General features: G+C 29.0%; 4 protein-coding genes across 6 annotated transcripts in view; 1 reads left to right on the top strand and 3 right to left on the bottom strand.

Moving 5' to 3' along the window:
* Window positions 1–669, bottom strand: part of LOC100197623 (zinc finger protein 397) — a 2,069-nt gene extending 1,400 nt beyond the window's left edge. The window contains exons 1-2 of the mRNA XM_065799508.1: window positions 469–669; window positions 1–363 (exon numbers count right to left, since the gene is read on the bottom strand). The exon at window positions 1–363 is cut by the window's left edge and continues 1,400 nt beyond it. Coding sequence (XP_065655580.1) covers window positions 1–363; window positions 469–537 — 432 coding nt within the window. The 5' untranslated portion in view covers window positions 538–669. The remainder of the gene's footprint in view (window positions 364–468) is intronic.
* Window positions 670–12,127: 11,458 nt separating this feature from the next.
* Window positions 12,128–17,611, bottom strand: LOC136081714 (uncharacterized). The gene is made up of 2 exons (XM_065799505.1): window positions 17,232–17,611; window positions 12,128–16,514 (listed from the first exon to the last, which is right to left on the bottom strand). Exon 2 carries the CDS (start codon window positions 16,498–16,500, stop codon window positions 13,909–13,911), a length of 2,592 nt encoding a protein of 863 aa, XP_065655577.1. The 5' UTR covers window positions 16,501–16,514; window positions 17,232–17,611; the 3' UTR covers window positions 12,128–13,908.
* A 5,456-nt stretch (window positions 17,612–23,067) lies between these two features.
* On the bottom strand, window positions 23,068–46,555 carry LOC100201195 (TGF-beta-activated kinase 1 and MAP3K7-binding protein 1). 2 transcript variants are annotated; one of them, XM_065799506.1, is made up of 8 exons: window positions 46,322–46,555; window positions 39,401–39,650; window positions 38,884–39,002; window positions 35,238–35,438; window positions 25,967–26,127; window positions 25,613–25,754; window positions 25,329–25,534; window positions 23,068–23,950 (listed from the first exon to the last, which is right to left on the bottom strand). In XM_065799506.1, exons 1-8 carry the CDS (start codon window positions 46,355–46,357, stop codon window positions 23,359–23,361), a joined length of 1,707 nt encoding a protein of 568 aa, XP_065655578.1. In that variant the 5' UTR covers window positions 46,358–46,555; the 3' UTR covers window positions 23,068–23,358. The 2 variants fall into 2 exon arrangements, with proteins under 2 accessions (XP_065655578.1, XP_065655579.1); XM_065799507.1 differs by having other exon boundaries at window positions 38,878–39,002; window positions 46,322–46,548.
* Window positions 46,556–71,052: 24,497 nt separating this feature from the next.
* The window catches only part of LOC136081713 (uncharacterized), a 4,942-nt gene continuing 3,905 nt past the window's right edge, over window positions 71,053–72,089 (top strand). For both annotated transcript variants that reach the window (XM_065799504.1, XM_065799503.1), the window contains exon 1: window positions 71,053–71,219. In XM_065799504.1, the coding sequence (XP_065655576.1) occupies window positions 71,186–71,219 (34 nt within the window). In that variant the 5' untranslated portion in view covers window positions 71,053–71,185. The remainder of the gene's footprint in view (window positions 71,220–72,089) is intronic.

Raw genomic sequence — 72,089 nt, 5'->3', positions numbered from 1 at the left:
CATTTCACAAGAAGAAAAATGTAGATTATCAATGCGACATGTATTTACATTGCTATGGCTGCAAGATGAACTCGATAAAGACGCGCGGTTTTGTGCTTCAATCATTCGTGTTTCCGTTATTATATTAGGATGTAGACGGGGTTTTTCAAACGTTTCGTTTTTTAATTTCATGCAGCTAGAATGAGTTGGTTGAAGAATTGTTTTGTGTAGTACGTTATAGTTTTGATCTATATATAAATCGTCTTTATCTCGATCGAAGGAAATATCTTTTTCGTTAAATATGTTATTACCTTGAGGATTAAACGTGTCGCCAATTTTACTGCACGTTGCAGCTAAAAGTGCTAATGGTGAGGGCTGGATATTCTGGAATAAGAAAAAATATTATCTCAAGAAAGGGGGCGGAGAAGTTCCGCAGTTCTTCATATAAAATTCAATATTCAAACTTGAGACATTGTAAATAATACTTACAGCAGTCTGCTGGTGTGTGTTAGGATAAACATATTTACCATCGTCTTTCTTTAAACCTATGGGTCTCATCTTAGTCTAAAATAACAAGGAAATGCTTTAAATTTACACGAGATTTCCTTGTAAAATTTGAGGCTCGATATAAAAGTTAATGGTTCAATTGTTATAAACTTTATAAACATACAGCTGCACGGCCTCGTTTACAAATCAAATCTAAACAGCCAATAGGAGGATCTTTTAAATGTTTGATTGACAGCTTTTCTGTAAAATTATTGTTTTTGCGCTGTTAGCATAAAACTATATTTGAATAGCTGTCAGTCATTCTTTTATTAAATTTATTTCTGTAATTAAAGGAGGTGATGATTGGCTTTACGATTAATATCGGAGTGTTAAAATTGTAATCCGAAACAACGAAATTTAGCAACTTAATATTATCATTCATTTTAAAAAAAAACAAAGCCTTAAGAAAAATTCTTTACTTATAGTTTTTGATAAAAGAACCATTTTCTTTATTGTTTTTTTCTTTTTGGCCACAGTCAAATTTGTTAAAGTTTATCATAAAATATAAAAAGTTCATTAAGTTGGAGGAAAAAAAAACGTTTAAAACAATTTTTGCAAGCTGCTCTAACATAATCGTGCCGCCCACTATAAATCAAGTTGATTTAACGAGTATTTGTATTATTCGGTGTATATTATGACTACAACTAGAAAATACTAATACTGCTAAAACAAAACAAAACAAAACAAAAAAAAAAACAAATCTTGATTTAAAAAATTTATTACCAGAATTATTATTTGTAAGTTTTTAATTTTAAAATATATACTTAAGCTATATTACTTCAACAAAATTTGAAGCGCACTTTGATGCGTAAAAACCTTACCTATGCGACGATTTCTTTTGTGAAAAATTTTTTGAATATATATTCTGATTTGCAATTCCGCATATTAAAATACTTCCAGAAATTCACTTAAAGATTGCGGGAAAGTTAATTACGAATTCATGAGCTTGATTCGAAAATATTAGTTATTTATTCATCTTTAAATTGTTGAAATTATTGATGAGTTAAGTGAGGGAACATGTAATGTTGAAGAAGAGACTCTTGCGACAATACCAATTTTCTTTTTCATTGGTTTTTCTTTGAGCTGATTCTTGTTGTTTTGATTTTCCTTTATTTATTTTATTTTAGTTTCAACATTATTGTTTTTGATTGGAAAATTATTACCAGATTACTTTCAAAACTTTATTTTCATAAAATTTTGGTTTCATTTAACATTTAATTGTATTTTTAACTGTCTTTAAAGTTTAAACAGATTTATATTTTAAATAAATAAACTTAAAAACAAATGAAATAATGTTTTAACTAAAACTTTTTCTTTCCAATGACTTTACTTAACTTTTCCATTTTTATTCGTTTCATTTTTTTTTTTTTTTTTTCCTTTTTTCTAACTTTCCGCCAGGTAGAAGTTCCGTCAATTCCAAGATCATTTAAATTTTTTTAAATTTATTATATTAATATTAACTAAAACTTTTTCTTTCCAATGACTTTGCTAAACTTTTCCATTTTTTTTATTTTTTTTTTTATATATAATAAAATTTTAATAACATTTGTAAAATAAATTTATTATATTAATATTATTAAATTTGTAAGTTCATATAAATTTTGAGCTTTTGAAAACTTTTTTATATGAGCAGACTTATCTTAAAGTAAACAAATGAAAAAATTAAAAAAATAAAGGTCTATTTAAATTAATAAAAATTCAATAACCGTCTATTATTACAAATTTTATTTAAGTCCATTTTACAATAAAATTCAATAACTGTTTATAAATGTAAACGCTTTTTTATATTTTATAAAAAAGATTCATCGTTGTTTTATTATAGAATCTTTCATCTTCAGATTTATGAACTGTTCCAGAATAGTTTTATTATTCCAAATTACTAAAAACTGCATTTTTTTAGCATTAACTTCTTAACATTTTAAGGAGCGTTAATAAAAGTCTCTGTGATATTTGAAGATTATTTACTTTTAAGATTCTAAATTATGTTTTTGTATGAAATACATAAAGTTTATTAATTTCATCGACTCTAACTCAAACATAAAATTGTTTAAAAACTTACTTTAAAATAATTAAAGTTTAAAACCTCGTCGGACCTAAAAGAAACACTCATAAGCAAAAAAAAAACTCACAAAATTTTTAAATAAAAACTCTGTAATAAATTGAAAGAAAAAAATAATAATAATAAACTTATATAAACTATAAACAATAAAACTGTGTATAAATGTACGGTTTATATCATTCCTTTAAACTTGTCATAAAATTATAGGTGCCGTTGTAATAAACTTAATAAAGAACATTTAGAAAATTTTCTCTCATAGTGAAAACAAATCTTCTTTGATCCCTAAAAAAAATATCTTAAATATAGCTACAGGATACCGTATTAAACTTAATTTCTGTTTTAATTTTTTGCATTAACGTTTTTTCTAAGTTATTTTTTTATTAATGGTTTTTTTATCCTTCGATCAGGAAACGGCGATAATCTAATTTTTTGCGTGTCATTTAGAATTAAAAAAGCCATTGGAATCTAATAACACAAAAAAACAATATTGTTTATATGTAAGAAATTTTGCACTAGACAAATTATTTCGCAGCAATTGTGCATCAAAAAAGTTAATATTATTGAAGATATGTCGTGCTGTTCGTTTTTGTATTTTTAAATTAGAATAAAGTTTTGATGGCTCCACTCGAAAATAACGGATTTGAAAGAATAGAGGGTATTAAAAAAGAAAAAAAGATTTTTTTTGTAAAGATTTTTTTTCGTTCTACTTTTTGAAAAAATTGAAATAATTTGTTTTTAAAAATTGCTTTTATTTATAAAGATGCTAAAGCTTTAATTTCGCATAACTAGAAAAAAATGCTGACTTTTACTTGCACATCTAGAAGTAGGGTGTTTACTTTCACTTTCACGTTCATTAGCATACCTAGAAGTAGGGTGTTAACTTTCATTTTCATTTTCACGTTCATTAGCATACCTAGAAGTAGGATCTTTAGTTTCACTTTTACTTGCATAACTAGAAGTAATATACTTCCATAGAACTTTTGTTGGACCACATTGTTCATATATTTTTTTAATGGTTTTTTTTGTTTCTTTTTTGTAATTTATTTTCTTCTCTTGTAAAATTTTGGCTAGTTTTTTTGAACATTTTAAGTTCTTTTGATACCCTCTATTATTTTGTTCCATTTTCATTCCATTTTTGGGTGAAGCCATTACAATTTTATTAGAAAAGCACTTTTTCTCAAATTCTGCGCACTTTCAATATCATATTTTTGTTTTAAAGCAAGACATTTTTCTTGCAACACCTGTATAAGTTATATATTTTAAAAAAGGTACATACACAAGTAAATTGTTTTATTTACTTTTTGAAAAAGGTCACTGACAATGACCGTTGATTACGAAGTATCACTGAAATTATTTTCCTCAAAAACTTATATCCACTTTGGTATTAAAGGAACAAAAACTTTATAAAGAATTTAAAATTTGCAGGAAATGTTATTAAACAAGATTGTAATAAAAAAATTACAGCTAAAAATCGTGAGGTTAGAACTATTTTGTTCAACCTCCACATTTAAGAGTTTTGAGATAAAATGATATAAAAAATAAAAGCTTTTGGAGACCGCGTCTAAGAAGTTTTTTATTACGATTTCTCTGCAAGTTTTTTGATTATAACTTAGGTTTTAATATAGTAAAAAAACATTTTGAGGTAGATAACACAATAACTCCAGTGTTTTCAAAGTGGAAACAAAACAAAATAATTATAACCTCGCGAAATGTCATAAAAAAATGATCATTCAAAAGTTTTGTTCAAAAATGTTGTTTTTTTGTATTTAAAATTTAAGTAATATATTTTTATATTTCATTTAAAACCATTGAAATCTTGAAATCCTTATAAAATTTTGGTTGAAATATAAGGGACTCCAGACTCCGGGGTTCAAAAAGAGAGACTCTCAGACTCCATAGTTTCCTTTTTGTCTTAAATACTGTTTTAAATAAATCTGAAGCTGCTGCAAATGAAAACGTCTCTAAAATGCTAGAGTAGACTTAACAGTTTAATGTTTCTATTATGTTGCAAAAATGACTATTAACTATTAGTTTCTTTTCTTTACTAAAAAAAATAACTTTTTGGGGGGTTAAAGGTTTTTCTACTAACATACTTACGTAACGGATTTATTAACATCAAGTTGGATTGTTAAAAAGTTTTTTTTAATTTTTTATATTCATATAAATACTATAATCATAAAAAAAATTGCTCTAAACTTAAAATAACTTGAAAATGTTGTTTCAATCAATATTATATCAGAGCTGACGACACCGGTGTGGGGGTTTAGGAGAGAAGGAAGGGCACTTTACTTTTAAAAAAATTTTATAAAAATAATTATTATTAATATTATTTTTTTTTGTATTTTCGGTTTTTACTTTGGCTATTTAAACGTTAAGATTAATAGTTTTAGTCTTATATTTATTTTAATGCCATTTGTTATTCAATTCTTTTTTTTTTTTTTTAATGGTTTATAAAAATTATACACATATTTCAAGGAAAGCTTTATGATTATGCGTATTTGCTTGGATGTTTTTTAGTAATATAGTTTCTTTGTACATATTTTTTTTTTTCTTTTCATTAAACTTTTCTTAACCAATACAAAAACAAAAAGTTAAAGTAGGACTTTAGGACCGATGATTTTTATTTTATTAAGCCTTTAGAAAAACGTTTTATATTATATAATGTTACGTTTTTTAATTTTTGTTGTCTTATATTTACGGTATAGACTAAGGGGCTTGGTGATAACACCAATTATATCTTCTTCTTGCCAATGCTATTTGTTTTTATATTATGCTTTACGACTTTAATAAATTTATATGGGAAAAAAAAAAAAAATGCTAATGGAAACCTTTAACGCAAACAGACAAATCTAATAAGGACGCAAATGTAATAAGAGCTAGCGTGTATTCGTTAAAATTCGAATTAGGATGAGGTTGCTAATATTGTACTCTCTAAGAATAAAGTCAAGTGGAAAAAAAGTACAAAGTAAAAACAATGAGACATTATTGTATCTTATAATTTGGGGATAAAATGTTCTGAAAAAGTTAAAATATTAAAAAATTTAAACGTTGATGTTTGATAGGGAATTAGATTTAAAAAAACATGCTATCGGTACAGTTAAGGAAACAAGATCCTAAATCGTACCATTATAATCCAATATTGGCCCTATATTTTGATTTTAGAAATACTACATTAACTTACAGTAAATTTTTCATGATTTTCTGTGCCAAGCAATGCAAAAAAGTAAAAAAATCTTAATAAACTATGAAACTATAAATCTTTTCTGGAATGGTCTGAAAACAATCATCAATAAGGTATAACTTTTATATTAAAAACTCACTAAGTTAGCTAGTAAAGTAGCTAGAATTTTGGTAGGAAAATGGTGGATATTACTGCACATTATATTAATAATCAAAACAGAAAATCTTTATCCTTGACAAAAGTTACAATAATTCAAAATTCAAAATGGCAGCCTTGGTACAATTTAAGGCCTTGAGTGAGGTACAAATTACACGGCTAGAATCACTTTGAGTTTATAACAAAGTTAGACAACAAATGCTTCTGTATTTTAGTTTCTTGGAAGTTATTTTGATCTCACATAAATAGTGCTTTCACATAAATATGATAAAAAAGACATATACGTAACATATTTAAAGTAATACTCTAAAAATTGAACCCCAAAAATCGGAAGACTTTAACATCATATCAACAATTGAGGTAATTGTTGCCAGAATCTAGTTTCATCTAACAAAAAAAACAATTGATTTATTATTAGCAAAGATAAAATTTAAGTCAAAGATATTTTTTGGGTTGTAAAAGTAACTAGATACAGCAAAAGTACAACTTAGGCGCCGTACAATATCGCCAACCTTACCCTACAACGTTTACTGAAAGACGAAGTTGACTTCGGCTTGAACTTCGGTGCCAAATTTGAAATAGAAATTCGACTTTCAGTTAAACTTGGTTACAATTTTAAATTTTCATTTAACTTTCAGGTAAATTCGAAAGCTATTTATTTTTTTCACTAACAAAAGAAAAAATTTTTTAAAATATATTACAAGCTTCATGTATATCAACCTGTTTCTCCGCGCAGCGACCTCGCTCGTCAAAGTTCGTGTTTTGGAGTTAAAGAGTTGAGAGAGTGAACAGACAGGTGAGTATTTAACAGTCTTCAAGATCTTTTTTCTTTATAAAATTGACATTCGAAGTTTTTTAAAGATTGCATAACTTTTATTTATCTTTTATTTTTTTTAATTTTGCCGTAGAAAGTTACAATTTATAAAATAACGTAAATAATAAAACAAATGGTTGGAGCAAGAAGAAGATATCAGTTCGTCTTATCACCGAGCCCCATTGCGGCTTCATTACAGGTCGTTTTTTACAATAAAATATATAAAATCGTGATAAATGCTTGTGATAAAATATATACAAGATGTGTAAAACTATAACTGTTTATATATATAAATAAATTTTATATATAAATTCGTTTTGTAAAATAAATTTAGAACAAATAAAAGTAAAAGCAAATAAAAGAAATAAGTTGTGCTTGTTTATGTTTTTTTACTAAAAAAAAAGAAAAGAAAATTTAAGTCCGTAGATAATAAAAAACACTTTGATTCAGATTTAAACTGTTCAAGTGTATTTCTTTTGATAGTAATAATCTGGGGAAAAAGTTTCCACAAATAATTGCGGTCTGCGGTGTTGGATTGAGTATGAATTTGACTTTATTGCAAATTTTGGGATGACAAAGTTGTTATATGAGAACCTAGTAGGGTATTTTCAACTTATTTCGCTAAAATAGGGTTGAAATATTGGCTGAGATAGTCCATATTTTATTTTGTACATAAACTGTAAAACATTATGTATATTAATTTTGTATACATTTAACGCTCCAAGTTTGCATAAAAGAGGTTCACAAGACACTTTTTTACTTACTCCAAAGATAATTCTACAGGCATGTTTTTGTTTACTGTAGAGTTTTTTAAGCGTAGTATAGTTTGTGCTTGCCCAGGCCATGTTACCATAGCTTAGGTGACTATGTAATAATGAAAAGCATAAACTTTTTAAAGAAATAATATTTAGGAAAGATTTTGCTTTATACATTAATGAAATAATTCTTAAGAACTTTTTCTCTAAAGTGTTTATATGGAGCTTCACAACAAATTTTCATCCAAGAAAAACCATACCTAAAAAGTTTATGAAAGTTTCTCTTTTTATATTAGTATTATTTATTTTTAGATCAGGTAGTTTAGGAGGAACATTTCATTTTTATTTGGTTAATGAAATAGGATGAATTTGGTCTTTTTGACATTCAAAGAGAATTTGTTACACCTGAACCACTCGTTTATTTTAAGTAATTCTTTTTTAACTATGTTAAAAAGTGTCTTAATGTCTGTATATGAATAAAAAAAATCGGAGTCATTTAAGATTAAACTTAGAAGTTTGGTGTTGAATATAAATCATTTATATAGAGCAAAAATAACAATGGTCCCAAGATCGAGCCTCGGGGAGCCCCGCAAGCTATGGCGCTATTTGTTGTTTTTGTTGTTTCGTACTGAATATATTGCTTTCAGTTTGATAAATAATCTTTAAACCAAAGTAAGTTGTTATTTTTTACTCCATACACTTCAAGTTTTTTTAGAAGAATGTCGTAATCTACGGTGTCAAAAGCATTAGAAAGATCAATAAAAACTCCTAACGTAAAGTAATCATTACTAAAAGCATTAAATATATGAGTAACAAGCTCAATTATAGCATGGTCGGTTGTGTGGTTTTTTTTTTTAAATCCATATTGTTTACCGTATAAAAAATTGTTTTCCGTAAAATAATTGTAAAACCTATTATACATGACGCGTTCTAGTAATTTGGAAAAACATGGTAAAACTAATATAGGTCTATAATTATTATTATCAAAATCATCTCCATATTTAAAAATAGGGGTAACTCGGGCAATTTTTAGTTTATCTGGGACGATGCCTGATTTCAGTGAAAGATCGAAGATGTGATGCAATGATAGTTCAATGATGTCAAATACAGATTTTACGACAAAGCTAATGATATTATTAAAGCCCTTACTTTTGTTGTTTTTTTGGAGTATTTAAAGCGGATCGCAATTGATAAGAATCTAGATTTGTTTCATTCATAATCTTTTCTGAGGTGAGGTTCTTAATCAAGTAAGAATGAAATGTTGCTGAACTCAACAGAATTTCTGCTGCTAATTTTTGACCCACATTAAGAAAAAAGCTATTTAGATATTCTTATCACTGACTAACTTACCATCAATCAAAAGTTTTTTGGTAGATTGCTTTTTTTACAGTTATTATTACTATCTCTTTAATCGTATTCCGTGTTTTCTAAGCATTTTCATGGGTTATTTTTAACAAATTTGAATAATAAAGCTTTTTTGAGTATTGTTTTGTTTTTTCAAACATGTTTTTATAATTTTTGTAAGTAATTTCATTTTTATAAGTTTTATTTTTTAGGAATTTGTCGTAGAGTTTTTTTTTTTGAGGATTTGATTAAACCTTTAACTGGAAACGCTTTTTCATAATATTTACAAAATTGACCAAGAAAAAGTTTGTAGGCGTTGCTCGCATGGCTTGATTGCAATATTAGATCCCACTCAACATTGTTTTTTAGTAAAATTTTGGAGTTTTCTCATTGATCTCTCGTTTGTATATAGAAGGTTTGAGAGTGGTATTGTTTGGTGCTATGTTTTTAGTAGTTAAAAAGGAGGAAAAGTGATCTGAAAGGTCTGTCTTAATTATACCTGTGAAAACATGGGAATTGTTGGTTATTATATTATCGACTAAGGCAGAAGTTATTCTGGTTGGTTTAATAATTGTTGGAATGAAACTGTGCTCAAGTAGAGTATCAATAAAATGTTTAACGTTATTATTAGAAGTATGCTTCAACAAATTAATGTTTGTATCACCAAATATGTAAACATGCTTTTGTGTGCTATAAATTTTGTTTAAGAATGAGGTAAGATAATGCCGAAATCATTTTTTATTTCGTCAAGTGAAAATTTAAAATTTTCAAAGTTTTTGTTAAGACTTCGGATATTAATATTCAAAATTGAAAATGAGAAATGTTTTGGTGAAAATATTTTACGGTTTGGTAATTCGAGTAGTAGTTACTTTCATGTTATTTGATCAAAGTATTTTGTATAGGTATCTTTATCACTGAGACTTAAATTTTCAGGAAAATATTTTAATCGCAAATTGCCCTCCATTTAAAAATTAATAATAATGATAATGAAAAAAAGCTAAATATAAAGAAAAGAAATAAAGATACTTATTTAGTGTTCCGATTTAACTCCTTCACAATCTGTTTATCATATGCTAAAACAGCATATTTTCCGGAATTTCTTGCAATCTTCATTTTCTCAATAAGATCCCGTCGTATTTTATTTGTTTTTTCCGAAAAGTCCTCGTTTATAAAGATCTCTTTCCTTTTAGCTTCTTAGCATTTTTCAAGATTAGTTCTTTGTCTTTATAATTTAACAGTTTAAGTATAACGGTTCTTGGGGTATCCATGTTGTTATAAACTTTTCCAATTCTGTGTGCTCTTTCTATTACTATATTTTTTAGCTGAAGCTGTTCATTAAAAATTGTTTGAAATTTTTGTTCAGCATTTTCCCAAGTTTCTCGTTCATTTTCTTGTAATCCGTAAATTCTTATGTTATTTCTTCTATTTCTGTCTTTAGCTCGTGACATAAGTATTTTTCTTCGTCCAAATTTTCTTGTACGTAAACGATTTTATTTGAAACATTTGCAATTTCGCTATTAATTACTTTGATCAAATCTTTATTAAGTTGTATATGATTTTTTCATCAATCAAAGTATCTTGAGTGAACTCAATACTTTTCCGTAGGTCTTCAACAGTTTGTTGCAAAGTTTTTTGCTTTTCTTTTACTAATGACAAACGTATAGTAATTGACTCAATTGATTTCAAGATTTTATCCATTTTTTCATTTTGAATTATTGCATTTCCAGAAATATTCTTTAGAATTGAATTTTCTTGTGCTTTGAATTTTTCTTCCAACTTATTTTCAGTCTTTTTTGTTTGCCATTTTTAATTTAATGATATTTTTTTTAAGTATAAATATATAAATGTATAGATCCACAATTATTTTATGTATTAATTTATAAAATTCTTAAGTTCACTATTAAGAAATATTTACTTCCGTTCGCAATGAAAAATATGCAGCAGTAACTTAGATTCTCATCGCTGCATTTTTAGATTTTAGATTTTTTTTTTCCGACACAGACTGTTGTTTTTTGCAAGCCTATATTTTTTTTTTTAATGATAAAAAAATTACTTAGTTTCGCTTGTGTTTCGTCATGTTTTGGAATATGGTTAATAACGAACTAAAAAATAATAAATAGACTTTATAAAAAATGATTACTAAAAATTTTTATTATATAAAAGTAATGTTTTACGAATCAGTGTACTTGCATTCTGTAAATATTGTTAAATGCTTGTTAATTCGGCTAATGCATAATAAGTTAGTTAAAATTCGATATAATAGTCCGAATTAAATGCGTTATTAAAATATAAACTCGGCCTTTAAAAGTTAAATTCTGGGTACACATATGGCCTAAATTCGACTTCTAATTAAATTTGTATATTGAAAAGCCGACTTTCCTTACAATGTAACAAAATTATACGTTTATTGCAAAAGTTTTGCTATCCCTTTTGTAAACAATGCTGCAGACAAAATTTCTTTCACTAACGCGTGCAAGAAAATTACTCTTTTTGTTGTTTATTCTTTAATAGACTCAAGATTTAAAAATAGAATATAAAGTGTAAATTGTGAATTTTTGTTTAATTTTATAATACCTGCATTAGAAATTAGAACATTAGAACTTAGAACATTAGGTACATTAGAAAAAGTTTTTTTTTAATTTAAAAAAAAAGAAGATTTCTTACTGGCCTGCCTTTTGACTTTCTTTTATATTGAGAAATAATTTTTTTTTTGCAATATAAGTTTATTTAAGTCGTAAGCCATAATATAATTACTAATAGCAGGGGCAAGAAGAAGATATAATTGGTCATATCACCAAGCCCTCTATTCTACACCGTAAATATAAAGCAACAAAAGTTAAAAAACGTAACATTATATAACATAAAACGTTTTTCTAATGGCTTTATAAATAGTGCAGCTGGCTATCATAAAAACATTTCACTTCTGGACACCAGCGTGTAACTTTGCATAGTGATAGTGGACGGTATGAGCAACAAAAAAATAGCGAGACACAAACTTGTTATGCATCTGGAATCGTTTTACAGATGAATTATTCAAAATGGCCAATGGCGGCCATTTTAAATGTATTTAAATGGTCATAACTGTAGAACTAGTAGTGATATCCACTTCAAATAAACATCGATTTGTTCTAAGAGAAAAGTTACATAAAACTGACTGAAATCAATGTTTTGAAATTTCAAGATGGCTGCCATCAACCATCTTGAAAGTTTTTAAATGGTCATAACTTTAGAACTAGTAGTGACATCCACTTAAAATAAACGCCGTCTTGTTCGATGATGTAACAAGAAACTCATATTTACATATTTACATACATTTACGTATTTACATAATTACAATACACTTTTGGATTACAATTCGTCATGGAAGGAGATCTGGAGAACATGGTCGAATTCCGGGTCTTCTTCAACTTCTAGTTCTTCATATGAATCACCATTTGTTTCTTTGTAACAATAGCCGTTACATGCACACAGCTTAGTGCATGGTAAACCATGTCGTTTACATGAACAGTTTTTACACTCAGTTTTGCACGAACATCGAATCAGTTCCTGGCAATGTCGAGAAATCTCCGGCAGAGTGCACCAAAGTGGTGTATAGCACTCATCAGCAGTATCTTTCCATCCCCATTCAGTGGGTAAATATCCTGGAGTAACAGCAGACAAGCATTGTTTCCATAAGTGTGCCTGCAGTGCTGCTCTCTTTGTGTGCTGCAGAAGAGCGTCTGCAGTCGGCGGAATGTTTTCAATTGCTCTATTCTTTATGGTGTAGAGTGTACGGCGGCATTCGTTTACGCCAGCAGCGGTTGATGATCGATCGTACATCAATACTACAAATCGCTCAATGGCCTTCATTGCCGTATCAGTTAAGACATCATTTTTTAAGTCTGACGTGGAAAGATTGTGAAATGCAGCATCAACTACTCGGTAGTTCATCCACGCTTTCCATGCCGTTCGTTTTCCAATCCCACAGAATGTTGATACTGTGTCACATCCGGTGAAGGCATGGAAGAATGGTAAATTTGACGATACACCATCTGGAATGTGTTGATGTAGATGGTGAACTCCTATCATTCGTCTTCCTTTTCCAACTCCAAAATCAATCCACAACTCTTTCACTCCAATCATCTGGCTAAACACAGAGAGAGCTATAACGACCACATCGGAGTCCACAGTGCGTATAGTTATAGTTAAGTTGCCATTTTTCAGTGCATGATTAGCATGGAGCAAAAGACGGCCATCTGCCTCTTCAGCACTACAAGGAGATATGGACGATACATCTAAATCTTGTTGACTGGCACATGCAGTTTCTTCAATGGTACAAACAATAACTTTTCCAACTATGGATTGCGTTAAAACGAATCTGGAAATAAGGCCGAACAGTTGCGTCTTATTGAAGTCCACAGATAGGAATTTGTCAAACTTTTTTGGAATAAGTGTACCCATTGTGACGTTTATGCGTTGCCCTGATCCACGATCTTCCCGTGTTTCGGACTTCAAGCTTTTTGGGACATACCGATCAAAAACAATGTCAAGGCGCTGCACGGATCTCAGAAGTCTGTCCACGAATGGTCCAATCACATTTTCGCAGTAGTCAGAGAATGTCTTTGACGATCTCGGGTGAAGCATGTGTACGAGTGCTGCACCATCAACAATCAGAGCAGAAACCTTATAGTCAAGGTTGAAGTCTTGTTGTTTCTCGCTACCATACTGTTCCAAACAAATGAGGACATCTGATTTGCTGGTGGCCTTACGCTTCCTTCCGAATTCAGAAATTGACGGCGGATAACGGTTGTTTTCGTGTGAAAAGAAATCCTCTATATCACTAACACGATTTTGACTTGCTACATACATTTTACAAAAGTAGTTGGAGTCATGTTTAAGATCAGCGATTTTAGTTTTATGTTTGGAACCTGGAATTTTCAAACTGTGGAACAATTCAAATTTGTTTCTTTTCAAAGGCTCATGAATTGACTTTTGTCTGGACACAAGACGGTCAGCTACGTACTCGTTGTATTGCTGTTGCCCTGTGATCTTGGCTTCTTGAACAGTTTTTTCGGCTGAATTGGACATTATAATCTTATGGTTGTCTGCTGTCTGCAGTAACTGCTCCGCAAAAGAATTCCTCAAACACATAAGGGTGTCGGACAGGTAGCTCTTCCAAGGTTTTGATGAAAACCGGCAACCAGCGAGAGTAATTAGTTAGATCAAGTGCGAAGAACCACGGAGCAATCTGCTTTAGCATTCGCACGTACTCCTCGAAGTTTGATTCGCGAATACTGCGCACAAAACTCAGTAGCAGGCTCTCCAACTCCATAACGGTTTGCCAATAAAGAAACTGATTAGATTCGTTGCTTTTCCTGGAAATCCACTCTTCCAATGACTCAACAAAGTCCTTACAATCTAGCTTATACGCCTCATCACGAAGAACGAAAAGAGATGCCAGGCTCACTTCGTGCGCATATCTTGTTCTCTTTATGTGCGACGATTTAAGCAGCGACTCACTCCTTCCAATGTTAGCAACCTCTGCTTTTATGAACATTTCAGTCCAACCACTGCCCTTCAACCACTTTCCAATCATGTTTTGAATGGCCATTTCAATATGGAGTCCACCCATCATAATGACTATTTTATCCTCTCCATAAACATCCGGAAACTTCCATTGTATATACTTTGCAACTGCGTACACGGGCTGATCACCAGTTATAACAGCACCTTGTTTGTTATTGACAGCACTCGTTATTTTTATTATTACATCCATCAAATGGCGTACTGTTGCTGGAGACTGAATGTGATCTGTTAGCAATGGCAATAGTATGTTATGACATGGAAAGGTTGCTGGATGCATATTTCTTTCCGCATGGAAAGCAGCGAATGAAGTTTTATTTGTTGATGTGTTATACACAGACTCCTGCACAGAATTTAGCCAAGGTGTCAACTGCTCAATGGTTATTGGATCACTAGCAATAGGTGATGCATTCACGGTGGTCATTAGTGGTTCGGAAACAACATTATTCGTTGCAGGGAGAGTGGTGTATGTATCCGGCAATTTGCTATTGATTTTCCTAGACCAAAGGAGTCCATCTGAAGTGGATTTTGAATTTGAATGGGGAGTATCCGGATGCTGAATAATTGTGACGCTAGAGCCGTGGAATGAATCGTTAGATGTAGTTGAAGATGGATTGTGATCAATATTGTCTATCGCAGCTGTTGTAAAAACACCTTCAGACAGGCAACTTGGTATCACATGACCTATTTGCTCATAAAATTTGCACTTTTCATTAGTCAAACTTGATTCAATTTCTTGAACTCGGTCATATGAAATACTTAAACCTAGAGAATTCAATTTGTCGACAACTGATCTTTTCCGAGTGCTGTTATGGATCATCAAACCAAGGTACACGGCCAATGGAGTTTCTTGGTTTGCTTGATGACGTATTTGTTGAGGTCTGTTGGCTCTGCTACGCTTTACACTATTAAATCGAATTAACTGTGCAATGGAATAAGCAGCTTCCTGCTCGGGTGCGGAAGCAGGTGAACCATTGTCGATATTGTAGCCTCCTAAAAGAGTATTAACAAAATTTACAAGGGAAGGTGGCACACAATCACGAGATCCAAAGTCGCCTATAAGCGAGCCGCTGAATTTGGGAAACTCTCTAAACATATCTCTACGGAGAATACCAGCTGCCTGAGCAATGCAAATACCGTCCGACATATCGTTGAAGTTGCAAGCATCACGTATGTCATTACCCACATCTGGCTCAAAGCTTAAGATGACTTCTTTACCACACTTGTCTTCCCTCAAACCAGGAACTAAGGAAATTAAATCGTCCTTCAGTCTAGTTCGGTTGATAGACTCAGACTGAACTCCGAGACTCGACATACGATCTGCACAAAGTTTATTGATGTCAGACAGCTTAAAAACAGGGGATGATGTACCATATATAAACATCTCTTCCATGTAACTAACCAATTCCGCAATGACAGAGCCATAAGTCAATCGATAGAGATTGTGTTCATCATTGCTAAAGGAGCGCTCATGACTGCGGGCTCTGTTGAGAAATCCCCTGTAACAGTCTTTATGATATTTGACTTCGAGTGCTATGAAATCTTGGTTTGCTATTTTGTTAAGCAGATTTGTGTCCTGCATTTCAATGGCTAGAGCATACACTTTTGGGCCAATTTCTTTTGTGCTTGCCTGTACTAAGGGGTTGCCTGTCACAGATTCACCATCACAAAACAAACAACAACTTTTTATGTCAACTGCTTTACATGAGGATCGCATGCACCTAGCAGAGCTCTGGGCGTTTTCAGAATCATCTTGCACATTTTGGTTTCTCTCAATGATTCTCTGCAGTTTCTGAGAGTCGTACTTGTTTCGGCAAAGCTTGTGGTACTTTGCCTTATTAACAATTAATGCGTGCAATAACTCCTTTCCATCACTTATTTTATCCAAGCGAATAGTTGGTGGCAAAGCTTCATGATTATCGAACTCGATCAAGTTTTCACTTAGAGTTTTATAACCTGCCTCTTTGGGAATTATAAGAGGTTCCGGTGAAACACGCTGACACAAAATGCACAATTCCCAATTGATATCACGCACAGGAACAAGTACCTCAGGAAATTGTGTGACATCAACAAGCTCTATTTTTCTTCTTTTACTGGTAGACATGATTGTTATTAAAACTGAAAGAAATGAAAAGCGCATCACGAAATAAGCATACAGAGTAATACAACATACAGAGCATACAAGTAAATACCTTAAAAAAATAATTTACATATATACAAATAATCTTGGTAATATTAATAATTATATTATTAATAGTAATAATAATAATAATAGTAATACAGTAATTACAATAAATAAAATAAATCAATATTACGTTTTATACAATAATCATTTATACATACATAGCTACAGTTACAAACAGTAAAAAATTGACAAAACGTAACAATTAACGATGACATAAAAACGACTACTACTAAAAAAATTATATAGATTTAGTAAATATGTTAATCATAATTGTTAAAATATGAAAACCATAATATATTGTACAATAACACAATAACACAATAAACAAAAAAAACAAAAACAGAAAAACACTGTGAAAAACAAAAATTAAAAAAAGGGATAAACATTACAAACAAAGCTACCGCTAAAAAAGTACAAAGCATAATAATGTAATCAAGCAAACTAGTAACAATAAATAATTCATAAAACATAGAACGAAAAAAAGAAACACTTTATAAAACTAACATGATGGAGTAAATAACTAGCAAATGATTTTAATGATTAGCAACAAATAATAAGTAAAGCTATATGCACTACATATACTAAAAACTAAAGAAAAGAAAATATCATTACATAACGGAAAACATCATTGCATAGCTAAATAAAACTACCTTAAAATAAATCATAATATGAAATGAATAACTAACGAAATATGAAAAAAGTAAAAACAATATAAAATCTTGTTATGCCGAGTTTTCCCAAATTTTCGAATGTTTTCTTTCCTTTTTCATTCATTTTTAAACTTTTTTTTGTTTATTATTATTTTCGTTACTTTTGTAGTTTATTTTATATCCTTTCAAATAGTTCGTTCTTTTTTCTTCTTTTTAGATATTTCGTTTTTTCTTTATAATTGATTATATTTTTGAAAAACTAAAGCAAAATATCTCCTGATTTATTGATTTTTCTTTTTCTTTTTTCACTCTTTAAAAAATTATTTATAGTTGTTAATAAAAAGTGTCCACCGTTTGCGATGTCATTGCAAAGTTCAATCATTAACAACGTGCCATGTTTTTATTTATTCGTCCGTTATTCGTCCGAATTTGGTTATTACTACGACCGTGACGTAATATAATGGCGTCAACAAGACACAAATCTTTCTTATCTTTAAAGACCAATTTAACCAATTTTATTCGCTTAACGGTTTGTGTCTCGATTGTTTTACATACAGGAATATATAAACTTAAGTTGTGCAAAAGGATTTGTTGGTGTCCGGCAGTGAAATATTGTTACGTAAAAAAGCATCAACCGACTGCACTAAAAATAAAAATCATTGGTCCTAAAGTCCTACTTTTTTTTTGTTTTTGTATTGGTTAAGAAAAATTAAAAAAAAAAGAAAAAATAAAGTAATTAGTACAAAGAAATTATATTAATTAAAAAGCATGCCAGCAACTACGCATAATCCTAAAGCTTTCCTTTCACACCAGCATATAGCTTGAAATATGTGAATAATTCTTATAAATCATAACTTTTTTATTTAAATATAAAAATAATAATAAAAAAAAGAATTGAAGCAATAACAAGTGTCACAACCCTTTTCTAAGATCGTCAAGCCGATAATGACAAACCTCTAATTGTTGGGTAAGTTTATCAGTAGCAATCATTAAAACTTCAGAAAAAGCTGAGCGCTACGTCGTTCATCAATAGTTTTTGCTTCTATTTGCTGTTAAACTCATGAAGCGTATTAAAATTAGTTAATTTTTTTTTAGAAAAATAAAAACTTTTTCTATTACAAAATTTCTATTATTACGAAAAGCTTTAAAAATACCGTTCTTATTTCAGAGTACCGCAGATAAATATTTAACACCGAACTCACAAATATGGCTAGAGCAAGCAACGAACCTTTTATCTCTGCATCTACTGCATTAACCACTACGCCACGCCTGTTTATCTGAAAAAAAAATCCTGTAAACTAAAATAGAGTCTTACTTATAATTCAATAAATTAGATTCCAGCTATTATTCAAAAGATTAGAAGATATTATTCAAGATAAAGTAAAAGTACTAAAATTTAATAAAATTATTATGAATTGACGTAAATATAAAGTAAAAAATTATTTTAAGTATAAAATAAAATTTACAGGTATTTTTACATTTATTTATACTTACTTTTATGTTTATTTATTTTTTGATTTTGCGAGTTTTTTTCCATAATTTTTTTTTATTATTATATTATGTACTGATTTTGCAACATAAACGTTAATTTTATCAAATCCAGCCCTTTTGTTTGTTTTAAGGTAAAAAAAAAAAGCGGTTTGCAATTCAATTAGTTTTAAATTAGGTTCATTCATAACTTTGTCGTAGTTTTTTAAATAAGATTCAAATGGTGTTGAATTCATAGGAATTTTTAATGTTAAATTCGGACCAGTATTAGTAAAGAAGCTGTTTAGTTTTTCAGCAATAATTGATTTATCATAAATTGTGTTTTTATCAATTTTTTTTTTTTTTTTGGCAGAATGTTTCTCGCATAATGTGCCGCCGTGGCGCAGTGGTTAGTGCGCTTGCTATATATAACCAGGAGGTCCATGTTCGAAACGAGCTTTGGACATGTTTTCGCGTTACGGTAAAGTAGGAGGCGTGAACTTCCTGGTTAAATTCAGTTCCGCGGTGCTCTGTGACAAGGTTTTCTTGCGGCACCTAAATAACAAATCAAGCAAAAATAAAAAAATATTATTTTTTCCGATTACTTCTTTAATTACACTTTATAGTTTTGCATAATAAAGCTTTTTTGAGCTCCTTTTTGTTTTTCAAATATATTTTTATATGTCATTTTACTTTTATAAGTTTTTTTTTTCAAGTATTTATCATATAATTTGTTTTCTTGAAGGTTTTAGTAACCCGTTAGACATCCATGTAGTTAAAACAGTTTTGGTTTTTACAATAATTGTTTTTTCAGGAAATGCTTGATCATATTGCTTCCAGAATTGATTTAAAATAAATCATATGCGTTGAGATTCCAATCAACGTTGTCTCTTAAAAGATTTTGAAGTTGTTTTACCGAGGGAAAATTGTTGGGAAATGATCCGATAAGTCAGTTTTGATTATGCCTGTGTAAAGATGTTAATATGATGGTTATTAGTTAAAACATTATTAAGAAGTGTAGAAGATTTGTTAGTCACTCTCGTTGGCTTGTTTATTGTCGGAATCAAATTATTTTGAAAGAGAGTGTTTATAAAATTGTTAACATTATTATTAAAGACATGGTATTTTAGGTCAATGCTAAATCCCCTACTAAGTAGACATGACTTCGGGTTTTATTTATACTTGTTAAGAATGGTTTAAGATGAGTTTTAAATTTTTTTAAGCTTGTAGATGGAGTCTATATGTGGTATTTATAATTATTTTTGTTGTTGCTTTATTTATTAATTCAATGCATAATGATTCACAATTTATTTCATTTACACAGAGATCGTGACGTAAATTATAACTAATTGAGTTGTGAATAAAAGTTCATACGCCCCCACATACACCAAAACACCTGGTTGGTAAACTGATGAGTAATTAATTAGTTCAAATTGAGTATTTATTTCACCACGTTTACACCAAGTTTCCATCAGAAAAATAATTTTAAAACCGTGTTTTAATTCATCCAACTAAAACTTAAGGTTTTTAAAATTTTTATTTAAACTTCGAATATTAATGTTTAAAATTGAAAAACTATTTTTATTTTTTTGAAGACATTGAGAGGATTCACTAACTGTATAGTATTGGCTTTCAGATATTTTTTGATTAAATTAATTAGAGTCATCGACGTCACTGAGTACGACATTTTCATCTAAAAATTTAATGATAAAGTTTTCCTCCATTTTAAAGTAAAGCATACATAAATAAACGCAAAATAGTCAATAAAATAGTTTGCAATAGTTAAAAGAAAACTGATAAACCCTAACCTTTACTATCTTGACACGGATTCGGTATTTCTTCCGTTTTCTTAGACACCCACTTGCGTACAATCAGCTTATCATATCGTATATGTATGCAAATTTTCCCAGCTGCCGCTCAATTTTCATTTTTTCTCTAAGATCTTTTTTTAAGTTCGTTTCGAAGCAAAAATGTTTGTTTATGTAGATATTTTCACCCTTTACTTTAGAAGAATTTTTAAAAATTTCTACTTTATATATGTAGTCCAACAGCTTAACCCTTAAAGGACGGCGGGGTATTTTACTACCAGAAGAGTTTGTTTTTAACTGCCACATTAACAAATTTTGTCTATTTGAACTGCCACTTCAGAACATCTTTTATTATCATTTAAGGAAATTGTTAGTGTAAAATGTTTTTGCTTTACTGATTAATTGACAATACTATTGTTAGTTACAAATTTAGTTACGTTAAAGACGGTTGGGGTATTTTAATACTCCAAGCAAGTTTTCTCATTTTTTAGTTAGTGAATCAATAAATAGTTATATGAATCATGTTTAGTTTAATACTTGCTTGTGTTTTAGTTATTTTTTAATAGGTATGGGGTATTACTTATTTTTTTTATGAGTAAATTATACCATATATGCATTATATGTATACAATCACTGTAACTGCAAGAGTGTGCTCATGTTGCATATATTTTGTTTTTATGTCAAAAATATTTATATTATTGATACAAAATAATAATGCCTATAATATTTGTTATATATTTTTCATATAATTTGTTTGATAAACACTGTTTGATAAACTATTTTTTAGAATAAATATAATTAATATAATGAGTCGCCCAAGGAGAAATGCTGCAGTCGAGACTAAAAATATTGTTTTTGGTTTAAATGAATTATCTTCAAGTGATGGCAGTAAATGAACTTTATAAGTTTATTGGAGTTCTTTTTTAGCTGTAGTGTTCCATTCTAAAATCAAAGCATAAAAGAACTTTGGAGTAGATTAGATGGTATACCAATATTTTCGGCTTCAATGCAAAGAAATCGATTTGTTAACTTGCGACGATGCATTCGATTTGATGAGAGAAAAACAAGAAATCAAAGACGGTTTGAAGACAAGTTTGCACCTTTAAGAAATATAATGGAAATTTTTATCACTAAAAGTAAGAACAACTACAATCCAAGTGCATATCTTACTGTCGATAAGCAACTAGTTATATTTAGGGGACGTTGTCCATTTAAGATGTTTATACCTACTAAGCCAGGAAAGTATGGAATAAAGATATGGATGTGATGCTGAAACCTCTTACTGCATAAATTTGCAACTGTATATTGGTACAGTAAATGGAGTACGTGATGTTGGACAAGGTACACGAGTAGTTCTTGAACTAGCCGATCACTTAAATGGAAGTGGTAGACTCATAACAGCTGATAATTTTTTTACAAACATTCTTGCACGTGTATTGCTTGGACGTAAAATGACATACACCGGCACCATTAAAAAAAATAAAGGAGAAATACCAAAAAAGATATTGTCAGCCTTACATCGACCAGTTTACTCTAGCATTTTTAGTTTTCAAAATGACTCTACTATAGTTTCTTATGTGCCTAAGAAAAACAAAGCAGTAATATTATTATCAACCTTCCATCACAGTAATGACATTGTTATGCACCATAATGAATAACCCGTCTGCAATGTGCATCATGTAGCCATTCTGTTTGCAAGGCTCATAGCAAAATTTCAACAATATATCATAGATATATTTTGTTTTTATTTGAATAAATTGTATCAAATATCACTTTTATTTAAAAAAACATTGAGAAAATTGATATATTTGTTAAAAGCACGCATTTTAATTTAAAAAGTTTAACATATTTTGTATAAAATCTATATTTTTAGTTGGAGTAATTTAATACCCTAGCCGTCCATAACGTAACTTTTTTTCCACGTCTTTTTAGGGTTTATAATAATTGTGCGCGGTGTTTTTGCATCTTGACGTCCAATGCAATGCGCACGTTCAATTCTCATATTTTCCACCCCTAGAGTCTCCTCAAAAAGTTTAATCACTTTTATTTCACTTTCAGACCATGTTTCATTTTCATTTTAGACTTATTAATCTATTTTACTCAGAACTATTTTATTTAAGATATACAACCAAGTAACACTAGATAAATTTGTTGAAAACAATCTAAGAATAAATAAATTTTTAATCAAATTTATGTCTATCTTTTTTCAGACTCTTCTACATGACGGGGTTTTATAGTTTAAGTCAATATACTTATACAAAGTAATTAGTATAGAGATGTGATCATATAGTTTCACTATTTTTAGACAAGTCTGCCTTGAATTTGGGAATTGAAAATATCCGGCCTTTGGTACACGAACTTCCCCTACTCATTAGAATTATTATAACTAAAATGATTAATTCTATTTATAATAGTTCTAATTTTATAATAAAAATTGGTAGAATTAATAATTTTTTATTTTTAATACTTATTAGAATTAAAATAAGAAACTTATTGTTATCGCGTTATTTTAGTTTAGTCAAACCAGGTTTTCGGAAGAAAAAAAAAAACTACTCTAAATATAAAATTTGAAATTGAGATTTTATTTATAAATTAAGTATATCTAATATTAAAAAAACAAACGATTAATACAGGTTAATAATTACAAATAATTAGATTTTCTTCTCGCATTTTATGTTTTGAATAGATTTGGATTGCGTAAATATTTTAAATGGATAGATTAGATTTTCTCCGAATTTATAGATGATATCGTCATTTTAAGGACAACTATTTGAGTTGGCACAGAGATCACACAAGCTTATAGGAATTTACTTGAAAAAAACTGTTATAGATTACTATTATAATAAAAGTATTTATAGAAACAGTTCCGGAAAAAGAACTTTTTCACCCCCATCTCGTTCAACATTTTTGATAAATTCAGAAAAATCAACATAAGGTTGACAACGTCCGTTTTCATCCAACTCTATTGACTCTACACGATTATAAATTTTATCAGAAGGGTCCTTGCAAGACAGAGAACTTGAGTATGTTTTAGTTGAATTGTCCATTAAATTGTCCAAAGACAGATTATCGTTTGAATATGACTTAGTCTTACTAACGACTAAAAGAGAAGTATTTTCATCGAAAAGCGGACTCGGTTTAAAATTGTCGGTTATAAACATTGTCATGTCAGGAGGTTTGTCGAACGTTTTCATAGTTTGGTTTGTGGAAATTAGTTCAGTACTGCAAAAACCCAGGGCGGTAGTAGGCGGAGAGCTACTAGATTGATCATTATTAGAAAAAGGACCTACAGTAACACCTTTAGGAGTACCAGGTGTAGCTGTAGAGGGCGTATTGCTTCCTGTAGAACTGGGAGTATTCGCAGACTTTTCTAGCGCAGAAGGTATCTTTAAGGGTGGAAGATTATAGCTTGCAAATCGCTTTTCGAAGCACCCAGATGAAGACCTATAAAACAATATAACTTGATATTTGATATCATTTACACCATCATCAATTACTCGTGCAACTATTTATATTTTCAAACTTTTATTATAAACTTTAAAATAAAAACTCTTTCATACTAGGCGTAAAAATGCTTGCAATGGATATTTTTTTAATAACGTTTTATGACACGCATTGATAGGATTTTCACGAATTAAATGTGTACGTTGGGCAGTGTAAAAATACGAATCGCAAGCATTATTACGCTTAATAAAAAAAATCCGAAACGTTTTGGAAATAGTTACATCAGTTCTTACTCAGAAGGAAATCGGCTTGCAACAACTTGTTACAAAGACAGTGATTTTTTATATTAAAGTCAAAATGGTTGTGTGTACATTAAAGTCAAAACGATTTTTTTAGGTTGTAAAAGAATCAAACAAAGAGGCGGGAAAAAAAATTACTGAAAGACCGCTATAAAGCAAGCTAGTCGCTAACTCACTTCAAGTAGTTCATTCAAAAGTTAATTTAGTTATTTTTTTAGTGAGAAACAAAAACAATTTTTCATTTGTTTAAAAAGAGAAACAAAACACTTGTTGAGCTATTCCGCCTTGTACACAAAATACTTGTAGAATTTTTTAATTCAAGAAAAAGTAAACTTTAATACCATTAGGATATATAATTTTAAAAACATACATCATCCACACTATTCCTTTCTCCAAATATATTTTAGTAAAAAATTTGCAGACTTTGTGTTTAAAAAAAAATCTGATAAGACAAAAAAAAAAGTCTAGTCACCAAGACAATATTGCTATATATGGGTATAGAAACTGGGTTACTTCTATCAAAAACATTTAAAAAAATATAACCACTATAGGTAAAGAGAAAGAGCTGGGAAAGAACCTCTATGAAAAATATTTAAAAATACATCAATTATGGGAACATGCTGAACAATAAAAAACAAATAGAAATGAGATTAAAAAAGTGATGTTAGGCAAAGAATACTAAAAAACTTTAAAACGATAACATTGAGATCTTGCATCCAAAATTAAATGACACAGAAGGTAAAATTTAATTAAAAAAAAAATCAGTACCATGAAAAAAATTTTAAAACACTTTGTTAAAAATTTTCATTTTAAAACATTTTGTTAAAAACTTAATTTATTTAATGGACTTAATTCAAACATGATTCAATCATGAACCAATTATAAAACAATCATGTATCAACCATAAATCAAACATGAATAGTAATCTACACCCATAAAAAAGTATGCAATTCCCAGTGATCATGACAATGCAACTACATCTTAGAGCACTTATATTTCAAAAATCTTGATCTTAGCTTACTTAAGTCAAGTAAGTCAACTATCATTTATTAACTATATATCATGTACTATATAATTACCTGTTTTGTGTGCTACCTAGCTCCATATTAAAAAGCTTAACTATCAATGTCATATCATCTCGTTTAAGGCAATGTGTATTATGAGATTTTAAAAATTTGCTTAAGTGCATTCGACATATTCTGTTAATAACTTCTTGAGCCACATCTTCTATGGAAGATCTTTTCCCTATTTCTTCTTCCACCATTGAAGCAATACAAGAATTTACCTAAGAAAACTGCAAGTGATGAAAATGAGGCCAAAAAATTAAAAACACAGTGAAAATAAAATGGAAATAGTCACTAACCTCTTCTGGTAACGCATCTGTTGCATGCATGTAGGCATGATACACACCATGTGACATTAAGATCAAAAATTTCATTGAGTTATCTATCTCTTCCCCACCGTGAATAGATGGAATTGAAAGAATAGGCTCTTCAGAAGCAGCACTAAACGAAAAACAAACAAACTTTAATGACATCAATGGTTATCAAAAATAAAAATAAATTCTTGACATCAATGGTCATCAAAAATAAAAAGATTCTCTTCCTAATCTTGCAGATTCAATAAAGTAGATTATGAAATGAAAAATGCATAACTGCAATCTACCAAGGAAAAAACTAAACTCTAAAATTATAATGTAATTGTCAAAATGACGTACCTCAAAAAATAATTATTTTTGTAATCTGCTTTTAAGCTCCAATCACCTAAACTGCGAGTTACTCGAAGAATGGAGAGAGTTTGAAGCTGCTCTATGTCAACTCCAAGATTTCCAAGTCTTTGTAACTCAGATATTGTTGAAACCGTATGATCAGTACTGAGCTGATAAAACAAATTTAAGAAACTAAAAACAAAAATAACAACAGAAACAATCGTACAAACTTTACATAACTATATATTTTTTTATTTTTTCGGACAAAAATACTTTCTATCAATGCTATCAATTAAAATTAATTATGCATTTAAAAAAACTAATTTAATTCAAAAATCATAAAAAATGTTTCAGTCCGAAAAACTGTTATTTAAATTAAGAGTTCTTTGGAGAACTCTTGCATAAAAATGATTATAGCATTTAAAGAAATTTAAATGAGTTCTAATGAGTTTTAAAAGTTTTATAATCATAGGTTAAAAACCTTCAACAACAAAAAAAAAACTTCACCACTAAACTTCTTAACACTATTTCAAACATTTTTTAATTCACATTTTTAAGTGCGGGATTTAGGGGTTAAAAAACCTGGGTTTTCGCTAAATCTTTATTTTTTTAAAAATTTCTTAATTTTGTATATTATCAAATGATACATTTTGTAAATTAAAAGCCAAGAAAAGAAAACAAAAATATTCTGATTATTATTTTTATGTTTCCATGGAGATTTATTGATTGGATCATGTTACTACAGAGGTAGCCAGTTTTTTATTTGTTATAAATGATCATACTCCAAGGCATATTTTCACAAGTAAAAATGTATCTGCATGTGCTATGTTTAAGCAGTCCAAGTTTTAATATTTTCAAAAGTCTGGCTTTTAATTTAATAATAATATGTGGAAAAAGAAAATATAAAATTTTTTTGGTCAATAATCAACAATGCAAATATCTCTTGTAAGTATAATATATTCTATATTAATTGATTATTAAATAGGCTATGAAGATTATACATATATATATATATATATATATATATATATATATATATATATATATATATATATATATATATACAAACACGTATTATAATATAATGTAAATAACTTTTTTAATAATAACAACTTAATATATAAAAGATTAAAAAAATATTCTAAAAAAGAGATTAGACATATAAGGAGGAACAGCAATTAATCAGAAAAGGTAAAAATCTGATTAAACAAGGTAACTAAATTATTAGGCAGGGTGAACCTAAAATTAAAGGTGATAAAATCTGCTAACTGCTTTATGGTGCTATTTATGGTGTGCCATGGAGAGCACTTAAATCAGGATGTTTAAGTTGTTTCAGGAATTTACTCGTTGATATGAAAAGCACCAATACAAAACCGGATATATAGATTTTTAATCAGAAATCTGAACATCTATTTACACTCATTACTAATAATACATTTTAAAAACCATATGTTACAATCTGTACATAGAATGATAATTCTTCTTTTATAAAGTATTTTAAGTATACAATAGCTTCATTATGCGAGATATTAAAGCCAGAAACAAGGAAAACAAAACTGCACAAGTTGGTCAAGCACGTTTAACTTTTTTTGCAAAAAACACTAGATATAAAGTTAATTATTTGTTTTCTCACATCTGATATGTACCTCCATTGCAAACAAAAAAAAAAAAAAAAAAAGGAATAAAGAAGGAGTGAAGGTAAAACAGTTTAAAATAGCAACAGTTTAATAGATAATAGTTTAAAAGTGACTTCTTCTGATAACTGTTTAAAATAAAAGTCAAATAAACAGAACGATGATTATTTTTTTTGAAAATTATGCTATTGTTAATAATTTTGATTAATTTTGATAATTATTTTTTGGTAAAAAATTGCAATATTGTTTATAATAACAATTCAAAGTTTCATTGTTTTTTAAAATAATCAATTTTAACTAGCACTTAATTAGGAAGATTTATACCATGAAAAAAAATAAAGAACCATAGAGTCATTCCATATAAGATGAGCCAATTTTTTGAAAATTTCCCGGTTGACTATCTCAGATTTTCTTGAAATTTACACCCCTTATAGGTTTTATGGAAAATAAGATTTCCCTAAAATTTCAACTCATTATCTTGAAGCATTGATAGCTTCTTGCTGATTGACATTGTGCAACCAGAGTATTTATTTTTGCTAAAATATTTACAACAGGAACCCAACATTTGTCTTCTCGCCTGGGCCATTTAAAGTTTACTTCATTTTGTTGCATGAATTTTATACAAATATCTGGATCATCTGCAATTTCTTGTACCATTGAACCATTCATTATCATAGACATATGCAAGATATATTTTAGCTTGCAAATCACCTATGCGGTCCGAAGTCCAGCTTTCTTCATTATTAGTTGCATTAACTGTGGTAAAACATGAATCACCTGATATACATTTCATTTCTAGCTTCCCATCATTACGTGGTATAAACAGTGATGTTAACGCATTCCTGGAAATCTTTTAGAATTAGAGTAGGTTTCATCAAGCTTAGCATTCTCTATATGATCTGTTATATTAGTTTCAGTAATACTAATGAATTAAATATCTGTTATATTTTTAGTACACCATTTAAACATTTCAGTGACATAATATTTAGTTATTTTGCAGGCTAGTCCTTGCTACAAGTCGTTTTACGGTCTCACCAATGCCATGACATGGACATTTACCATGATTTGTTGCAAAAAAACGCCATTCTGCATGTATTCCATGTTCTTGAAAATGATGACATAGATTGCTAAGAGTTTTATGGTTTTTGTATTGGCTAGCTGCTACATCACTAAAGTAATAATATAAGGGCAAATCAAATTTGGCAAGACAATTTTTATATCTTCTAAAACTCTAGCTAAAAATGCATTAACAGGATTAGCATCATGTTGCATACATTCAGATATTATGCAATAGTTTATTGGTTTGAGTTTATTTTCAAAATCTTTGTAGTTTATAACAAATGAAAGTAGTGTTGCTTGGCTATTATTCCAATGAAATCCTTGGGCTGTATCTTCTGCTATAAAACTATAATTTTCTGCAAAATAATAATTTGGTTTTGTTGAAGATTTTCTTTCTGAATTTGAAGGAATAAGGACTGTGCCTTTGAAATAAAATGGTGTGCGCGCAAGTTTTTAATAACTGAAACAATTTCTTCCAGAAACTCCTCTAATGGAAGTTCTAAAGTTAAAATACTAATAGCGTTCTCCTTTTTTAACCACTGTTTGTACAGCACTATATCCTCATATTCAGAACCATTTTGATTGAAGATATCACTTATATACTGTTTTAAGTTTTGTACATTAGGGCAGTTATCACAACTATGAAGCATACAGCTGCAATTCTCATTATCACATGCTTTTTTTGATATAAGTTCTTTATATTCAATGTTACTGGGCACTGCATAAGTAATCAACTTTGAATTTGGTGTACTTGACAGACACAAACTGAATGCACACCAGATGCACTATCTGGTGTGCATTCAGTTTTAGACACTGATTTCATTTGCAATTTCAGAACCAGTAGGTTCTGAAATTAAATGTATGATTTATTGCTTTCATCATTAATTCTATTGTTTTCAATAGTTCTATTTTTCTTACAACAAGTTCTACAGAGTTTTTGACGCGGGCATAACTTCATTGTTAAAGCAGTTTCTTCATTGATTGACCGAAGAGATTCTAAAAAAAATAAAATAAAACCAATCTATAGAGTTATTATAATTTTTATCAAAAATATAAAACCTTGTAAAACTTGTTAAACACGTCCATCACAATTTTTCATTGACATTTACATAAAGCGATGACAAAAAAAATAATAACTAAATAATTTTTAACTTTAAAAAGTGCAGGAAAAAAAAAAATTTGTAAAATTTTCTTACTAAGATTACTTATTTAATGCTTTGGTTTTATGAAATTTATATAATTATATATCAATATCTTTGTGTAGTTTCATAATGTGCAAGGAACATCTTTTCATGATGAAAACATATCGAACTACAGACATTTAAAGTTATATCACATCTCCAAGTAAGCATTTTTTTTTCTTCCGTGAAGCTTTGAATAACTCTTTCGCCAAACATTTGAGTAAACAAAGTTTTATGGCAATCAAGGTTTAGTAAAACTCTGATATTGCATTTTTTGTTAGTCATTGTAACTCTTAGTTTTAAGATACTTGTTGTTATTTTATCTAAATATAAAAATATGCTTTTTCATTTATCAGAATTCATGAAATGTATTTGCATCATGCGCATTTGATAACTTAAAATAAAGATTGCATCATCATAACATGAAGTAAATGGCCACTATTTTTTTTAACCCTACTTAAAAATAATTAAGTTATTTTTAAATTCCTTGTTCAAGAAAGAACAATTAAACACATTTTTACATTAAAATGCTCATCGGTATTAAAGATATTGAATATATAACAAATTTAAAATGGCTGATTCTGAATTCCAGAAACTTATTATGATACAAAGCTTAAGTTCAGATATCTCAGCAGCTACAAGACATCCCAAAAGTATTTTTTCTGTATTTCTTCTTCTTATATTGAAGATACATTCTTAAAAGTTTCAAGTGTTAAATTTACTGGAAACCCAGTTATTTTTCAGTTCTAAAATGGACCTAATTTTACCATTTTAAGGCAGGAGGCTTTTTTAGGGAGGTCTAACTTCTATAATTTTGAATTCAATGTTGCAAAACTTATCAGGAATGATGTCTACCACCTATATTCTCACAAAATAATATATTTTTCACATTTGCTTGTGTATTCCGTTTTCATTTGCTTTATTAATATTGAAATTTTTTCTTTAAAGTGTTTTTTTTTATAACTTCAAAGTCCAAGATAGCCAAAATCATTATTTTTGTAAAAATAAATTTTTATTTTTTCAAAAGTTGGGGTAGATCACTGCCATCAGATTGATTTTTAAGTAAGATAATTGGTTTTTTATTTATATGGATTTGAAAATGAGATTTTTCGAAAAAGACAATAAATTGCTTGAAATATAAGACATTTATTTTTCAAATTGCTATAATTTTAGAATGCATCAAGATAATGAGTTGAAATTTTAGAGAAACCTTATTTTCCATAAAACCTATAATGGGTGTAAATTTCAAGAAAATCTGAGATGGTCACCTGGGAAGGTTTGGCTCATCTTATATGGAATGACCCCATACTGATGAGCTGTTCTGCGCTAAATTATAAAAAAACCCAGCTATTTTTATAGCCCCAAGTTATTAAAAACATTTATTAGAATAGAACGTTGAAACTTTGAAAAAACTGAAAAAGCGAAGAATCAGATGATAGCAGATTTGTTTATTATATTCAATGATATTGTTTATAATTAAAACATGTTAACCTTATAGTTTATAAAATTCTATAAATTATCGGCCCTTTTTATTTTTTAAATAAAATTTCCCAGGACTTATGTAGTTTTCCGGATAAGGCTGGAATTAGTCCAGATGAAATGAAAAAAATATAAAAACCAAATATTTTTCTTTTAAATATAGAAATAGAAACAAAAATTTGATGTTTAGTGACAAAATCAGTTCAATATGTTGAATCCTGCTTTATTTATAAGCCTATTTCCTAATTTAGTATTAGAGCGACGCATAGTGCAACACATCAAGGTAAAAAAAAAAAAAAAAACAACTTGTCAATTACTATCAGATCTGAACATACATCTTTAAACAAAAAAATAAACTAGAAAAAAAAGGTACTGCAGTTTAAATTGTTTGTTCCACTTACTCTGACTTAATCTACAAAGCTAGCATTAAAGCACAACTGAGACATTTGAGAATTATAGCACACTGATAAGGCATTAAAAAAATAAAGTAGATGTTGATACAGCACTCAATTTATTCTTCCATACAACATTTTTGAACTTTTTGGTTTGAGAAATCTGCATGACATTAGACCTTGTAGCTAACTTGATTTTTCTCAGAATGGAGAAAGATTACATTTGAAAACAACTCAAATATTTTTCTAAAAGTTGTTAGAATAAAATTTGTCATTTTCTAAAAATTTTTCATTATATAATCATCTACACACATATATATCAAGCTTGGACAAGAATAATGTGCAATCGCACGCTGTAACTGACCACACTTATAATTTTATTTCTTTACAATTTGACCATGGCTGTTTTAATGTTTTAACAATTTAAATACAATTTTAAAAAATTGTTAACTTTTAATAGTTGATCTTTTCTAAAGCGTTTATTTAGCAAAAGGCTTTGAATAAAATAAAAAATTAATTATAACAATTGTTTAAAATAAATGCATTTTGTGTAAATTAACAAAAAATGTTATATTTAACTTTTTTTTATGTATGCATGTTTTTTTTATGATAAATTTGAAAAACGTTTGAAACTATTTTTCCATATCTTTCTAAAAATATTTTAAAAGATTATTTTAAGTTACTTTAAATTATGAATAAGTTAAATTAAATATTCCAGTTGTAATGGAATAATTTAATTGATTCTTTTTTTTTTCTTTTCTATTCTACAAAGAGTTGTTTAAAACCTTTTTTTTAACTTGACTTACAAATCATAGCATGAAATGATTAAAAATTAGTATTTTAAAAAGGCTATGTTAATTTTTTTTCTTGCAACTATTTGGAAAAAGTAATATATATACCACTTTTTAATAATTTGAATTAAAAAGTGGTATATATATTATTTTTGACGCTTTTACAAATTACTTTTTGTTATTGTTTAATGAAACTTCATTCATTAAACAATAACAAAAAAAAATTTGTAAAAGCATTTTGTTGAACTTTAATAAAACGTTACAAAAAATTAAAAACATTAGAAGAGAATGGAATGTCTTTCTAATATTTTATATGGTCACGTTTAGCGTAATTAGTGCCTGCACTTGATCAACTTGCCACACATGTCCTTGATCTCATTATTATGAAACCACAAAAATGTTAGATATTCTAAAAGACTGATTTGTTGGTTACTGGCACTTCATGGATTACATCCTTGAGTTGATCTATTGAGTTGATTTATGTCAGGGGAATTCCATGGGAGTACCTCAATATCATTTTTTTCATTCAAATGTGGCATGGAGCTGAGTTCTGCTGAAAAATAAAGGTGCTATCCTGGAACAAGTAATGTATTTTTAGCTTTACTTTTTTAATTCTGATTCACTCCCAACAAGGCTGCAAGAAATCACTATTAAGTTGGGAGTTACTAGAAAACAAAGAATAGAGTTAAAAAGCAAGGAAACGGTTGACAGAAGAATTGAAAAGTTGTAGATTTTATGAGTCAGGAAAATGTGAAGATGGGAGATCAAAGGGTTGAAGTGCAAGGAAAAAAACTGGACAAAGTTTTTAGAGCATGCAGAGACAGATACAGTAAATAAATGAGACTTTGCTGAATGACGAGTCAAGCAAGAATGAGTTTTGGTTAATGGAACTAGCTGCAACCAAGATATTATATGTAGAAAATAGAAAGAGATGCAACTTTACGAGAATGGAAGAGATACTCAAGCTTGGCAGATAGAGTGGATCCTACTATCTTTACAATATGTTTTTAGACCTTGTCTAGAAGAATACAGTCTGATGGAAGCAATCTTCCCTGAATTTCTCTCCTGGTCTCCTTCTTACAGTCTGAACACTGTCATCTAATACTTTGATAAAAGACTCATCTGAAAAGATTACTATTGACCAGTCTTCTTTTTCCCAGTTTTTTTGCACCAGGGCTCATTCCATGCATTCCTGATTCATTTTTTCAGTAATCTGAGGTTTTTTTGGGTGGTAAAGTCCAGCTTCCAGGAATTTTTGACTAACATACAACTTGTCTTCACACCTTTCACTTCCAAAATAGCTGCTATTTTTCTGCTTGAAACCCTTCTGTCAGAATGGCAAAGCCTTACAACTTTCCTGTCTGTCAATGGAACTGTTTTTCACCAGTTTGCATTAAAAAATCATTACAAAAATATTAATTTTTGAATTTAAATTAAAAAAAAGTTAATTTTTGAAAACCTATTACAATACTTTTGATACATTGAAAACAATAAAAAAAATTTCTAAAGCTCAAACATTAAAAAATTATTATCTTTTTTAAATTTTAAGCTTAATGTTGGTATTAAGTATTTTTTTAAACAATAACAAATAACATAACACATAATAATTACATGTGCTACCCTACAGTTCTCTTGAGCTAACACCTTGCTTAACTATTTTATTATTAATTCTATACTACTATGTAATCTATAACAAATCATATTTTACATATTAATCATATATTATATATAATAATATATATTATTAAACCAATATCAATTAATCAGTTCAAAAATACTTAATAAAAAAAATGTAAAAAGAAAAGATGTAATAAATAGAAAATATGTTATACGAAAATAACAAATAATTACAAAATCCTTAAAAAACCAATATTATAATAAAATTTTGTTGAAAACTTAAAAATTGTTTCCAAACTAGAATTACTAAATGTTATTTACTACCAAGTATATCATCCAAATACTGCATTAATTAACTATTTAAACAATTTAAACACATTTAACAGCTTTAATAACCACAAATAAAAACGACTATAATATTTCTACTAAGGTCTATATTATATGTAAGAGGTCTCTTGAAAAGGTATTACTATTAACTCAATTTGTTTTTTATTCAAATGCAAAAAATACAGAATAATGTTCACACTTTAAAAATTTTCAAATAAAAAACCTATTTAGATTGTAAGATTTTTGACAGACACCCATAATGACACATACTGAATTTTTTTAATAAATATAAAAATATTTATGAGCTAAGTTATTTAATGTTGAAATAAATATTAATCAATAATGCAAATGTAAACAAATTTATTCTTAATACTAAACATTTGTGTAAAAGCTTTGTCAATTTTCACCTTTAATAAACTAAAAAAATAAAATTTCTACATTATATTTAATAATTAAAAGGACAATATAGCTGTTGTACCACTGACTAAATTGCCCTAAAATGCATGTATTAAACTCTATATACACTCCAAAATGTTTGATAGCATATTCTGCTTAAGTAAATGCCCAATAATATATTACTTCTAGTAAACTACTCTACCCGGAACTACATGCAGCAGAAAACTCTGTATATATAGCTATTGATTTATAATATATAACCTACTAATTTATGACATTCAATACCATTACTTTTTTTTTTTTTAAATTTCAATTCTTTTTTTATAATTTTTTATTTTGATATATTAGAGTTAAAGTTAAATATAATAACAGATGAATATAGGACAAAAAAATAATGTAAAAACCTGAACAACACCAAGTTCTCCATTGTTTCCAGCTGCTCTGCACAGCACAACACGAGTGTCACCAACATTTGCAACAAACAGCCGTGTATTATGGATGAGTGCTATTGCAGCAGAACACCCACCTGATACTTCAGCTTTAAATTCATTAAGTTGCTCAGATAGTTGAGGGTATTCTTGTTGCACCAAGTATGGTTGTAAACCCTAAATTCAAAATTAAAGCTTTAGCACTATAAAAAATTCTGACAATGTATTAGGATGATAAGAGTATGCAAAAATCAAACATTGTTAAAAATAACTGTTTTAGTACATATCTATTATATTACAATATATAATTTAACTGCTGTTACGAAAACAAATATTTTTGGCTATTTTAAATTGTTATAACATATAGTAATTATTAAAAAATCTCAGGGTAAAATGGTGAAGTAGAATGGTTTCAACTACAACACAATTATTACAACAAAATTAAAAAATTAAAATTTCACAGTATAATATAATAAAGATAACATTGCTTGACTTTTTCATAGCAACATCCATAACATCACAAAAATAATGTTCAGTAATGTGCATCAATATTCTTTCATACTTATTCTCGCATATACTAGTTTTCTTTATTTTGAACTTTTTCCAAAATATTTTCAAAAATCATTTGTGTTTTGAAACAGCACACAAAAGTTCAATAAAATGGAAAAAAAATAAAAAATACTTTAAAATTACAATATGTATACAAACATCAAAAATTGAAATTGGGTACAATATTTTTCAAAAACTTTTTCTTGAAGTAGTTAAACATCATAGCCATGATGTTTACACAATATTTTTAATAAATAAACTAAATAAGCAGCCATGGCGCAGTGGTTAGAGCGCAAGCTTTAAAAGCAAGAGATCCAGTTCAAAACAAGCTTTTGACACATTTTAGCATCACTGGTAAGAAAGGAGGCATGAACTTCCTCATTAAATGCTCTTTTGCATTCTAAGTCACAATAAAACTAGCTATTTTGTTATTATACAAACAAAACAGTCATTGTACAAACAAAAAGTAGGCGTGTTTTGCTTAGCAATTAAATCCATAAACTAAATCATTTAAAATTAGGGGTGATCTAATACAGTTCTTCAAACTATACCACGGCATTAACGAAGTTGAACTTTGTAAACCAAACTCACTAGTTTCAGCACTAAACAAGTAAAGACCAGCCAACAGCCTCCATGGCCAACGTCATCATCTTCAACGTCAAGCAGTAGCAAACTGTTACAACAAGAATTCTTCCTATGTAATCGCATCGTACCTGACTGGAAAATCCTATCAAACTCCGTTGTATTTGCCGCATCAGTTAACGCTTTTAAAAGTTATAAATCAACTGGACTTATTTTTTCCCAAACTTTTAATTAAAAACAAAACGAATTGACATTTATCGTAGCGGGGCTTTGTTAGTTGCCCTGCTTTCAAATGCTTAGGTATTTGTTATAAATTAAATATTATTATTATTATTATAATAAAAGAATCAAATACAACAGTTTTAAGTGTCTCCAGAAAGGATTAAGAAACTTGTCTGGTCGTCCCAATTGTCACATACTGCCCCGAAATTTTGTCATCCCATGTGTAAACAATGCAGCAGACAAATTTTCTAGTTTTTTATTACAGATTACTTTGTTAAATTTTTTTTCTTTTTTAAAAATCAATAGTTATAATAGTACATACTATTGTTATTAAATGAACAAATAAAGATTAAAGAACTTTTAGTCGATTAGTAGAAAACTATTTAAATCGTTAGTCATTTAATCAATTAGTAGAAAATTCACATGATATCAACTTGTTGATTTTTTAAAGTTGAATAATTTTGATTTTCGACTAGTTGATTTTTTAATCGATTTACTTGAAGTCCATAACAACACTAATAAATTAAGTCCATAACAACACTAATAAATATACATTTTTGTAACAATTTTATAACAATTTTGTAACACATTTTTAGCCTAGCTTTTTAAGTTTTATTCATAAATATTCTATGATCATGTGATCATGATCATATGATAACTTTAGGATACCAAAAAGTATATGATAAAGAAGCTGAAAAATATTTAAGGATATTTAAATAATGTTGTACATTATATAAATATCCTTAAATACAGATTTTTAGGTAATTTTATTAAATCTTCATCCACGTAAAAGTTATATTTTATGTCTAATTTAGTTAACTATAATTCATTTAAATTATTCATAATATCATATAATAACTGTAGGCACCAAAAAGGACAATAAAAAGGGCAAAATTTTGAACTAAATAGAAAATACTTTAACAAACTCTAAGAAAGACTAAAACACTTGGATGCTGTCAAACCCCATTGACAAAAAATTACCTAAGTGATTCTTTTGTTGACATTTATGCAAGTTTTTATTAAATCTGCCAAAACTTATATTGAGAGAAAAATATAATCTTTGAATATTTTAACAAGATTCTTTGTCTGTTGTATATAAAAAATGTAATATAACAGACAAAGTTAAACAATTTTTCATTCCTATTTTACTTATAGTTATTGAAATTTTTTTTAATCAAAATTATATTTACCTTTACCAAAACATTTTTTTATTTTCGATGTCATTGCAAAGCTCACTACCAGCCAGCATTAGAACTATTAAACTCAGTTTTAGAGCTATACCCAATCCCGATAGACAATCCTGTACCAGGAGATGATAAAGAATTTTATTGTCACTCAAAGACCAATTTGAACAAGTATTCATAAGTTTTACTTTTTCCTACACAAGCTTAACAGGTAAAGAAAATAAAGGATACTAACAGGCTACAGATAAAAAAAGAAGGGTTGATAAAAGGCCGACAATAAATAGATGCTTTTTTCCATCAAGTAATTTGCTTAAAAGTGTTTTAACTTCAAGCCTAAAAAGTGTTTTACCACCAATATGTGATAAAAAATTTTTTGTTCATCTGAGATTCTTTGAAAAGAAAATCATGTTGCAAAATATTGTGACATTAAGACCATGCAACATTAACCCACTTTTTTTAAACTTTTTTTCAAAAGGGGTTTTTCAAAAAAAAATGTTTTTTCCTGATATAAAATTAATCAATAGTAGAAATTGTTTTCCATTTTCATGGTTTCTGTTTTGTTTTTTTTTCAAACTGGCTTTCTTTGCATCTTCATAGTTTCAATTTTTTTTTTTACTTACTGGTTTTTTTAAGTCAGCTCAAAAATTTGAATCTTCAATTTTATACAATAATGTGTTTATTTTGTGTTTATATCTACCTTTATTGCTGGTGTTGATTTAATATAAAATTATGTTAAATCAATGCAGATATGTAAATAAAACTAATACATTATTTTATTTACTATATCAAAATATTAGAAACTCTGATAAAAATTATTTTATAAGGGCTTTTATTTAACTTGTGGATTCAACAACCTAAAAGATACCTACATTCAACAATCTAGAAGATACCCAGATTCAACAATCTAGAAGATACCTAGATTCAACAATCAAGAAGATACCTAGTAGTCTTAGTTACAGAAGTACAGCTTACAGAATTCATTTTTATGCTAGCTTATAAATTTTTAAAAATTGCTGCAAAAAACTATATAAAATTGTTTTAGAATAAATTAATAATATAAAAAAAATCCATAAAGAAACCTCTACCGCATCTTCTAAAGTCAACTTTCCCATCAATGCTTGGTTAATGGAATCCATATATTCCTTTGAAGTGTTCTCAAATGTTTCATTTAGTTTTTTATATACTTCTTCATCTGTATATATATCTAAACAAATTATTATTTAAACAGAAATAAAGTTTTGAAATTTGAATTAAATGAAACCAAATTTTTATGAGAAAAAATTTTACGAAGCTAAGAAGACCTACAAAAAATCATAAATAAATTATTTATCATAAATAGGGAAATTTTATTTTTGCAGAGATTATTTAATAATTATGAAATATTTTATCAAAATTTTTATTTTTTATCAAAAACAACAAAGCTCTTATTTAGATCTTAAATTTTACTGATAAAATAGCAATAAAAATTAATATAATAAAAACTCTGTGAAGACAAGTTGCTTAAATAATTATAAATTACGCTAATGAAAAAACTTTAAATAATGATCTTATTTACAATGTAGAATGTTCAAATATGTTAAAGCTAGTCAAACATTAACATACCACTCAACTGCCCAAAACATAAATCTGATGCAATTTTGTGCTGGGCAAAATGTGCAACTCTTGCCCCATTATGTCCATCAAAAACTCCATACAGAAAGCAATCAAGACCTTTGTAATTAAAAGCTGCATCCTCAAAATCGGTGCTTTCCCCACGTCCACCATCAGCACGATATATTATATTAGATTCATAACCTATAGCAGAACTTTCACACACTAGAAGATCGAAATTCCAATTTGCAAGCAAATTATCCTGAGAAAAAAAAGCAAGTAAATTATACGCCCTTTATTCCTTAATAATATTCAAATTTGCAATTAACTTAAAAAATTATTAAAAATAAATTATGTTGTTAAACAAACTTTTTATATATAACTTAGACATTTTCTTATAATGACAACATTTAGTAGCAGACATGATGTAGTGGACTAAATTATTAAAATAAACATTTTATTGTAATAATTTAGTCCACTACATGATAAAATTATTTTTCAAAAAAATGTGTTTTTTTTAAATGAATAATTTTGTTTCAAAATACTGTTCTGATTTGTTAAAAATGAACTAGAAACTTGAAAATTTAATATAATTTTTTGGTTTTTAGATAAAATTTTAAGTAAAAAGTAATTTAAAAAACTTTAAACCATTTGATACTTCATGCTCAATAGATGGATTTAATATTTAATAGATGGCTTTCTTTTTTACTAAGTCAGATAAAATCAATTGTTGACATCTTTATAGCATTATTCTGCAACAATAACAATATAATTAACTTTTAATTTATTAAGGTGTGTATATTAGGGCTATGACTTTTTATCAACCCAATACTCCTGTACTGTAGTTTGATGAACTTTTACCTAAAAAGCACAAAATGAACTATTATTTGCATATCTTTTAAAAAAAGTTCACCCTGACATTGAAAAATCAATTTTTAACTACGCAAACTGGTTTTTATTGTCGTCATCATTGAAATTTATTTAAATTCAGTTAAATATTTTAATGAGTATATATTTTTTAGTCAATGTATTTAAATAAATTTCAATGATGACGACAATAAAAACCGGTTTGCGTAGTTAAAAATTGATTTTTTAATGGCGGGGTGAACTTTTTTCAAAAGATTTGCAAATAGTAGTTCATTTTGTGCTTTTTAGGTAAAAGTTCATCAAACTGCAGTGCCGCAACAATGATTTTCAATTATCATTTTTTTAATTATCATTTTAATCATTTGCGTTAATCTTGTTTAGTTTTATCCTAGGATAAGGGGTTAATATATAGAGAGAGGCTTGGTCGGGAAACAGGAGCGAACGCTCTTTATAACTGACCACGGAAATAATATTTAGTTGCTAAAAACTGGCCGGATTTTTTAGTCGTTTTGAGAATTTCTTTAAGTTAATGTATGTCCATAAAACAATAAATTTTTGTTTTACGGATTTACATGAAAACATACATCAACTTGAATGATATCTCAAAACATCTTAGTGCAGAAGAATAAAAAGAATATTCCTGAACACTAAAAACCTGCTAAATCTAGGAACAAACTAATTCTATTGGTTCAAAAAATACGCTGACTAAGCGAAATAAAGTTCTAGAGTCTTCTGTTGAAAAATTATATTATTCGAGATATTATTGGTTAAGTTTTGAGATTTCTAGCATATATCATTTTAAGAATATATTAGCAAACAAACTATTACTTTAATATTATAGCTCATTCTCGGAGCCACATCTACAAAGCCATAAATCTTTTAAACTATTATTATATGTTTACAAAAATAAATGTTTTAAATATACATTTTTTAAATTGTCAAAATTTTGGAAGTTTTTTATATATTATAGATTTTATTTTATTTTTTATTTAAAAAGTATGTATTTTTTATGTAAATGTAATTTTGTGTATCTGTGTTTTATTCTAATGTAATCTTTTAAATAAATTTTTACGATTTATTTTGTAAACGAAAAGACTTGCCTTTTCAGTTAAACTATTAATAATCATCAAAGTTAATAAAACTAATTATGAAATAAACATACAAGAAGTTTCTGGTTACTAAACACAAAAATGCATACAAAGTAACTTGCGGATGAACAAGCACCACACCTGAGGTCACGACAGAACATATATATATATATATATATATATATATATATATATATATATATATATATATATATATATATATATATATATATATATATATATATATATATATACACACACAAAGTTCTTAGGTATAAAGAAAAGTTTTTAAGTTCTTAGATATTGGTTAACTAATTCTAATTATCTTTGCTCCAGTTGCCATTCTAACAAACTCATTATACGTAAACTTAAAGTTACTTTTTTTTGTTTTAAATACTAATTAAAATTAAAAAGTCCACTCACTAGACATCATCAGCGGTATTGTGAAACAGTTCCGCTTCCTCTTCATAAAGTATTTTTAACTTTTTTAGTCAATTTCTACCTAGTTAATTTAATTTCTACAGTAACTCAATGATTAAATTATTTCATTTGTTTATCTTACTAAGAAGAATTGTTTTAAATATGTTAAACTTTTCAAACTACGCAAAGCATAAAATAGTTATTAAAATAATAAACTTTTTTATTAATAAAATAATTTAGCTTAAATAAAACTAAAACTAGCGTTAGTTTTATAAGAATCTTGTTGGACTTTTCGGGGCCGAGGGCTATTTTTATTTTCGGCCTTTTTCATGTGCCACAGCATAAAAATGACTAAAAAAAAAGGTCTGTTAGACTATTTCGGGGCCCCTAACATTGCGGGGCCTGGGGCTATAGCCCCTTCTAACCCCAACCCTGCTTAATCCAGCACTGGAAATAAGACATAAGTATATAAATAAAAATTATAATATTCTATTTAATAAATGAAAGAACATTTGTTTCCTTATTAAGCAATCATAAGATGTTACTTTATACAAAAAAATGTCGCTTAATTTTATAAAAAAATTATAAAAGAGCGATATTTTGAAAATATTTGTTTTAAACATAATTTATTATGCTTTAAGTTTTTTTCGCGTTAAGAGTTATTTTCTTTTCTTAGTTTATTTATTTTTTTGGTAATTGGCTCTCATCGATTTAATTAATCTTTTTTGCGCTTTTTTTTTGTTTTTTGAAATATTCTCAAAACGACTAAAAAATCTGGCTAGTTTTTCACAACTAAGTATTATTTCCATGGTCAGTAATCGAGAGCGTATATTTACATATACTCTTGCATAGTCATCTTTAATTTTTTACCATAAAATGTCAGTTTAACGCATTAATTTAATTACTTCCCGCAATTAAATTAATGTGTTTTGACATAATCTAACCTTAATTTTGTCAGCTTTAATACCACAAACAAGTGAAGAGCCATTTTTTACCACAAACACGTTTTCTTAGCTGTAAACTATAGAAATATACATATATCCAATACTTTGTTAAATAGCAAAGTAGAAATGATTGTTGACCTAGGGCAGTTTCAAGTAACTTAATTACTTAAGTAATTGACTTAACAACTCAAGTGCATAAGAAAACTTACATTACTTAAGTAAAACCAAGTAGTTTTAGCAAATTAAATAAACACAAAGACATTGGTATTTCATAAAAATTTGTATAAAAGTAGTTTAATTTTCAATACAGCTACACATGTCAGAAAATTCAGATCAATGCCTTGGAATAGTGTTGTTGTCTTAAGGATGAAGATGGTCTTAAATTGATTGAAACGAAGCTTGATGATTTTGAGTTAAATCTTTATAATTATATTTTTGGAATAGTTACAGATGAAGCCAGTGTAATGAAAAAAACTGGAATATTGTCTCAAATAAGTCATCAACTGTCTTTCACATGAAACTCTTAGCAGTAATTGATGTACTTTGTAAAAAAGCAAATGACCTATTAGAAATTAAAGAGAAATTACAAGGATACACCTTGTAATTTCTGTATCCTTGGCCCTATACTATTTTAAATTTATATTAATGATCTCTCAAAAATTCTCACATCTAAGGTGACATTGTTTGCTGATGACCAGCTGTTCATTTTGCTTGATAAATCAGTAGGATAAAAGAATAAAGTGCTCAAATGTTTTAACATTTTAAGTTTATCAATAACATTATTGATAAAGCAACGAACACCATTGCCTATTTTTAAATTAGCTTTTAAATATTGGAAAGGTAAGGTAAGTAAGGAAATCGGAGGCTTGATTTTTTTATATAAAACACAACAAATTTATCTAAACATAAAGTTGCTGGAGCTAAAGTAAAGTATATTGGAAATTTGATTTTTTGCTATTGATAAAAATTAACTTCACAAATTCATTTTTATCAAAGAAATTGCCAATATAATCAGATAAATCCTTTTCTGGATAGTTATCACAGTTATGCAATCAGTTATATAATCTCTATTTTAATACTTCAAACCATTAATTTCAATTTCAAGTTTTTGTAATTGGCTACTCCTGGAATTTTCTATACAAGAAGCTTTACATTTTAATGGTAACAACAAATACAAATTGCATGCAAAATAGAGGCACCATCAACAGGTATGTACGCGCAAAATTTTGAAAATCTGCTTTAATGATAATCATGTTTTGAAAATTGATTTTTAAGATAACCATCATTTTTAAACTGAAAATAAAGTTCTTTAACATTGACTGAGAGAAGTTATATTTTTGGGTATATTGCTTTACATGATCTACTTTAATAAACAGAAACTCTTTCATTCCTGGATATTTATTCCTTAAATATTCATTGCATTAATAGAATTCTACAAATTCTGAAATAACCTCTTTGTATAAATGTCTACCTGATTTTGAAGGTTTTATTATTCAAATTTATTTTTCAATTTTCTGACTTGTATTATAGGTGTGAAGTCAAATATTACTGCAGAGTTTTTTCTATTGTCTAACTGTCTGGAGTAAGAATAAAAAGTGTGATTTTTTCAAACTTTGATGATTTTTTGTCAAATTTTGACTTGATTTGGATCACATTAAGTACTTATACACCTAATAATATGGAAACATCCTTGTAACACTTCTTATTTTATTAACTTTACAATTTCCATATAACTCTATCTTTTGAAAGAAGCTTAGAAGCATCAGAAACTTGCAATACTTCAACTTTTTTAATGTAAACATCATTATACAAAAAAAAATGGACTTCAAGAAGAAGTCAAACATCTTTTCCTTGGTGATATCAATAACAGTGTTTTTCTGGAACTAGTGCAGATTTTTCAACAAGAAATTAAACCAAAATCTTTGGCAACTGAAAGATTAATAACTTTAAGAGAATCTATAAAAGAAAAGACATTAATTACTAAACATTGCTTATAATTTATTTATTAATAAAGGTATTAGTTTTAATATTAAAAGTTATTTTTAATATTAAAACTAATACCTTTGATAGTTAAAAAGGTAACTAAATTAACTTTTTTTTGTGTGTTTGTTTAAAGGATTACAACTATACCTTTAATATTTATTCTCATACCCAGATAAGTAAACTTTCTCATGATAGACACAAGTAATTTTTATGGGATTTACTTTGCTTCTTAAGAAAGAAGCTTGTTTAGACAGTTCCTTAAAATAGTTAGTTTTTAAAGAACTATTTAAAAATTATTTAAAACTTTCAAGTTGTCATACTGAAATAGGTAGCCGCAGTATATAGAAAAATAAATTTTAATATAAAATCAGTTAAACCACAGGAGAACCAAGACCAAGCCGGGTACCAGGCACATCTCTAATGAGCAGTACTAAATTGCAACATTTTAAACATTTATATTGTTTGTTAATATAGTCACTATGTTTAAAAAATATGTGGCTTTGCTCAACTGAACCTTGACTTTGGGATATTAAGGTCTTCCATTAACTAATAGCATAATTTCCCACAGCAAGCTTATTTCTTGAAATACTAATTTTATTTTAAAATTAGGCTTATAGTTCTACGACAACTTCAGATGTTTTCTTTAAGGTTGAGGAACACAAAATACAATATTTTGTTAATATTATGTTACTTCTTTTCATTTAACTTTACTTTTTGGGACCACTTTGTTAACTGTAATAATTTTGTGCTTACAACTATCTTTAAACATTTATACAATGCAATAGTTATAAATATATTTATACAATGCAAAAGTTATATATACCTTTATTACATTCATTAACAACTTTTCATATTCTTTCTTTGAAAATATTTTAAAGTTCTAAAAGTTTGATATATTGTAGAAACTATACAAGAACTTTTTAACCCCAACGAATTTTGGGGTCACAAACCTGTATGAAAGATGGTCTGCTGGAGAATTTATACTGGTTGTTCATACTGTTTAAATAAATCTAAGTGATTTACACAGCATCAAAAAGCACACGATTACAATCACAACAAAATAAAATTTAAAGGATTTGTTGTAAAATTATTTCTAAAAGCAGGAGAACCTATATTTATTTGAACAAGATTGAAGCAAATACAACGATAAGGGCCATATTTTTTGTCAAAATAAAAACTTAATTTAATAAGTCTTTTGTTTTGAATAAATAAAGCAATTACAACAACATATAAATATGAAATTCAAATAAATATGAGTAACATTTAATTTTTAAAATGATAACAAAAAAATTTTTTAATCCTAAAAATATTTAGCAATATTATTTATGAGCAATTAATATTTGAACTTTTTCACTGATACAATAAGGTAAATATTTAAAATTTGGTTTAAGTCATTAAAACCAAATTCTTTTATATTATTTAACCCCAAAAGTAAAAATGTATTGAAACATTGCAATAAATTCTAATAGAATTTATTGCAATGTTTCAAAACATTTTCTTACATTTTCTAAAATTTCTATACAATTATTATATAGCTTTATGACAATTTATCCTTTTACTATGATAATTTGTACTTAGAAACATTTTTCCAAGTTTTTTATTATAATAGAAAAGAATAAAAACAGCATTACCTTTCTATCAGATTTATTTCCAACCACCATTTTCATTTTTTACTCTTTTGGATAGATTTCATAATTTTTTTTTTTTTTTTTTTTTTGCTTGACCTTTATTAAATCGAAAGTTTAAGAACATTTTAAATATCTTCTTAAACATACGCCTAAAACACTTAACCTGTAATCAAAGTATTCAGGGAGCATCTTTAATTAAACATACTAAAGTGTGTTAAAAAAAAAGAAAACACATTTATTAATATTTGCGCGTGCATTTATATATTACATATATATAATATTTAAGATTCAAAGAATTACGTTGTTACGGTAGAATTATTTCTTTGAAAATAAAATAATAAGTTTCTACGAAACGATTAAATTGCAGTTTCGGTTTTGAAAGGAGTGTAATTTTATAATAACAGACTAAGTTTATCTAAACTTAGTTTGTAATTAAAAAATTAATTGCATTGAACTTCGTCTAGATTTAAATTTTTTTTATGGAAAGTCTTTCCTAATACAATCACCAAAGTTTTTCTTTTTCCAATATATCTTCGTCTGCTTTAGATCTATGTTTGACTATAAACTAAAAAGGTGTTGACTTATGTATGAACATAAAATAATTTGGAGTTTGAATTATGCCTAAAAGTTATTCATAAATCCCAAACAAAAGTGATGCAACTACTGGGTCGCACCCAGAGCGCTTAATGAGTTACTTATGTAAATTACCAAGTTTTTACGATTTTTCAATTGATATCTTATTTTTCTAAATTGTTTGAAAATTATTTCGCAACATTTGAAAATTTACATTTAAAAAATTATAAAAATTATTAGGTCAAAGTTAAAAAAAATTTAACTAGGAGTTTTATGTAAGTTTATGTAAAAGTTTAGCCAGGAGTTTAAAGTTTATGTAAGTTTTATTTAAGTTTATTTACTTCCCATAGAACTAAAGTTTTGTACTTGTTTCTCCACGCAGCGGATTTGTTCGTCGAGGTTCGTGTTTCGGAGTTATAGAGTTGAGAGAGGGTTGTAACCACAAAAGTAGCCTCCTCGAATGCCTTCTCGGCTTTGGAGAGGTAAATAATTAATAAAAATTAAAAATAAAAATAAATAAAAAATACAAATATATGGAAAAGTTGCCTAAATTAAAACACCTTATTAAATAATTTGGTGTATTATTATGAAATATTATGAAATCTTCTTTCTTCTAGAAAAAGATAACTAAAAACTCTTTATTCTTTTATTCGTTTAATAATGTAAATGTACAACCCAGCTATGCAGCAAAAATGACAAAGTTATAATATATTTAAAAAAAATGACTCATATCATGTCAATCATAAAAGGACCATAGTTAAAAGCTTGTCACCCTTCTAAATTAAAGTCTGCTTACAAGTCCTCAGGTTATCAAGTTATGTGTAACATAATATATACATTATGTTACTAGACAATTCAAATCTGGAAAGATTTAAATTGTCCAGTATTTGAATAGCCTAGTCTTTATTGTAACTAGTTACATAATTAATGTTGCATAATTTATGTTACGTAATTAATGCTTCGTGATATTGAAGTTGAAGTTGGACTTTCTTTTCAAATGAGGGGTTTCAAAAAAAAAATTTTTTTGGTTTTTATGACTTCTGAATCTACTTTTTTTCCTCTTGAAAAACATGTTTCAAGACAACGCGTAGAATCTGAACGTGCATGTTCAGATTTTACAAAACCTACTAACCTACTGAATAGTGATTGCTTGCAACTTTTATGGGAGTGAACTAGTTTTAAAAGAAAAACCTAATCAAAATTAAACTACTCGTTTTAATAATGTCAACGTCTATACCAAGCCCGTAGGAACAAATATTATACTGAAAGGGAGGGGAGTAGTGCTGGATTAATTATGGGGGTGGGGCAAACGTCCTGCTGACCCCCCGGTTGCTACGGGTCTGTATATTTTTTACAGCACGGATTTTATCCAATATATAAGATTTCCTTGTTAGACAAAGTTTTTTTAAATTTATTACCACTGCTTGCTGTGGTGAAAGAGTACTGTTTCAAACCGGATCAATAAAAAAATAATAACTTGACTTGGTGTTATTATTAAGTTTTTCTTTTTGTTTAGCAGCCCTAAATAGATTTTCATTTTAAATACAAAGAGACAAAGTTGTTAAAATAAAATTTAACTTTTAGTTAACCTCAATTCTAATGAACGAACCCACACGGTTTATATAAAATGATGAATGAACCCACGCGGTTTAAATAAATGATGATGGAACTCACACGGTTTATATAAAAACTAATAAACAACTGAGAGTAAATTCGTCTTCAACAAACATGTACATATATGGTATATTATAATAATGAAATTTAATAAGACTAGTTTAAATTTTCTTATGAAAGTGACTAAAGACTTACTCGTTTATTGATGAGCTGACAGAACTCAGTCTATACGGGTTTCTTAACCGTTCATAGTTAAATACATGAGCAGGCACTGGATGTAACCATGCAGAGAGTCTGTTGCTTAAATAAAAAAGATTTAGAACTACTCGTGTTTGGAGCCTCGGAGAAAAATCTTTAGTTATTTGCAAACACGCCAATTAATGACGGTTTTAGGAAAGTATTACGTAGGTTGTTTACAGACTCTTCTATAAAAATAAATATTTTTTTTGAAATTTTGTAATTTTATCATTATCAATATCACTCACTAACATATAAGTATTTTTAAATAAATTTGGATAGGACATAAATTTCAAAAATAGACAAAGCCGCATAACATAGTTTCATTACAAAAATAAAAATACTTTTCATCGCAATTCCCAAAGGGGTTTTATAGTTCTATAAATTCTTTAAATATTGATAGATAATTATCTACAATTTATGAAATAAATTCGTTGTTAAATGATTTAAAAGATCATATAAAAAAGGAAGAAAATTTTCAGTTTTAACTATAAATATAATAAAAAGCTAAAGTAAGAAACAAATTAAATTAATAAATTTGAATTTAACCCTTGCTGCTTTCTTTTGTTAATAATGTTAAAATGTTCTTTTGATTCTGGTTCATCTAGGGCCGTATTAAAGCGGGGCGAGGATGGAACTGTACTCCAGGCTCTTAAAAAAAATTAAGCCTGATAACTTTTTTTTCGTATTTTTCTCAGTTTTTTTAAATCAAATTCTTGGGAGCTTTGAAGGCGTTGCAGATAAATTAATAAAGATATAGTTTATTTATTTGTTTTCTATTTATTTTTAGTTTCGTTTTTATTTTTAAGGTCATTTCCGTTACCGCAGAAAACTTGATCATTAATAATTCGTGTATTTTGAGTTGTATAAGATTTTTAGTTGTATTTAATTGCAACAGGAGTTACAGAAGATTGCCAAAGAAAAGGCATTACTATTGCATTTAGCTTGGAAAAATGTTACATAAATATACTAAGCTCTTATATAAAACAATAATGATTAACACAATTGATTAGTTTTTCAAACCACGAAAAAATATCATACATAAACGTTACATTTTTATTAGCTTATAACAAAATAAAGAAAAAATTACTGTAAGTTTTGTAATTTTGTCACAAAAATTAACTGAATACTTTGCTTTTTCAGTTGTTGCTGAGGTAGTGAAGGATTAATTTCTATCAGTTATTTCATAAAAATAAAAGAAAAAACTCCTCAAAAATAGAGACACGAAAATCGAAAATGTGCTGATAGTAGTCGTGTTAATATCAAAACAACAAGCAAAAGAAATGGATCAAAAAAAAAAAAAACAGTTTACAGAAGATATCAACCCAATTGACCATTTAAACAAAAAAATAGCATTTTGAAAAGACAAAAACAAGCAAAAGATTTGAAGCCAGGAGATAACCAAAATGAAGATGAGCACATTTTTAGGAGACCTACGCAAGAGACCCTCCTATATTTACAGCCCAAGATTAAAAATGTTCTTATCTAATCGTATTTGTATTAAAACACATAAAAAAAAGCAGAGAAGGGGTGTTTTTTGCTCTGAGCGTTTATGCTCAGAAAGAGGAGGATACACAATTATTATCCCAATTCCCAACATGTAGTCATTGTAATCAGTTGACTTACGAAGAAATGGTTGATGAGTTGGCTAATTTACAAAAAGAAATCATGGGCACGGAAGATACAGGTTCAATTAATGCAAAAGAGAGCAAAAATATTGACTTCTATTGGAAAGGTACAGGCTTATGGACATCTTTAATTTGCAGTAAAGAACGTGTTTACTTGGTCAAAATAGAATTGTCTTTTTTGTAGGAACAAAGTATCCATTAGATAAGAATTCTAAAAAGCGACAAAAAAGAAATTTCTCTGTGAAATATTTTTTAAGAAGTTAAAAAATGGTGAATGCTTAGATCGTTGTTAGCCTCATTTATTTGAACCATAAAAATGCTGTATTTTGTTTTTGCTGTCGATTATTTTTCTAAAAATCAAGCTCACAGTTGATGGAAATAGAAATTGAAAAAAAAAAGTCCAATGTTTTAGCTGTCAGCGCTTGGTTCAGAAAATCACTTAGAAGAACGATGGAAAATTGCTTAAAGAAACAAGATTTTTTAACTGTATAGTTACTTGCTGAACGGAATTTAGCACTTTGTAACACGTGGATTGATTATTTCAACCAAACGATGGAAATTTTTTGGGATTGGTTGAATTGTTATGAATGTACAATTTATGTTTAGAAGATCATTTACGGCGTATATAAAAAAAAGAAATTCATGCCATTAGCAGTTGTGGCGCATCGCACAGCAAGATAGATTAGGTTAAAAACGCAAAAAAGTCATGCACAAAAAGTTTGATCCATTTTAGACTTAAAATGTTGAAGTAAACTACTTTTTGGTAAGAAATAAAAAAATTCCTTAACAAATATTATAATATACTGTTTAACATAAAAATGTGAAAATAAAAATGTTATGACCATAAAATTTTGAAAATGTGAGGTATCTTTACCGTTGATTTAACCTTATTTATAATCAATTTTCAAGTCTCTGATAATGATTATGTTAAACTACTTTGTCATTGGTAAATAAAAATAAATGTTTTTTAATTTTTTTATTTTAAAAACAATTTCTCTTTTATGATTTACAATTTGAATATGTAGTTTTATATAGTTATAAACATTTGTACACTTTAAGCCACGTTGTTCCACGTTCAATTTTGATTCAAACAAACTATTAACCTATATAGGTTAATAGGTTAATATAGGCAAATGACCTCTTGTGTACAAGTGCAATAAATGACCTGGGTTTATTTTAAACATATGTTTAAAATAAACCCAGGTCATTTATTGCACTTAAAGAGGTCATTTGCTGCACCCTTTTCTTAAAGAGTAATTATAAATGCATACTTTTGTTATACAACATCCGCTCTTCGTTTTTTTCAAATAATGGTAGTTATCGGACGCACGTGTAAAATTGCTCAATCGTTGCGTATCAAACATTAGTACATTGCGTATTATCTTGATATAGTCGTTTTAAGTTTTAAACTAATGACATTTGATTATAAAGTGTTTTAGTTTATATTTAGAAATGAGAAGATTGAATCTATTTTAAAAATACGTGAGTTTGAAACAAAAAATAAAAGGCTTGGTGAAATCCTTATTGAATTTATTAAAACTTTTTCTTTATTTCCTGGTTGATAAATGAAGGGCTCAGCGGAAAAGTGGTCTAAGCCACAACTACTTCATTTTTAGTAAACTGTAAAAGACTTTAAGGATCTTTTTAAAAATAACAGGAAAAAGTATCATTATCAGAAAAATAGTATTTACTATAAAGACAGGTGAAAAAATACACTGGTATATCTACTAAAAAAATAGGACACTATATTACTGTGTTCTGCAATAACAAAAAAGTTAGGCAACTTTGCCTCTTCAAAATTTTTTTAAAATATTGTTAATAGAGTTGGTTAGGCTAAATGGATGTTTTGTTTAGGACTTGTTAATGATTCTTTTATATATGTAGCATGTACTAATTTATGTCTTCGTCACCAGAATCAACTGTTAGACCCAAATCAGTAACCTCCTCGTCACCTTTAAGAGCAAGATAGTAGGGATGATAGACAAGTGGTACGAATTGTATTAGCTCAAAAAGATCACTTAGCTTTTCTCTTGTGAGTTTTTTACTATTGGGGTACAAGGGCTCAAGTTCAACATTGATAGTGGTAGATGGCCGTCCACGATTTCGCTTTGTTACGTCCAGCAACATGAATGTGTCACTTTCTAAATGTGTTTGCTTCATTTGAAATGAGTGATCCTTTTTTCAATTTTATCCAGCATGTCTTCAGCCATGAAACTTTTTTGCCATTTGTTAATTTTTTTCTATTGGTTATCCCACTCTCCAATGGTTTTGTACTGATAAATTCATGGATCTTCATTTTTCTTACAATAAATATTGGGGCCTTCTTCTTTGCATTTTTAATAAGGTCTATCCAATGATCTGGAACAAAAATTTGGCCCTTCATTTTTTTGGCTTTTTTAATCACAGCAAAGTCTCGGTCGCAGGAGAAAAAACTATGCCCTGGTACAAAAAATTTCTGTTCAATGGTTTTAAGAAATGGAGATTTGTGCAAAATATATTGTAACATCAGAGACATTTTTATATTACGATTTTATCCACCGCAACTATCGCTATACAATATTAAATGGGTCACAGTTTCTGGAATGTGTCGAAAAACATGCTCGAGGATACACGAACCTATCTTTTGAGTACCTTTGGATGCTTGTTCCTCACTCCATACATACATAAAACCTATCTTTAAGTTTTCATTGTGGATTCCAAGATTGTAAGTTCACATTTGCCTTTTATAGTAGGCTATTCCTGTACTAAGCACTGGTGTCGGTAGAGTTTTTTGTAAGTCGAAAACTAATACCCTCTTGTTTGGATTTGTATGTGCATCTAGTGTATCTTCTTTCATTTTTTCTTTTGCCTTTTCAGCCATCTCTTGATGAAAAATAAGGTCCCTCCTAACAGTGTTCTTTTCTTCACCCTCTGAAAGACACCTAATTTTATTGTTAAATAGATCACATTTTTTACATGTATTTGATTGCGGATGGTAAAATGTAAATTGAATTTTGTATTGAATATGCGTCGAAATACAAAAATTGAAAGTGTGGTGCGATCATTTTCATTACAATTGCAAACATGTTTCTCGTACATCGTTGACATTCGTAAAGCTGGAGGCAAATAATTTCTGTACTGGTTGTCTTTTCTGCTATAGTAAGATTGGTACGTTGGAATAAGCGAATAAATCTTTAAAGATATTCTGAGTCTTCATCACTACTTTTATTTTGTGGAGCCGATTTACCTTTACGATCTTTGATAGGTGTACCATCTGTTTTTTCCTTGCTAAAACATTTGTTATTGTCCCATCAGGAATCTGCAATGTGTCTTTGAAGTAAGTTTTGCAAATCTTTTTAACATTTCCACATTCATCAGTTAGTTCATAAGAACGACTATTTGCCCTACGGGAGTTATTTGATGCAGTATACGTCCTGTGTTTTTCTTTTACATCAACAGAACCCATCACAAAGGCGTTTTTTAAACCCCAGTTTATGGTGTAAAAGTTAGAAAAAATTTGATTACGGCGAGCAATTGTTATTTTACTGCTGCACTTTAGACTGCAACCACAATCTTTGTTAATAAAAATCTTTGGTTCAACTAGTTTGCCCTTTGATGTAACATATCCCTTCCCTGTCCACCTTTTCTGTTTCAAAATATTTCTTTTCTGTAGTTCTGGATGGGCAACTCGTTTACGGCTATGTCTATGACTATGGGTTTCTCTTTGTACTTCCTGAGAAACGCTGTCGTCCTCTCCTACTTCTCAAACAAGGTTAACATTTGAATCTGCAATGAAAATGTTAGGTAAAAATTATTTTCTAACAAGAATTCCTAACAAAACAAACTAAATGGCCCTAGCTAGTCTAATGCTAGGCCTAACACAAATGTAAACAATCAGTCCTTGGCCATATCAATAGGACTAAAAAATTCCTTTTATAAGCCTATTTAGTTTTAGACAAATTGTACATACCATTAACTCCTGTTAGTATTGATATAGGTCTTGCGTTTTCTTCAACATATGATCCTCAATACTTGAAACTGAAATAAAAAAGTGCATATCAGTTTTGAAAAACTAGAAGAAAAGCTGCCTAAACAACATTGAGGCTAGAAACTATATTATTGTATGATAAATTCAATGAAAAGTATATCTTGATGCTGCATTAGTTATATACACACCTTCGCTAACATCATCCTCTAAAGAAGTGTTGTTATCTGCATCTGAATCATCACAATCACTTTTTATACTCTTCCAAATCTGAGCAGTTCATTTTCGCCATGTTGACTGTTGGATAGGCAACTTTTACACAATTCAAATTTTATTTTTCTGTTAAAGTAAATATGATTATAGGTAGTAGCACTGTATGGATGGGTTTTGGGGTTAGGCACTTTTTCCACAACAAATTATATACTCAATGTACAGTTTGCAGTGATTATCCGGAAAATTTCAAAAATGTTGGTTAGACCACTTTTCCGCTGAGCCCCTCAAATTAAGTGAAGTAAAAAGATTATTAAAGATATTTATTTCTAAAGTTTTTTCAAAGCATTTTGGCTTAATGCTCAAAATTTTAAAGAAGCTCTAAAAAGCCTAAACAAATTAATCCAAAATGCACTACACACCAAGAATATCACTATGAGAGGTCAGATCAACTATCTTTTTGATAGATCTTTTTTCTTTGCAATGCATAAGAAATATCGAGGGAAAGCATTGCTAAGAGATGTATTGATTTTTTTTAAATCTTAAAAGGTAAAAAACATTTAATGTTAAAATTTTTTTGTTTTGTTTGTGCGTGTTAAAAGAGTTTTACGCGTGCTAGTGTGTACTTTTGACACAAAGAGTTATAGATTCGCATGTGCATTGATTTAATGATAAAATAATTTGGTTTATAAATCTAAATTTTTAATGATAAAATAATTTGGTTTATAAATCTAAATTTTTAATGATAAAATAATTTGGTTTATAAATCTAAATTTTTAATGATAAAATAATTTGGTTTATAAATCTAAATTTTTAATGATAAAATAATTTGGTTTATAAATCTAAATTTTTAATGATAAATAGTGGTTAAAGTTGTTCAAATTTTCTAAAACGTGTTAAAACGCGAACATACGCGTTGTACGGGTGTTTATTGCATGCAAAAAAAAATTCACTCCCAAATTTAAATTCCTGGGCCCCAAAAACCCTTATTTTGATGTAAAACATCTATTTAACTCACTCATATCAAATAGTTTGGTATTTTTTTCCGTTTTTAACTTAATTCGTCTCACTTTGCAGCGGTTGAAGAACACAGAAGAAAAATTATAAATAATGTTTAAAATTCGAAATATTGCTTCATTATTTTGGACTGCACATCTGATGTTGGTCACCAAATGACTATGATTTTGTGAATATACAACATGGAAGTAGATCAGTAGAAATGAATACTCTGTGAGGTTCATATCTGTCAATAAAAGCACTGGCTCATGTTTACAAAACCTTGAAGATCTGAATTTAAATTTCCGGAACTGCCGAGTCTAAGAATATGATAACGAAGCAAATATAAAAGTCTGCGGTTGTGTTGTACAAAAACGTATATTTGAACTCATTCCAAAATTATTTTATGTGCTATGTAGATTTCACAGTCTCAATCTAATTCTTGAAAACATAACGAAATCTTTATTCGTTGCAAGGACACTGTTTAGAATGTTGCATCAAATTTATCTTTGTTTGGCACTTCAACACAGCGGTGTCATGCAATTTGACATTGCACCGGAATGTTTAAAAAGTGCAACCGAGTTTGTAAAAAGATACAAACAAAATGGATTTGTATTCGCTCAAATTCCAGCAAGAGAATTGGCTCAAGAATTTAAAATTGAACCAGATAAAATTAAATTTTCAGCTGCCTAAGTAGAGCAAAAAGTTTAATAATGAAAGCATAGATGAATTAATGAAAGATCTAAAAGAAAAGTCTATGAAAGATCTAAAAGAAAAGTCTAAAACGAGATACTGTCCAGTATTTGCATTAACCACAATTAAATCAAGACTTTGCTGCCATAAAAGCTCTAAAAACTAACTTTTGTTGAACTTTTATAAAATCTGCATGAATGTGAGTTTTGCCGGTGTGAAAAAGTTGATTTCCACAAAATCTTGAACATACAATGTGCATAAAATGCATTTAGAATCATAATTAAAAAAAAATTTTTGGTTCTAATTCTAGAACTATTTACCTCTGGCGAAGTGGGGGATGAAGTTCCGCCGAGCAACTCCACTCTAACCTTTTTTTTTGATGCGCTTCTTTGCGCTTGACTAGGTTTGATTTTTTATTTGGAAAAATGAGTTCACTTGGCCTAAGGCCTTTGCTTATCTAAGGCCGGCTCTGAAACGATGACAGGCTCTCACTCAAAAAAGGACTGTTACTAGTAATTTACTGTTGACACTACTACTTATATATATTAGTCAGTTAGTTCGTTAATTAAGTTACACAAAACCACAGCCTTGTTAAACTCATCATCAGATGAGTATACGCGTCTATACCCAACTTGTATGTCAGCCACTTTTGTGTGTCATTTACGGTAAATGATGAGCTGTAGTAATTACAATGACTGAAAATTATCTAGTAGTTATTTAAATTTATCAACTGATGTTGCATCGATAACATTATCTGGCAAAGCATTCCAGTCATTGACTACTCGGTTGTTAAAAAAATTATGTAAGACTTCTCAGTTCCTGACAATCATGCGATGAAATCTAATTTTGATGTTGAGCTCTAGGTGCTATGCTGCAAGGCTTTACGTGCCAATCAGTTAGGTCTAAATTGTTGAAAAGCTGATATTGTTGAATAAGACCACATCTTTTCCGTCTGCCTTAGAGTTATTTTCATCATTTTGCATCGAGTTTTGTAGTCCTTATTTTTTAAAACCTGAGGAACTTTCGTAACATTCTGTTGTACCATTTTTTTTTATGTCACTATCAAGATAAGGTTTCAAGCTTGTATGGCAAACTACAGATGTCGTCTAATATGCTCAAAATAATTTTTTTCATTAAGCGTTTTTAGGTGTTTGAGAACAATATTTTAGTCAACCGTTATATCCGAAATTAAAGCATTTGTTTTGGATGCGAAAGGTTTTAGTGGCAGAGTCAGTGGTTCCTTTGTAAAAACTGATTGCAATTGGTTATTGATAATGTTTGCTTTTGTTGTTCCGTTGCTGCTTATTTGATTTGAATATTAGATTAACGTCGATATTTGAATGCTCGCTATCCGTTTACTATTAATATACGCAAATAATCTTTTTGGATTGAGTTAGCTTTGACTCATTGACATCATTGTTTGCTGTTTTTCTTTATCATCTTTTTGACATTTGTATATTATTATCTTTGTTTAATCTAAACATGTTTTTAATAATTATATGATCTTAATCGGGGCCGTGTTTTGTTTTTACTAAAACATTAAATTCTTAATGTTTTAGTAAAAACAACGATTTTTGATATACATTTTGTTAATTTAATTAGAAATAAACCAAAAAATTAATAAAATAAATTAATGTAAAAAAGTGCTCCGCAATGGAGATCTTAAAAAAAGGTTGTTTCACTTCACCAAATTGGCGACGAAGATAAAATAAGAGGATTTAAATAAACATTACATTTACCATGGCTCTAAAAAAACCTTAATCAACCAAACTTTCCACCATTTTCATGTACGGAAGATGCGAGTAAGTTATTTTCTAGCTGGAAACGCTACGTTAAACTATTCGAGTTACTTTGCGATTCACTCATAATTACAGATGATAAGCAAAAACTTTCGTTAACTCTTACTTCAATTGGAGATAACACTTACTAAATTTATGAAAACATTATACTGCAAGATACGCTGATCACATACCAGCAAACAGTCAAAGCTTTTAATGAATACTTCAAACCCCAAGTAAACCCGAGCTATGAAATTTTGTTCTTCCGTAAAATGGAACCACTCAGCAGTTTTTCGTTCGATTACACGAACAAGCTCTTAAATGCGAGTTTGCCGATAAAAATAAAGAAATTAAACAACAAATTGAGCTTAGTACAAACATTTCAAAACTTCTTAAATACAGTTTTCAAAATCCTAACAAAACTTTACTAGATTTGTTAACTACTGCAAAAACATTCGAACTGATGGACAATCAAATAGAAGAACTGGAGAAAAAAACGAATAAAGAAAGCGAAGTAAATACAGTTAAGAATACAAATCTACCACTAATCAGTAAAGAACCATATTAGATTATAAAAGTCGCTGAAAAAAATTTGTTATCAATGCGGAACTGAATTCTCGCACACTAATACATGTTTAGCTTTAGGGAAAACTTGCTACTCCTGCGGGAAAATTGGACATTTTGCAACAGTCTGTAAAAGTAAGAATCAAAAAGAACAGAATACAACAACACATCGAGAGAATCTATACATCAAATCTATACGAAACCAATCAATACAATTTACAAAGATATCAATAATTCCGAAAATCTGCGTGCAAAGTTAAATCAAGGAGACTTGTACTCTGTAAATGATAACAAGATAAATACTGACTCAGTCGAAAACTTCGAGGTAACGATTAATATAGAAAATATACCAATAACCGTTTTAATAGATACCGGAGCTTCTATCAATATTCTAAACTTTAAAACATTTGAAAAGCTTTGCCTATATAAATCTAAAACACAGATTATTATTTACGGGGATAACAATCCAAAACTTAAAATTGAAGGGCAAATCAATGCCGTAATAGAAAGTCAAACGAAATTCCTTCAGTCCAAATTCCACGTGATTAAAACGCACCACAAAAATCTATTATCTGGAAACGACGCCAAATTACTCGGTTTAATGCAACTGAATAAAGCTCTAGTACATACTGACGTCAATGAGAAACTTTTAAATAAACAAAAGACAATACAAAATAATTATGGCGACAGTAAACAACAAATTTGCCATTCCATGCAGAACATTAACAAATTAAACAACACTCTCCTTCTAAACGTTCCAAAACTATTACTACCACTTATAAACTCCTATAAAAGTTCTGTTTTTAGCGGGAAAATAGGAAAACTTTTTAACTACCAAGTTAAGTTGAAAATAAATGAAAGTATACCACCAGTCGCAAGAGAAAGGAGAATTCCTTTTGCACTTAGAGAAAAAGTTAAAGATGAACTTACAAAGCTTGAAGCAGAAGGAATAAGTGAAATGGTAACGGACGAAGCGACATCCTGGATAAGTCCAATGGTAATTGTTCCAAAAAATGATGGTAACCTAAGGAATTGCGTAGACATGCGAGCCGCTAACAAAGGTATTGGAAGAACGCGTTTCCCGACTCCAACCCCCTAGACAATGTAGTTATAAAACTTAAAGACTCAGCCGTTTTCTCAAAACTAGATTTAATGAACGCATTTCACCAGCTCGAACTTGCGCCGGAATTGAGATCAATTACTACTTTTAAATCCCAAACTCAAATTAAACGTTTCACAAGACTTAGTTTTGGAGTAAATTCTGCGCAGGAGGAACAACAAAACGCTTTACGAGATGTTTTGAAAGATATAGAAGGAACCCTTAATATTGCTGACAATGTTTTAATATTCGCTTTAAATGCAAAACAACACGATTCAATATTAAACAAAGAATTAGAAAGATTCAAACAGAGAGGATTAACTCAAAACTTTGAAAAATGCTTATTTGGAAAAGAAAAAGTCACATTTTTTAGATTTATATTTTCAAAAGAAGGAATGCAACCAGATCTTGAAAAACTTGATAATATCAGAAACATGCCTATACCAGAAAACACTAAAGCTTTCCAAAGCTTTCTCGGGCTTATGAACTATTTAAAGCGTTTCATTCTACACTACAGTACAATTACTTATCAGTTACGAAACCTTCTTCATAAAGATTCATTATGGAACTGGAACTTTGAGTGCCAGCGTGCGTTTGATAAACTGAAAAACGCTATAACATCAGACTCATGCGTTGGATACGTTGATCCCAACACAGAAACTACAGTGTTCACCGATACAAATCTTGTAGGCATATCGGCAATCATCGTACAAAACACGCCAAATAAACAAGACTTTAAACTCATATCTTATAATTCAAAAGCGCTGTCACCTGTACAACAACGCTACTCTACGCTGGAAAAAGAATGTTTAGCTATAGTGTACGCCTGCGAACACAACAGGACATACCTGTTTGGACACCCTTTTAAAATGTACAGCGATCACGAAGCTATTGTGAAGGTTTTAAGCAACCCAAATGCTACAGTACCACTTCACATTGAGCGTATGACTTGATGATTACAGGGATATTCTTTTGATTTACACTACGTCCAAGGAAAACATAATATATCTGATTATCCAAGTCGACACCAGGTAGACCCTTGTGACAACAAAAAGCTAGAAAAATGTGTCAACTTTACTGCTGAATACGCATGTTCTAAAGCTCTTTCACTACTAGATATTCAAGGAGAAACCAAAGCCGATCCTATTCTACGAATACTTACGGAGTTAGTCGCCACTAATACCTGGTATAAACATCCGTATTGTCCCCAGAAATAAGAAAGTTTTAAAAAGAGTTACTTTCTTACCGTAAGATTAGCGAAGAACTTACAGTAAGTCAAACATCAGGCATTATCCTAAAAGCAAATCGAATTATAATTCCACGATCATTAGAGATTACGGTTATACAACTGGCGCATAATAATCACATGGGACTCGAGAAAATCAAAGCACTACTTAGACAGAAAGTTTACTTTCCTGGCCTAGACCCTAAAGTAGAACAATATATAAAACAATGTGCAATTTGTCAAGCTCTTGGTAAACGAAATCCACCAGCCGAACTACTAATCACACCAACACCATCAGAAGTTTGGGACACAGTTAACATAGATTATCTTGGTCCTTTACCTAACGGATTTTATTTGGCAGTTCTCATAGACCAAACATCAAATTTTCCGATTGTCGATATTATAAATAATACATTCGCTGATCTTCTTATTGATTTTCTACAGAAAACGATCGCAGTATATGGAATACCGAAAAAAATTATTAGCGAAAATGGACCACCTTTTACTTCATTCAAAATAAAGATGTTTTTTAACAAACTGAATATTGAACATAAACGAATCACGCCGCTTTGGATGCAAACTAACTCACAAGCCGAATCATTCATGAAACCACTGATGAAAACAATACGAGCAGCACACATTGAAAGAAGAGACTGGAAAAAGCAGTTATACAACTTCCTGTTCTCCTACCGTACCACTCCCCATTGCACAACTCGGATACCACCATCTACATTCATGTTCAATTGCCTTACAGGTTTCACAATACTCTCATTTCAGACAAGGGTTGATAAAAATATTAATGATCAAGCCAAGAAGAGACAAGAAAATGCTAAGTTATACAGAAAGAAATTCCACAATTCAAAATACCACACAAAAAATCCAAATTTAAATATTGGAGATACAGTACTGATAAAATAAAAAAGATATAACAAAACTACGGCACCGTTTGAGTTTAAACCCTACACAATTATGGCAAAGAACGGTACAATGATTACTTCCAAATCTCCCGTTGATAACTCGCAAAAAACTCGGAGTGCTTCACACATGAAGAAAATACTAATGGATATACAATTCAATCCGACACCAATTAAAGAAGAGGAAAACGAGGAATACTCTCAGAATGAATCAGTTTCACGAGAAAAGGAAATAACAACTACTATGCCGATGCAACAAAGCCATTATCAAGAACCGAATCCGAAAACATATCCAAACAGAGAAAGACGTCCTATAGAATTGTGGAGGAAATATTAAAACATTACCGAACTTAAATAGTAAAAGATTTCATTTAAAGAAGAAGGGGAAGATGTAAAAATGTGCTCCGCGATGGAGATCTTAAGAAAACTATATTTATGTTAATGTAATTATGTAAAATATTATTATATAGAAGTAAGCGGTAATAAATAAATAAAGGTTGTTTTACTTCATCAAAATGAACTACTTATTAATTACTAATTTTTAAAAAATATATATTTATATTTTTTTATATTTTTATATTTATATATTTATACAGTACAATCTCTCTAATTCGAATTTTATGGGGAAAAATAAAAGTTCGAATTTGAGAGATTTTCGAATTATAGAAAGTTGACTTTTTTTCAAACATTCTTTTCAAAGTAACGAATAGAAACCAAACAAACAAATAGTAATTCTTAGGCCTAAAAGCAATATATATTATGTGTTTTCAACTTTTAAATTTGAAAAAAAAAGTCAGAAATTGTAGATTGTCTTTCATGAGCTAGTAAATTCATGTCAGATTTATACCTTTAAGAGCATTTGTCAAACTATCTCCAAATTAGTTTGCTTTTTCCTAAATTAGTCTAGCCAGCCTTCCGAGGCTTGAAAATTTTTGATGTAACACTCTATTGCAAAATATAAAGCTTTTTATTTTATCAGCAAGCCGTTAATTGGTACATTATCAGCTCTCATTCATTTGGACCATTTAAGTACAGCTTTGTTTACTAGGTAATATGAATCAATTTTCACCCGTTTAGTCAATTTCCTTGACGAAAAGCGTTAAAGATTTTATCTTTATTCTTTTTCCAGGTTGAAAGAGTGTTTGGTGGAATATCAAAAAATTTTGAAACCTCTATATTTGTTTTTCCTTTCTCCAATTCCATTAGAGTTTTCTATTTCTGTTTTAAATTGTTTTCCGCTTTAAATTGTCTCTTTGATGCCATGATTATCTTAAAATAGTAGAAGATAATTTACACTAATCGTTTTTCAAAAACTCACAACATTCGAAATTTAAAAACAGATTTTGACGGTTTAATGAGCTTTTTACCCGTCAGAAGTTAAAAAAGCTCGATTTACAGAGAGAATCTTACTGATAGGTCTAAAAAATCCATTCGAATTGTGGAGGTTTTCGAATTATAGTGATTCGAATTATAAAAATAAAAAAAATAAAAAAATTTAAACGTGAGTGGTTAATCTATTCTCCAAAAAATAATTCCATATTTTGTTTCTGTTGTAAATAATTCGGCAAACAAGAAATAAAATTAGTTAATGAAAGCTTCAACGATTGGCAACACACATCTGAAATCTCGTTGCGAAAAAACATCGATGCACATCAAAAACCGCACTCGTTGGAAAGGTTGAAATTAAATTTTAAAAGAAAAACTACAATTGATAATAATATGCAACGGTATTATGATGCCGAGAAAAAACGATGGTGTCAAATTGTTAGGTGCATGATATCTGTGATACAAATTCTAGCAACACAGTGTTTAGCTTTAAAGGTTCTTCCAGCAAATTGTACGAAAAAAATAATGGAAATTTTTTAAAAGCAATTGAAATGATAGGAAAATAAAATGACAGACCTCATAAATCACGTACAAAAATCAATCGCTTAAAAAGACCACATGCCACATTACCTGGGGGACTAATTTTTGGGAAATCGCTTTCAAAATAAAATAATTACTATCCTTGCAAATCAAATTTAAAAATATATATTAACATCAATAAAAGAAGCCAAATATTTTTCAGTCATTTTGGACTGTACGCCTGATGCTAGACATGTCGAGCTAATTACAATGATTTTCAGATATGTACATACTAAAAATAATAAAATTGATATAAGAGAAAATTTCATTAATTTTTATCGAGCTGAAAAAAGTACTGGAGAATCTTGAATTAAATATTAACTAGACGAGGAGCCAGGAATACGGCAATGGGTCTAATATGTCCGAAAAACATATTGGATTGCAAAAACGAATTTTGGACAATTACCTACGAGCTTTGTTTATGCCATGCAACGCGCATACATTAAATTTGGCAATTAATAGTAAAGTGCTGTATCAGCAATATATAATTTCTTCAGTGGTTCACCATTTAGATGGCAAGTTTAAAAAAAAAATGTAAAATCTTTAACATTGAAATTTGTTAACGATTAGGTGAAATTTGCGATGGCCTTATAAAAACAGCTGAAGAATGTTCAACGCCAACAGTTCGACATGAGGCTGAATGTTTGGCAATGAAAATTAAAAAAAGATAAATTTATTTATCCAATAATAATATGGTACGAAATCTTGGGAAAAGATAGATGTAATTAGTAAAATGATGCAGAAAGTTTCTTGGAATATCAGTTCATGTGCTGAATCAATTATGGAAGTTTTGAAGTTTTTCAAAAGCATTAGAAATGATAAATGTTTCGAAAATTATTTGAATGTTTCTAATGAAATTTGCAAAGCAGTTGAAACAGAGCCGGATTTCCCTGCTGAAATTAATGTATTATTTTTGGTGACGTCGCCGACGTCACCGAAAACGATTTAGCTATGAAGGAGAAGAAGATATTCAATTTACTCCAAAAGAAAATTTTCTAATAATTTTTATTATGTAATACTAGATACAGCAATTCCATCTCTTACCACCAGTTTTAAAACTTTGTCAAATTTCGAGCAATGTTTTGGATTTTTGTACAAATTTATTGATATGGAAGACGAAGAAATAAAAAAAAGTTGTTTCGATCTTCCTAATAAATTTAAAGATGGTGAATCCTGTGATATCAATGGTGCGGAATTGTATGAAGAAATAATTTCTTTGAAAATAATCGTAAAAGACAAGTAGCAGCCCGACGAACTCCTAAATTTTTTATATAAAAACAACTTGAAGACGTCTTTTTCAAATGTCGTCACGAGTTTATAACCTTTTCTAACAATTCCAGTTTCCGTCGCTTCAGGAGAGCGAAGTTTCTCAAAACTAAAAATAATTAAAAATTACTTGAGGACATCCATGACACAAGAACGTCTCAGTAATGTTTCAATTATTGCAATAGAAAGTGACATCGCTGATTCGTTAATATTCAAGAAGCGATTGAACAATTTGATTCCATAAAATCGCGTCGGGTTAATTTTTAATTTCATTTTAATATGTAAATGTTAATGTTACATGTAATTTTGTAAATATAAATTAAAAATTTTGATTTTATTTTCTTATATATTTCTTACCTCAAAGGGCGGCCATACATACTAGCACGCAGCCGGCCAAATGCCCAGGCATGGTCCTGATCTTAATGCGTAATATGATTGTATACATTATGAAGTAAAAATCTTTTTCTTTTTTTTCAAACACTTTTCATACTTTCATACTTTTTTTGCGTTCAACTTGATCCATAGTTTAAAGGTTGTGACATTCCGACTTTCTATATTAATAACTCCGCTATTTCTTTATTGATTCACACAAATCTTTTATCTTTTATTCATTCACACAAATCTTTCGCCTTTTATTCATTCACACAAATTTCACAAAAGGTTGTATTTTCTATGTTTTTCAAAAAAGTATTTTTTTTTTTTTTTTCACAAAAATTGTATATATCATTTATTCATTTTTGAATTTATAATTTGTGATGATCTCTATAATACTTTAAACATAATTTTAAAACGATCTAACGATGTGTACTCAGAGGTGATACTAAGAATAAAATGAGGGGAGGGAGGGGGGGACAATCCTTAAAAAGTACTAATTTAAGATTTCGGTTGTTACTAATTTAGTCACACTTGCGATAGATTAGCTTAAATCGAATTATCAAATTGAAATGAAAGAATTATTTTATGATTATAATTATGATAATTAATTATAATTAATGTTAACTATAATTAGTGAGTTGTGATAATGATTTATAATTAATTATTGAGAATTTCCTATCATGTCACAAGAGAAAAATAGAAATGAGTGAATAACTAAAATAACTGCATGGATTCATGCGTCAATAAGTCTAAAGACCATGTGATGACCAAAGCTCGTCAAAATTCGTTGTTCCATAATCTACAATCAGTACTGATTTCACCAATGCTAGTAGAAAACATTATTCAATAAAGCAAATAAGCCGGAAGTTGACGGGATTGATCTAGAAATACATCAAATAGTATTGGATAAAATTGAAACAGAAGTTAATGTTAAAAATGATTCTTTCCTTAATAACGTAAATTTAATGACGAGTCAAGTTAGCGAAAAAAATTGGGATATTATCTGGTGCTTTTTTTTAAAATGCACGAGTTCCAGATTATTTTTAAGTTGAAATAATCAAAATAGAAAGCTGTTTTTTTTTTCAAATAAGGATGGTCTTTTCAGTGTAGTAACAAAGTAAAGTGCAAAAGCTAAAGGTGATGTGCACCAGTTGTTAAAAGAATGGTTCTACGTGACAATGTCTAACAATAAAAAATTACTGCCGTCATAGATGGTTTACTAAATCGTCAGTGAGAAGCTATACTGCTTTTGCTGGAGACTGCTGTTAATACAACAGAAACAACAAAACAACCCAAACTTGTCACTGAACTTTAGAAGTGGTGGTAGCTGAATTAAAAGTTATATAATAATGAGATATAACCATTTATGTTGCTTTGAAAAATGGAAAAGATTGGCAACAGGACATAAGCTGCACAAAACAATTGATGCTGAACGAATAAAAAATCTATTTTTAATAGATGCGTGGACCATTCGCTCAACTTGTGTGTTCAACTTTTTTACTGGAAATACTTCATATGTTGCATAACTTGAAACTTTTGAGAGAAAGTTCTCCTTCTTTGTTGCTTTCTCCCATCGATGGGATACTTTAATTGAATAGACTGTCAACAACACGCTGGAGTGCAAATCATGCTGCCGTTAAGCTGTTGAAAAATAAGTTTGAAGAATGTGCGGCCGCAATTGAAGCACTGTATGTCATTCTTATAAAATTTTGATACAGCGAAAAATCTTTTATCTGTTGTCAGTGATTTTATACTACTCTGCTACCAGTACAAATGGGCTGCTGTTCTTGTTGAAGCTGATCACGTTTCGTTATAAAATACTCTTAAATACTCTTATTATCATTGTATCAGCAGAAAACAAGCTTACTTAAGCAAGCTTACTTAAGCAAGCTTACTTAAGCAAGCTTACTTAAGCAAGCTTACTTAAGCAAGCTTACTTAAGCAAGCTTACTTAAGCAAGCTTACTTAAGCAAGCTTACTTAAGCAAGCTTACTTAAGCAAGCTTACTTAAGCAAGCTTACTTAAGCAAGCTTACTTAAGCAAGCTTACTTAAGCAAGCTTACTTAAGCAAGCTTACTTAAGCAAGCTTACTTAAGCAAGCTTACTTAAGCAAGCTTACTTAAGCAAGCTTACTTAAGCAAGCTTACTTAAGCAAGCTTACTTAAGCAAGCTTACTTAAGCAAGCTTACTTAAGCAAGCTTACTTAAGCAAGCTTACTTAAGCAAGCTTACTTAAGCAAGCTTACTTAAGCAAGCTTACTTAAGCAAGCTTACTTAAGCAAGCTTACTTAAGCAAGCTTACTTAAGCAAGCTTACTTAAGCAAGCTTACTTAAGCAAGCTTACTTAAGCAAGCTTACTTAAGCAAGCTTACTTAAGCAAGCTTACTTAAGCAAGCTTACTTAAGCAAGCTTACTTAAGCAAGCTTACTTAAGCAAGCTTACTTAAGCAAGCTTACTTAAGCAAGCTTACTTAAGCAAGCTTACTTAAGCAAGCTTACTTAAGCAAGCTTACTTAAGCAAGCTTACTTAAGCAAGCTTACTTAAGCAAGCTTACTTAAGCAAGCTTACTTAAGCAAGCTTACTTAAGCAAGCTTACTTAAGCAAGCTTACTTAAGCAAGCTTACTTAAGCAAGCTTACTTAAGCAAGCTTACTTAAGCAAGCTTACTTAAGCAAGCTTACTTAAGCAAGCTTACTTAAGCAAGCTTACTTAAGCAAGCTTACTTAAGCAAGCTTACTTAAGCAAGCTTACTTAAGCAAGCTTAGCTAATAAAGATCTAAAAGGGTAGTTTAAAAATATTTTGGACAAAGAAATAGAATTAACCATATCGAGCAATTCTTTTTAAAGATTTTCCTTAAGGTAGTTCTTTCAAAATTTTAAGTACCAACTTCAACATTAGAAAAGTATGACAATGTAAGTCATCCAGGCAATGACAATGTTAATAGCTAACATCAAACAAAAAGTCTATAGTGGAAACTGCAAAAGATATCCTTGAAACCAAAATGATGCTAAGTGTAAAAAGCGATTTCTCAGCTTCTTGGAAAACCTACCAATAAGTAGAGATAAATTAAGAACAATTTTGGTTGAAAACGGCCCAAAATAAGTTTGTAATGATTTCTATGAAGATAAATGGAAATTTTCAGCCGTGTATTATAAAAGAAAACTTCTAAATGATGAAGAAGTTTTTAGAAAAACTTCTTCGCCATTTGGATTTCCAGTATTCTGTATCGACTGATAAGGTTTTCTGTTTTTGCTGCAATCTTTTTGAAGGAAAATTAAATTTAAGCCAATGTTAAATGTCGGTCATTGGCCGACAACACCCCCCAATATTGTCGGCCGCTTTTTTTCTAAAGGATATTTTTTTTTCTTTCAAAATTTCTAGATATAGAGGACTTTTTAAAAAAATTGACGATTGTGCCCCCCCCCCCCCTACTTCGAAACCCGTGTCGTCGGCCTTGACAAGTATTTTCTCGGGATGAATGCAATCATTGGCATAACATGTCAGCAATACTTTCTGCACATCAAATTATAAAGGTTATTATATCTCTTGTAAGAGTCTAGGTGTATAAAACTTAGCCTACATGGCAGCAGTGATAAACTTTATGTTCTTGACAATGGCAATTTTTTAAGATTATAACATTCATTTCCTTATTTAATCCAACCATGCATGAACATCTCAGAAGAATACAAAATGATGGTAAAGGACATATTCACTATTCATATTCACTTTGGGTAACATTATTAAAAATGAACTTAATAAAGTGCTTTTAAATGATATGAAAGGCAAAATCATTTCATTAGTTAAAAAGGTAAAGCATTTTTCATTCTTGATTGCACATGAGATATCAGCCGTACAGAACAAATGACCATGATAATAAGATTTGTTAATTTTTTTCAATCTTCAATAACTGCATTATTTTAATCTGATAATGAAGGATTTCACGAAATTAGCACACTACCAGTAAAAAAAGACTTTTGCGGTTTGTAACATTAATAGAGACCACAGGTGAAGCTATGGGCCACTTTTTGATAAATCAGCTCAAAAACTCTTCATTGTCAATTGAAGACTTAAGAGGACAGGGTTATGATAAATGGAGCTATAGGAAGAGAAAAAAAAAAGGATTAAAAAAAAAATCCTTGTTTTTAATCTATGTACTTTTTGTGCCCCTTGCAGCCCACACACCTTTAACCTAGTGGTTAACAATGCCACTTTGTGTTGCATTAAAGCTACAGCCTTGTTTGATGTCTTTCAACAACTTAATGTGTTCTTTGCTGCATCTACTCGTCAATGGCATATACTGAAATGAAACACAATATCTTTGACTATTAAACCACTGAGTGATACTCGTTGGTCAAGCAAGATTGATACTTTAACTCCCATCAGGTATCAGTTATCACATGTCTACGATACATTGTTTGAAATTGTGGAATAATTAAATTTAAAATGTTCATCTGGTACCCTGACTAAGTTTGAAGCATAAGGTCTTCTAAAGAGCATAAGTTCACTTTAAATTTGTTGTAGCAGCAACAAGTAAACTGTTGCAATAAAAACACTTTACTCTTAAGAAAAAGTAAATAAGCTCAAAAACACAAAAAAAATTGTAAACAACATGAGAAGTGGTATTGAATTTGAGAGAATTTTGGTTGATGCTTAAGGGATTGTTAAAAAAATCAATAATGAAACGATTTTACAACCAGAGATAAGAAGGAGGAGAAGAAAACTCTTCACTTACAAGTCAGAAGATAAACCCATTGATAATCCTAAAGAGTAGTACAGAACTAATATCTTCCTTGCAATATTTTACAGTGCATTTAGTTCTGTAAAAGAGCGATTTGAAACGCAATTGAAAGAAATCACAAAATTGTTTGGTTTTTTATACAATATAAGAGACCTCAAAATGAAAAGTTCAAAAGAACTGATGATTTTTTGTATTAACTTGTAAAAGGCACTTACGCAACATTATCCCTGAAGAAACCCATCTTTTAAAAAGGACATTGATTAAGATACCCATCTTTTAAAAAGGACAGCGCTCTGCTCCAAAATTTCAGAAACTACTCATCGAATACAAAAAAATGCGAACCTGGAAAATGTGCGGAGCTGTTTATGTCAAAACAAGTTGGAAATGGACTTCCAAATTTGTTTGTAGCTCTTTGTATGCTATTGACTTAACCAATTTCGGTGGCAAGTAAAAAAAAAAGTTTCTCAAAACTGAAACTATTTACGCAGTTCCATAGGCCAAAAAAGTCTTCTAGGACTTGCCACAATTTTCATTAAAAAAATACATAGCAGACCAACTTAAAATTAAAAATCTTATAAAAGACTTTTCAAAAATCTTTATTTTTGAAAAGTCTTTTATAAGGTAATAAGTCTTTTTAATAAGTCTTTTAGCCAGGAAGGTATCGTTGTATTAAAAGAGAGAACTAAAAAATCCTCGTTAAGTAAAACAAAATTTTAAATGAAATCAGTTTTTTTTGTATTTGTTATACAATTTAAATTAAAAATATTTACATAATTTTTCTTGGGATTTTTTTGCTATTTAAGGTTTTCTAATTTTGTTGTTTAATACAAGTTATGCAATATATAATATATACCGTGTTCCAATAATCCCTCTAAAAAATGAAGCGTTGATTTGATGTTGATCAACGTTGATTTTGCGTTGACATTAGCGATCAACAGCGATCAGCTATAAATGGACGTTGTTGCAACGGCAATATTATCAACAGCAAATCAACGTTTATTTACAAACACTAAGTGTTCGTTGATTTTCTGTTGACAAAAAACAAATTTATTGAGCCGTTTACTAACAGTAATTTGCAGAGCAAACAGCATGTTCTGCTGGGATTTTTTTGTTATTTTTGGTGGTAATAAAACGTTTGTTCAAATTTTTAATTATATTACGATATGAAATGAATATGAACTTTATTGAAAAACATATACTTTATTTAGTAATTATATTTTCAGTTCTTGAATAAAGATTATCCTAATGAAATTAGGGTAGTTCTTTAACATTACTATTATCATAGCAAATTAGTAATGTTTATGATTGCAAGTATTTGCCTGATAAATTCTGTTCATCTAGATTCAGACATTCAAAAGATTTTTAAAGTTTCTAAAGATGTGCACATCGATATATTGATGTTTTCAATCACTTTGCCTGAAAATAAATTTTGTTTAAGTAAAGTTGAATCTAATTATGGTGATGTTGATGACATTGCTGTTGAAAATAGTTTATACAGTAGTATTGATACTCTAACTTCAACAAAAGATTTTTTAAATGAGTGGTCATTAAAATACTGTATAAAAGATGATGCTTTAAATGCACTTTTGTTTCACTTAAATAAATTTACTCCATCTATACCGAAATGCAGGCAGACATTACAAAAATCTCTTCAAAAAGTTAATGTTTTATATGTCAGTGGAGGTGATTATATATATCTTGGAGTTGAAAGTGCAATCGATTATTATATATCAACAGTTGGAAATAAGGAAAAACTTGATCTAATTGTAAGTATTGATAGTGCATCTATGTTCAATAGTAAAAAGACTTCCATTTGGCCTATACTAATTACAATTACCAGAAAAGGACCATATGCTGTTGCAATTTGGTATGGTCAGGGAAAACCAAACAATTTAAATGAGTACTTTAAAGATTTTATTTTTGAAATGAAAAAAATGGGTATAAACAGCTGCAGGTGACTATTAAAGCTTTTGTTTTTGATGCGCCTGCAAGA

This window comes from Hydra vulgaris, chromosome 06, assembly GCF_038396675.1.
Source record: "Hydra vulgaris chromosome 06, alternate assembly HydraT2T_AEP".
NCBI lineage: Eukaryota > Metazoa > Cnidaria > Hydrozoa > Anthoathecata > Hydridae > Hydra > Hydra vulgaris.
Note: the sequence above shows the minus strand (reverse complement) of the source record. Positions and strands in the feature narration are given on the sequence as shown.

Bases quoted from the DNA above. Each gene is read 5' to 3' on its own strand.
- LOC100201195 (XM_065799507.1), bottom strand. From the start codon at position 46,357: ATGAAAATGGTGGTTGGAAATAAATCTGATAGAAAG. The intron at 39,651-46,321 runs GTAATGCTGTTT...TTTTTTTCTCAG, and splicing joins GAAATAAATCTGATAGAAAG to GATAATTTGCTTGCAAATTG. The intron at 39,003-39,400 runs GTATGTTAATGT...TAATTTGTTTAG, and splicing joins ATGTTTTGGGCAGTTGAGTG to ATATATATACAGATGAAGAA.
- LOC136081714 (XM_065799505.1), bottom strand. From the start codon at position 16,500: ATGTCTACCAGTAAAAGAAGAAAAATAGAGCTTGTTGATGTCACACAA.